The following is a 72,089-nucleotide window of genomic DNA, read 5'->3' as shown; positions in this document are numbered from 1 at the left end:
TTCTTTCATGGGTGTTCTGTAGTTCCTCGAATACAGATCCTATACCTCTTTGGTTAGGTTTATTCCCAGGTGTCTTATGGTTCTTGGTGCTATAGTAAAGGGAATCAATTCTCTAATTTTCCTTTCTGTATTTTCATTGTTAGTGTATAAGAAAGCCACTCATTTCTGTACAGTGACTTTGTATCCTGCCACGTTACTGAATTGCTGTATGAGTTCTAGTAGTTTGGGGATGGAGTCTTTTGGGTTTTCCATATAAAGAATCCTGTCCTCTGCGAAGAGAGAGAGTTTGATTTCTTCATTGCCAACTTGGATACCTTTTATTTCTCTTTGTTGTCTGATTGATGTTGCTAGGACTTCTAATACTATGTTGAACAAGAGTGGTGAGAGTGGGCATCCTCCTCATGTTCCTGATCTCAACGGGAAGGCTGCAAGCTTTTTCCCATTGAGGATGATATTTGCTGTGGGTCTTTCATAGATAGATTTAATGAAGTTCAGGAATGTTCTCTCTATCCCTATACTTTGTAGAGTTTTAATCAGGAACGGATGCTGGATTTTGTCAAATGCTTTTTCTGCATCGATTGAGAGGACCATGTGGTTCTTCTCTCTTCTCATATTAATTTGTTCTATCATGTTGATTGATTTGAGAATGTTGAACCATCCTTGTAGCCCAAGGATGAATCCCACCTGGTCATGGTGGATAATCTTTTTAATGTGCTGTTGGATCCTGTTTGCTAGGATCTTGTTGAGAATCTTAGCATCCATATTCATCAGTGATATTGGTCTGAAATTCTCCTTTTTGGTGGGGTCTTTGCCTGGTTGGGGATCAGGGTAATGCTGGCTTCCTAGAAAGAGTCTGGAAATTTTCCTTCTGCTTCAATGTTTTGAAACAGCTTCAGGAGAATAGGTGTTATTTCTTCTTTGAAAGTTTGGTAGAATTCCCCAGGGTATCCGTCAGGATCTTGTTTTTTGGGAGGTTTTTGATCACTACTTCAATCTCATTACTAGATATCGGTCTATTCATGTTGTCAATTTCTTCCTGCTTCAATTTTGGGAGTTTATAGTTTTCCAGGAATGCATCCATTTCATCTAGGTTGCTTAGCTTATTGGCATATAACTGTTGATAATAACTTTTGATGATTGTTTCTACTTCCTTGGTGTTAGTTGTGATCTCTCCCTTTTCATTCATAATTTTATGTATTTGGGCTTTCTCTCTTTTCTTTTGGATTAGTGTGGCCAATGGTTTATCGATCTTATTGATTCTTTCAAAAAAACACAGCTTCTAGTTTCATTGATACATTCTACTGTATCTCTGGTTTCTACCTCATTGATCTCAGCTCTAATCTTGATGATTTCCCTTCTTATGTGTGGAGTTGGTTTGATTTGTTGTTGATTCTCCAGTTCTTTAAGGTGTAGAGACAGCTGGTGTGTTCTGGATTTTTCAATTTTTTTGAGAGAGGCTTAGATGGCTATGTATTTCCCCCTTAGGACAGCAGCTTTTGCTGTATCCCATAGGTTTTGGACCGAAGTGTCTTCATTCTCATTGGTTTCCATGAATTGTTTCAGTTCTTCTTTGATCTCCTGGTTGATCCAAACATTCTTAAGCAAGGTGGTCTTTTACTTCCAGGTGTTTGAGTTCCTTCTGAACTTTTCCTTGTGATTGAGCTCCAGTTTCAAGGCATTGTGATCTGAGAATATGCAGGGAATAATCTCAGTCTTTTGGTATCGGTTGAGTCCTGATTTGTGACCCAGTATGTGGTCTATTCTGGAGAAGGTTCCATGTGCACTTGAGAAGAATGAGTATTCTGTTGTTTTAGGGTGGAATGCTCTGTATATATCTATGAGGTCCATCTGGTCCAACGTGTCATTCAATGCTCTTGTTTCTTTATTGATTTTCTGCTTCAATGATCTGTCTGAGAGAGGCGTGTTAAGATCTCCTACTATTAATGTATTTTATTAATATGCTTCTTTATCTTGATTAACAGTTTTATTATGTAATTGGCTGCTCCCATATTGGGGGCATAGATATTTACAATTGTTAGATCATCTTGGTGGATAGTCCCTTTAAGAATGATGTAGTGTGCTTCTGTATCTCTGACTACAGTCTTTAGTTTAAAATCTCATTAGTTTAAATCTAATCTAATCTAACATATCTGATATGTTGTTTAACCTCCATGTATTTGTGATCTTCCAAGATTTTTACTTTTGGTTGACTGCTACTTTCATAGCATTGTGGGTCAGAAAAGGTGTATGGGTATTTTCAGACCAAAATGCTCTGAAAGTGAACTCAATCACTTTTTCTATGAGGCCAGCATTACCTTGGTCTCAAAGCCAGTCAAAGACTCCACCAAAAAGGAGAATTACATACCAATATCCCTGACGAACATGGATGTGAAAATTCTCATGAAGATATTAGCCAATAGGATCCAACATTACATTAGAAGTATTATTCACCATGACCAAGTGGGATTTATTCCTGGGATGCAAGGGTAGTTCAACATTCCCAAATCAATCAATGTGATATGCTACATTAATAAAAGAAAGGACAAGAACCATATGATCCTCTCAGTAGATGCACAAAAAGTATTTGGACAAAATACAACATTTCTCTTGATTAAAACTTCTCACAGTGTAGGGATAGAGGGTACATACCTCAGTATCATAAAAGCCACCTATGAAAAGCCCACAGCAAATACCACCCTCAATTGGTAAAAATTGAAAGATTTTCCCCTAAGGTCAGGAGCACAGCAGGATATTCACTATCACCACTGTTGTTCTACATAGTACTAGAAGTCCTAACCTCAGCAATCAGACAACAAAAAGAATTAAAAGGCATTCAAATTGGCAACAAATAAGTCAAACTCTCACTCTGTAGATGACATGATACTCTATGTGGAAAACCCAAAAGATACCACCCCCAAATTGTTAAAATTCATAGAGGAATTCAGCAACAGGGCAACATATAAAAATCAATGCACAGTTGGGTATTCATCCTTTCTGATGGAGGCATAATACTCCATAGTGTATATGGACCACATCTTCCTTATCCATTCATCTGTTGAAGGACATCTTGGTTCTTTCCACAGTTTGGCAACCGTGGCCATTGCTGCTATAAACATTGGGGTACAGATGGCCCTTCTTTTCACTAGATCTGTATCTCAGGGGTAAATACCCAGTACCCAACTTTTGTAGCAACATGGATGGGACTGGAAGAGATTATGCTGAGTGAAATAAGTCAAGCGGAGAGGGTCAATTATCATATAGTTTCACTTATTTGTGGAGCATAACAAATAACATGGAGGACATGGGGAGATGGAGAGGAGAAGAGAGTTGAGGGAAATTGGAAGAGGAGGTGAACCACGAGAGACTATGGACTCTGAAAAACAACTGAGAGTTTAGAAGGGGCAGGGGGTGGGAGGTTGGGGGAGCCAGGTGGTGGGTATTATTGAGGGCACGGATTGCATGGAGCACTGGGTGTGGTTCAAAAACAATGAATACTGTTACACTGAAAAGAAATAAAAAAAAATCAATGCACAGAAGTCAGTTGCATTTCTATACACTAAAAATGAGACAGAAGAAAGAGTAATTAAGATGTCAATCCCATTTACAATTGCACAAAAAGCCCTAAGATACCTATGAATAAATGGGCAGAAGGCATGAACAGATACTTCTCCAACGAAGACATACAAATGTCTGAACAGACCCATGAAAAAATGCTCAACATTACTAGCCATCAGCGATCTACAAATCAAAACCACAATGAGATACCACCTTACACTAGTTAGAATGGCAAAAATTAACAAAACAGGAAACAACAAAAGTCAGTGAGGATGTGGAGAAAGAACTCTCTTACACTGTTGGTGGGAATGCAAGCTGGTACAGTCACTCTGGAAAACAGTATGGATGTTCCTCAAGATGTTAAGAATAGAGCCACTCTACAATCCAGCAATTGCACTACTAGGTATTTACCACAAAGATACAGATGTAGTGAAAAGAAGGGGTACATGGACCCCAATGTTCAGAGCAGCAATGTCCACAATAGCCAAACTGTGAAAGGAGCCAAGATATCCTTTAACAGATGAATAGATAAAAAAAGATGTGGTTCATATATACAATGGAATATTACTCAGCCATCAGAAAGGATGAATTCCTACCATTGGCATCAACATGGATGGACTGGAGGGTATTATGTTAAGTGAAATAAATCAAGCAGAGAAAGACAATTATCATATGGTTTCACTCATATATGGAATATAAAGAGTGCAGAGGACCATATGGGAAGGGAGGGAAAATGGAATGGGAAGGAATCAGAGAGGGAGAGAAACCATGAGAGATTCTGGACTCCAGGAAACAAACTAAGGGTTACAGAGGGAGGGGTTGGGAGGTGCGGGTAACAGGATTTTGGGTATTAAGGAGGCAAGGGCTGTGATGGACACTGGGTGTTATATTTAACTAATGAATCATTGAACATTACATCAAAAACTAATGTACTACATAGTGTCAGTGTCTAACTAACATATTAAGAAAAGAAAGAAACAGACTCTCAACTATAGAGAACAAATTGATGGTTACCAGAGGGAGATGCATGGGGGGGGATGGGTGAAATATGTGATTAGGATTAAGGAGTGTACTTATGATGAACAATGGATAATGTAAGGAATTATTGAATCTCTATATTGTATATCTGAAGCTAATATAACACTGTATATTAACTATACTAGAATTAAGATAAAAATACACAGAAATTTGAACTAATAGTTTATTGTTGTTTTTGCTGTTGATTTGATTTTTCCTCAAGAATCATGGATTAGAAATTCTGAAACTAATTTCTGTGTAGACTAGCATTGAGTAAATAAATAAATTATATACATGGTCAGATAAGGGGAACTATATTTCTTACTGTCAGAGAAGGGGTTTGCCATTATTGAAAGGAGAAACTTGAAAAGAATCCTGTATTGGACTATAATTTGAGTGTATGAACTCATGGCTTGTAATATGGATGTAAAATAGATTAAAATATGCCCCTCCCACATATACATATGTATTTCAGAGATGTGTCCTCTGCAAGGGCCTAATAGCAATGATACCTCAAGAGCAGTGAGCACACTTAACACCCAGATTTTGGTTTATAAGCACTACTACCCACCAGTAAAAGCCAGATGAAATGTATGATGGCTGGGGCAGAAAACATTCAAGATGAATCTGTAATATCTTGCTGTGCTCAATCTAAGAAATGCTTTAAAAAATTTACGGGGCGGGGTGCGCCTGGGTGGCTCAGTGGGTTAAGGCCTCTGCCTTTGGCTCAGGTCATGATCCCAGGGTCCTGGGATGGAGCCCCGCATCGGGCTCTCTGCTCAGCAGGGAGCCTGCTTCCTCCTCTCTGCCTACTTGTGATCTCTGTCTGTCAAGTAAATAAATGAACATTTAAAAAAAAATGATGGGGATATTTCAAATGGACTCAGGAGTCAACATGAAGTATTTCTTACTGACCAAATCTGTAACAATTATCATATCTAAATAATTAATCTTAGTAAAGGATTATAACACATTGAATAGAACAATACCAGTGAGTCAACACTGATACACATACATGGTTATATGCATTCTTACATGGGAAGATAAAGAAATTCTTTATAGCAAAAAATAACCAACATGAAAATCCAACCTTTAGAAAGTAGAGTGATGGAAATAGAAAATCATCCCTCGACAATAAGCATGGTAATACTTGAATGAGGTAAGAATCATCAATGGATACTAAAACTAGTGGGTGAAAAAAAATGACATCATGTGCATGGCTCATGCCCCAGAAGAAAGTTGAAATTCCTCAGTCTGATCTTTGAAACTTTTCTTCAACGTTGCCCCAGTCTACACTCGTCCATCTGGTCCCCTTTAGACTAGGTCTCCCAATCTAGTATGTTTGTCTTTCACTTACCCCCTCCACTCCAAAAGAAATCCTAAAATCAACTCCTTCTGCATATGGGCCCTTTTGTAGCTGGGTACACTGGCAGATACATAGAATGTAGGAGTCAGACCCAGATTTAGAAGCCATTCCAGTTTTTCCCTGTTCTCATTCTACTACCACCAGTTTCAACTCCACAGAACATCTGGCTACCCACCCAGAGAAGTGCCCCCCTGCCTTGGATTCTGCTGGGCACACAATAGTTTGAAGATATATAAGCTTTTAGGTGTTGTCCTGGAAGTGCATATATCATTACTCTTCATTGGCTAGAAATAGACATAAGACCCCAACAAAACTGCAATGTGGCTGAGAAATATAGGAGAATGATGCATATAAATTTCAGTGTTGTTTCACCCCCCTTAAAGTACTTTATTTTCCTCATATACTTTCATAGATGACTAAATCAAGGCACAGAGAAGAGAAAATACTTGCCCCAAGTCACACACTGGGGGATCCAGAATTAGAAGCAAGGGCTCTCTGATGGCAAAATCCAAATTCTTTCTGCAACACCCTATTGGCTCTGGCTTCCTAGAGCTCACAGTATACCAGGCTTTTCCACACACTCACATGTTCCATCGTTTATCATTTTGATTGTAAGCAATAGTGTGCTGGTAAAATGGTAAACAACTGGTTCTCAAAACAAAACCAAAAATCCTTGATTGGTAGTCGTTGCTACTTTTCATGGAGTAAATAATTCCGTCATGGTCAATTTCAAGTTACCAATTTCACTGAATGTAAAAAAGCGGGACAAAGTGTATACTGGTGCAAGCTAGCCCCAACACATCATTGGTCATTAGCAACAGGAAGTTTTTCTTGCCAGTGTAAACAAATCAATGTTACTAGAAAGATGTCAGAGACTCACAGAACTGAAGAGTGACTGAAGAAAGTAACTTGAGAACTGGATAGGAATCACAAACAGAAATTATCTGATCGGGATTCTGTTCTGGGGATAGAATCACATAAACCATTCTTTCTCACTCCTGTGTCAATCACTTAAGTTTCAAAGTCCAACAAAAGAGAACGTAATTGAGTAAGAGTAGATTGCATGCCTGCCCCCTTGGCAATACCAGAACAAGGAAAGGGGGTATCTGGCTTACTCTATTTCAGTAGGGGGACACAAGCATCTGGACATGTCATCTTACAAAGGCTACATATTAATTTTCTATTAATTCCCAACAAATGACCACAACTTGAGTGGATAAAACAAAATCCATTTATTATCTCATAGTAATTGTAGGTCAGAAGTCTGGGCATGGTTTGACTGGTTTCTCTGTTCAGGCAAGCTTGGAATCAAAGGGTTGGCAGGGTTACATTTCTTTCTGGAGCCTCTGGGGAAGAATCCACTTCCAAGCTATTCAGATTGTTGGCAGAACTCCTGTCTTTGCATCTGTAGGTCTGATACTGTTTCTTTGCTGGTTATCTGCTAAAGGCCTCACTTAGTTCATACGGGTCAACCATATTCTTTGCCACATCTCCTCCACCTTCAAATCCAGGCATAGAGAATTTTCATGCATCCGATCCCTCTCTTCAAATATTTCTTGCCAGGAAGAGCACAGTCCCCTCTAAGTTCTCACCTGATTAGGTCAGGCCCACCTAAGATGATTTCTGTTGAAACTGTCCCTCAGAACAATGTATTCCTTAAAATATAACCCATGAGAAATTATACTAGTTACCAAGCATGTTTATATATAGCCTTAAGAAAAGCAAATACTGGCAACAAGCCTCTGGGGGAGAGGACGATATATGTCCTTGAAGCTGAGCAGCTGGGAACGCCCAGCCCATTCACGGCAGAATATGGCCTGCTTCATTTTTTTCATTATCTCCCCTTCCCCCAAGAGCACCTGTGGCTAATTAGATGAGCCCTTTAAATGTGCTTGCTCAACTATAAACTTTATACTGCTTGACCAGATAGATATATTTTGCCTTCCTTCTTGTTTATCTACAAGGCATATGATTAATGTGTAGCCTTCTTCAGCTCCTTTGTTGATTACTGTCTATATCTAATAAAAAGGGGACTGAGGAGTTGTTCAGGGCAATAGTCTTTTCTACTCTTGTCCCTGCTCCCTTTCTCTTGCAGCTGACTTGTTTTTGCGTCATTCTTCTCCCGTGTGCCGTCAGAAAGTGGCATTCTGTATTTTAAGTTCAACTGATTTGGGACATTAATTACATGTGGAAAATCCCTTCACAGCAGCACTTAGATTAGCATTTCATTGAATAATGGTTAAAAGGTATATGGGTAAAAGGGATGGGGATCTTGTAGGCCATCCTTGAATTCTGTCTACCACAGTTTCATCTATCACAAAAATGGGGGAACTGTATTGCTTAAAAGGAAATTGAGTGCCACCAGGGAAGATAAATGGATACCAACAAGAGAGGTAATCATTACAGTACATTTGTTCAATATCTGCTCATACTTTTGCTATCCCATACTTTGGAAAAAGGACAACATGTAACTATTCTTCATACAAGCAAGATGGAGATAAATATAAAGTCTTATCAAACCTGGCATCTAGGTTCAAGTTTAAGATCTTCAGATGACATCCATTCACCCTCTAGTTCAAATGAAAGCTGCGATATATTGTAATAAGGTAGATAAATTAAAAAACTCAACTGTCACCAACTCACCATACATAAAATAGTACGTAAAAGAGAGAATTAAATGGGACACATTAAAATATGTAAATATATACATACTATAAAAAATAAAATATGAGTAACTACTGTAGTCTTAACTTCTAAAACTGGTTACCAGGACAAAGTTGGTATAAACTCTTTTCCTTTACTTTCCACATCATGCTTTCTGCCAAGTCCCCATCTCAATCAGATGGGCTCTTTACCTAGAAAAATTATTCAAATATTTATTCATGCTTTTAGTCTGAGGTACTGGTAGCCTTGCATGTATGGGGTTGCTGTAGCCCAATAATTTTTACCACTTTGGGATTTGATAAAGGCACCCTAGAAGATCTTCAAGCCTCCAGACACATTCCTTTCTACCCCCATTATGTAGCAGCAACCCTACTTCCTCATGAAAATTGAAATCAATCATCTTCGCCAGTACAAAAGTCCCCATTTTTACCTTTTTGTCCATTGGCATGATGATTCCAAAACTGCCAGGTGAACATCTCAACTTCCAAATCAATGAAATCATTGTTTAGTAACCTGATAGAAACATGACTTGCTTGGGTACTAAAAATTCTAACCTGGTAGAGCACACAGTTACAGGGATCATTAACAAAACATTTTGTGAATATGTCTTTAGGAACAACTCTAACTTTCATCATTTAGTTCTTAGACTTAGGAATCCTGGCTATTGACTAGATGGCATTATATATATTGATGACTAGAATAGATACTATATATTGTAGGACAACACCTCTAACACGTTAAGTGTTGCCTCTTGACTGGTGCCATAGCTGTCTTCAAGAGTTATTATTCCATTGTATAAGGACAACTTCTTTCTGTGTTGTGCAGTGCACAACCAGTGAATTCCATGGGTATAAGCCAATCACCAACTTTGGGGTTTAAAGTGAACCCCTTGATCAGAAGCAACATTGTATGAAATTTCACAACTGTGGATGAGGCGTCCTCTGTAAGATCACAGATAGTGGTGCTGACAGAAGTACTGCAGGCAGAAAAGGTAAATCCACACTGAAGATACTCATTTATTCCAGAGAAATTATAAAGTCAAGTAACTTCTTCATGACATAATTGGTCCAATTAATTACCATACTCCCAGGTATCTGACTGGTCCCCTTGAGACTGGTACACATCAGGAACTCAGAATAGTATTGCCAAGTTGGGCATTCAGCAATTGGTAGGAGGGTGGTCACATCAGTCCCTGTGAGGGGAAACCATGTTGCTGAGGCCATACATACATAACCTCTGATCATGCTACTGTGACCACTTTGTACAGGTGCCCATTGAGCAAGCACAGGAGTAGCTGAATAAAGAGGCTTACTGACCACTACTCAGTAGGTCATATTGCCCACCCAATTACTGAGACCTTTTGGTGAGCATTCACATCTAACATAATAGTCTCATATTCCTGACCAGTCCCAAGAAGTTCATACATCACTTCCCTAAATCTGTTTTGTGTGCATTTCCCCAAATGTCTTCATTCAAAATCTCTACTAATTGGGATGAACAATTAACCCTGGACTTAGATCTGGATGCAACAACTTATGAAACTTAGGGGTTTTTTTTTTTCTTATTTAGAGAGGAGCGAAGACACTTTTGTTTGTATGAAGAATAACTGCATCATGTTACAGTGTCCTTTTTCCAAAGGGTTTAATGGCAAGAAGTGTGTATAGATAGATAAGCAAACTTTGGTGATTATTTGTTAAAATAAGAATAATTTTTATTTCTTGTTACTCTGATGTAACTCAAGACTTATTAAAAGCTGCAAGAGGGATGCCTGGGTGGCTCAGTGGGTTAAGCGTTTGCCTTCGGCTCAGGAGATCATGATCCCAGGGTTCTAAGATGGGAGTCCCAAATCAGGCTCCTTGCTCAGCAGGGAGCCTGATTATCCCACTGCCTGCCACTTCCCCTGCTTGTGCTCGCTCTCTCTCTCTCGCGCGCGCGCTATTTCTCTGACAAATAAGTAAAATCTTAAAAAAAGAAAGTTGAAGTAATAGTAAAAATACTTCCTGTATACACTTAACCCAGATTCCCCGATGTTAACACTCACTGTATTTATTTTATCTTCTCTCTCCACACACACACACGTGCACACAACTTTTAAAATATTTTTAGTGTAAGTTACAAAGGCATTCTCTTACAGAAAACAGTATAATAATCAAAATCAGATCACTAACATTGATATAATTCTATTATCTAATTTAAAGACTTTATTCAGTAGATTTTGCCAACTGTCCAAATTGCACTAGACTTTTGTGAGCAAGGAAGGGACAGAATCAAATCTCTTCTGGGGTATGAAAAGGGCAGACATTGCACTGAAGCCCAGAGTAGAATATAATCCACAGATTGAGTTAAAGGGGCTTCCATGGGTATTGGGCCTTTCTGCCATCCCCAGGCTCCAATAACTTTCCTTCTCTTTAGGCTTCCAGAATTTCCTTGTGACCCTCCACACCTCTGGTGTTGCCATAACCACATTTTTCTATAAATAAACTTCACCTGGGATTGATTGCTCCAAGACTCTTCCACCACATCAGCACCTAACACAGCTTAGAAGATCCACAGTGATCCATCACTATTATATAGATTAGGTTACTGTCCTACAAGCTCAAGAGTTGGGGGAGTTCCCAGAGATTATCTATTCTCATCTTCCCATTCTCAGCTGAGCAACTGAGGCTCAGAGAACTCTAAGACTCCTAGGGGCAGCTGGTAGAACATCCTATTGGCTTCTCTTAGACTTGGTGCCTTCCCCATACATCACACAGCTGGTCTACATTTCCCTCCCTACGGAACAGTCACAATCTGCACACAGGATGGAGCTAGGGGTGTGGGTGGTGATGGGTGTGGGAGTGAATGACACTTCAAGGAAGACCTGTACTTACCTTGGGGAGCTTATAGATGGGCAGGTCGTTCTTTTCTGAGACTGCAAAGTGGAGTCCATCTACCTGAATGTGGGAGCCGTAAACATATACCAGGAGAAACCTGAGGTAGGTGAGGGACTCTGTGGCCTAACCCAACACATGGTGAAAGCACCAACTTGCTCAGAAAGGCCGCCCCAATCCCACAGAACATGGGTGTTTCATACCAACAAGAATAACTAGCACACAGAAATGCAGGAACCGTGGCGCAGGCCTGAGGTACCACAGAGATGCAGGGATAGAGCAACCCATATCCCCAAAGTCCTCAGATTGAGATTCCCTAGAGACATACCTAAGAAAAGGGTCAGGATCCAGGCCTGGCTGAAGGAGGGGAGCCTGGCAGTGAGGACAAGAGGCAGGGGAGGGGCTGGGGCTCCATAGTGCTGGCTCCTTCCTATTAATCCTGGGCTCTCTCTCCCTCCCCCACAGAATGTGGATATCACTCCAGAACCTGAGGAAGCCCTGGACACCATTCCTAGGAGGCTAAATTGACTTTGCTCTTGTTTGTTTCTTTTTTTTTTTTAACCCTGAGAGCTCGTTTCTGCCCTTGCCCACATGCTTAGGTACCACCAAGCCTCTGAGGAAGTTATGGCTTAGGCCTAATTTCATCCTCAGTGAGAGTTCCAGTGAAGATCTCAGTAGCTCAAACCAGGTCCTTGTTCAGTCACAAGGTAATCTAGCTTGGTACAAAGCCTTGTCTTACTTTCTCAATTCTTGTTCTCTGAGCAACAAAGATTACTCTTTCTTCTTGCATGTGGGAGAAGAGGCCAATGTGAGGTTTCTTTCACTATCCATAAAAACTTGTCTCTGTGATGAGGCCTTGGTCCTATTGCGGTGGGGGATAGTGAGGGCTTTCTAGAGGGACAGGTTCCTGGGCAACATTTCCAGAGATGAAAAGGGAGGGCCTCGTGAGCCCATCTCTTTATGGACAATGTGGCTAAGGAGATGAGATTTTTTTCTCACACATGAGACTCTAGTACCAGGATCATAGGGTTCCCTGTTCCTACTCCTGCCCTGATCCTGGAGTTATTTCACTTTCCACATGGATAATACAACCAACGCCCTGGAATCCCAGGGACATCATCTCCAGGAACAGTTATTTTCCCTCTCCTTCAACCACCCACTCTTTGGGCCTTGTCATTAACTGGAGTTCTACCTCCTCTGTCTTCTTAAATGCAACTATCTGACCACCTACACCCTCTCTCTCATTATTTCATCTCTTTTAATGTCACTCCAGGATACCTAGCAGCATATCTCTTACATATGAGTCACCTAAGCAGAATTTATAAAGTAAACCATACTTGTTCTTGGACCTCATTAACATTTGTGTTCATTACTTCCTCCTTTGTTTCCTAATCCTTAAACTGAATCTACCCATATTTTTACCAGTTGAAAGCTAATTTGCCCCTTAGGCTAGAACTGAGGCCCTCTCTTTCCCATATAAACAAGTTTATCTCTCCCCAACATGGAAAAACCAGAGAGCACATCTAATTCACTTTGCAGTTTCAATGTTTATTTCTGATACCAAAACTTGACAGCACACAAGGGGGAAAAAAAGCAACAGACAAGGAACAGCAAATAAATTTATCTTGCATGCCACTTTCAGTCAACAGGACGTGGCTCTCTAGATAGCTGTTTAGAAGGAATCTGAGGCTTCAGCCTCACTCAGGGGAAAGACTATTGCAACTGATTAGCAATATCTGTGGACATAAGAAAGAAAAAATTAATAATCAAGGATATATTTCTAATAGTAAGAAATATAAATACCAAATAGTGCTTCCCTGTACTTTCCTCATCTCCCCACCACGGGTTTCCTAGGACTCACAGGTCGTGCATATAAATATATTCCCACATACCCTCTATCCCCCAATGACCCTAACTGCCCAAACCAAAGTTATATACCTACCCAACATCTCACTCAACCCAGAAGAAACCAATGGCACCAAAGTTGGCAGCGAAGTTGGCACTGGCTGTACCACCAGGGCCAATAATGGGGCCAGCGAAGGTCTGAGGAAATCTGGAGCGGGCATTCTGGTGGTATCTGGCCCAGAAGGTAAATGGGATTCTAGACCAGGGATCGCCAAAATCTCCTTCCTCATCCCAGGTCAGCAGCTCAAATTCAATGTCATCCCAGCTCCAGGGCCCAGATACGGCCTCATCTCCAATCCCCATGCGGGTTCTCGCCTCAGCCCGGGCCTCAGCCTCAGCTGCAGCAGCGTCCAGAGCATCCAAGGCCTCATCTGCAGCCTCCATGAACTGTGCAGTCCAGTCACGAGGATCTCTTTTCTGAACCTGAGATGAAAAATAGAAAGTAAAACAAAACCCGTAATAGTAGGAGTTAATATTTACGACACACCTGCTATATATATTTAGCACTCTACTTTGTGCTACTGTTTACATAACAGCAACAATAAATACCACAAATAATGCAGGACCTACCATGTGCAATATCTGAGGTCTTTTTCCTGCTCTGGGCCTTTCCCAGCCAGTCATACATCATCCCTTCACCTATCAACTCTGAAACAGTTCCCCTATTACCTCTGCAATGAATCTCAGCACTTTCATCTTGCTAGTTTCATGGTAGGAACGGAGGCCCCAGAGGAACTCATACTCAGGAGGGTTGCTGTTGGGCACTCGTCTGTAATCCAGGTACCTTATAGAGGAGAAAGGTGTTTGTTTCTACCCAGACAAGAAAAACAATGCATCATACTATATTTGAAACCCTCAATTTTAGGTAGCAACCCCTCCCCCCAGATTCATTCATAACCTAGCTTAATTCTATTTTTTTTCTAATTTATTTTTATTTTTATTTTAAATTGGCTCCATGTCCAGTGTGAAGCCCAATGCTGGACTTGAACTCACGACCCTCAGATCGACACCTGAGCTGAGATCAAGAGTCAGACGCTTAACCAACTGAGCCACCCGGGCACCCCATAAACCTAGCTTAATTATATTCTAAGAGCCAGGTCTTCAAACTCCTGTACCAGTGCTTCTACATTAAGCAGCCACCTAGAACTGCAGGGTGGCTTATATAAGGTCATAGAAAGGACAATGCTTAATCTCACCCCTTGTGTCCCAGCTCTAACTCCACATTCTTGTAATTTTGTTATTTGAGACACAGTTGGCCCACTACAATGATTACTGTACACCTCAGCCTTGGAAATGTCAAGTGTGGGTATAGTGGACAGGCTTTACTTGCAAGATAACTATACTGCAGAAAAATCCAACCACAAGCAGGGATACTTGATAAACACTTCCAAGTATGTATGTGTTTTTCTATGTGAACGCATACGTATAGTGTAAGAAATGAGCACAGGAAGGATTGTCTGAGGCTGAGCAGCACAAAGAACTCATGAGGACCAGACAAAATCCCTTACATAGCACTTACTTTTGCTTTACAAACTCGTAAGTGAGAAGTTTCCTCAGATCTCCAAGAAGAGGATGTCTCACCCTGATAGTATAAAAAAACAAACCCATAATCAGAGACTATGACACTGTCCAAAGAAAAGAAAAGAGCTTCCTAGCACAGAGGTCAGAGATGAAAGAAGAGACAGAGTTCAGAACTATTTGCCCATCTACCCAGGGTACATCCTTGGGCTCTGTACCTCCCCAAACCAATTCCCCTAGACCACCAGGCTGATGCAATCCTGGGACCATCCTCTGTTGCCAAAGGATGATATAAACAGGCAAGAGATGAAAGAGCCCAGTCATACCCAGGACGCAGTCCCATCTTGCGTAGTGCCTCCCAGAGGACAGCTGCAATGGGAGGCAAGGGGAGACAATGCACGGAAAATGAGCACGGAAATCAGGCTGTAGCCAACCCCCAGCTGCAGGTCCAGCCACTCACCTTCACTGGCACGGTTGCCATTCATGAAGATGACGCCCAGTATCACTAAAAGGAGACCCAGCTTGGGTGTGTCTTTGGTCCTAAAGGGGTACAAAAAATATGTTTTCAGTAGTCATTTATATTAGACACGTGGGGCAGCTTACCCATCTAGCTTCCCCAGTATTCCTTAGCAAGGGGGTAATTCTACCTCATTTCTGACCATGAGCTGGTATGTGATCCTGAATCTTGGACCATGACCTACTTGACACTCCCAGAAAAAAGCACCACTGAGAAAGGCAATGTTCCACCTCTTTTCCCATCTTACGTTCCCAATATGCCAGCCAGGGACTCGGGGGTACTGATGAGAATATACAGGTGTTCTTCTTTGTCAATCTCCTTCAGCTGAATCCCAAATTTCTACAGGGACAAGAAAATAGACTGTGAAATTACAGTATCTAGCACTGGCTACCCATATTCAGTTGCTCACCTCCCTGTGAGACTTCAGCTCTAAACTCCCAGTAGGAATCCCATGAATCTTTGTTATCAAAACCTTCCCTCATTATCCCTGTTCCTCAGGGCTGCCTTCTCACCTTCTCCAGGACAAAGCATGCACGTTCAATGATTTCTGGATAAACATCAGTGTATTCACGGATGATATCCCTCAGCATTTCTGCGGGAGAGAGAACAGGGTACCTGAACTGAGTAGGGGCCATGGAACTACAACCCCTTTGCCAGTCCTGCTAAAGGGAACAGAGTCAGGGCCCTCAAGAATGAAAAATGAAGAATCAGCCACAGAAAGGGGACTAAAGGGGAGGGGACATATAAGCAAAGGGATGTCCATAGAGCATGGGGAGAGGGGAAGGGCAGAGTGTTGGAGGAGAGCACTGGGTGCCTACCTGAGCGCTTGATGGGCACCTTGGTATAATCTTTAAGCATCAGGTACTTGACCAACTTATTTGCCTATGAGGGAAAAAAAAGGAAATCATTAAAGTTATTAAAATAGTTACAGGAAACTTAAATGAATAGAAGCTAGAAGGACGACAAAGAAAGGAATAAGAGAGGGAAAGGTGACTAGGAATAACAGTTCTTACTCTTTCCTGAAGAAGGGCCACATCTCGGGGCTGTGAGGCACCCAGGTTCTGTGAGGCACGCGAATTGGGAGAGGGGCGCAGGTTTGGTGAAGGTCGCAGGTTCTGCCAGTCAGGTGGAACTGGCCAGTCAGTGGGGATCCAGTCAGGTGGGAGCGGCCAGTCAGTGGGAATTGGCCAGTCAGGTGGTAGAGGCCAGTCAGGTGGTAGGGGCCAGTCAGGAGGGCCCTGCCAATCTGGAGGACCCTGCCAGCCTGGTGGGTTCTGCCATCCAGGTGGGGTCTGCCATCCAGGTGGATTTTGCCAGGCCAGTGGGTTCGGCCAGACAACTGGACCAGGCCAGACGATGGGGTTCGGCCAGATCACCGGATTCTGCCAGATCACTGGGTTTGGCCAGATCACTGGGTTCTGCCAAGCAACTGGGTTTTGCCAGGCTGGTGGGGTCTGCCTAGCTGGGGGGCTCTGACGTGCTGGTGGGGTCTGCCTGGCTGGCTGGTTTTGCCAGCCTGACGGGTTCTGCCAGGCCAATGGGGTCTGCCAGAGCACATTGGGGGGTGCGCCAGGTGGGTTCTGAGTGGTAACTGGAACCGGTGCAGACCTCCACGTCCCTGTAGCCAATGGGGCCCGCCTCTGATCTCCACTGCTGTTTTCGTCCACATTCAAGTTATTAATCTGCATCATTAGAGAGAAAGAAGGTCCAAGGTCACCAGATGTTTGTTTCCTCACCCTATTACAGGAAGGTCCCCTAAAACCCTCACCTGTAGTGACAGCCTGACCCACTAGCCAATGGTCACCCCGAGTCCTGGGCTTGTCTTTCACTCTCTTCAAAGCAGGAGTTTCATCTCTGCATCAGGACAGGAGCAACCCAAGTGTGGGGCCTGAAGCTTTTCCTCTTCCTATGTCCAACACTGGCTCTGCTTGTACCACCCTGGACAAATCACTCAAGTCACTTCACCTCTCTAGAACTTAATTTCCTTCTCTGTGAAACTGAGACTATAAACCCTAGCTGGTAACATCTTGAAGATTTAGATAACCTGTGTGAACGAGCCTAGCTCAAGACCTAATACACAGTGGCTATTATGAAAATGTAAACTGAATTACGTACACAATGTATATATTATGTGTCCATGTCTCATCTCCCCATTAGTCTGTGGATATTCAGAGGGCAGAAATTATCACACTCACTTTATCATCCCCTACAACCTAACTGAATACAGGCCATTATAAACGTATTTTTTTGTGTGTTACTTAGAACAAACGAACCTCAGAGAAGAAAGGAGAGGGCCCAAAGCAAAGTGGAGCTAGCAGGGATCTCACCTTGCGGGTCCTCTTGCCCCGAATTATAGTCCTGGACTCCAGATTCTGAGCCTGGGAACCATCTGCTGATGTCTGTGCAGCTGCACCATCAGATTCAGGGATACCTGGGTTGGTCTCTACCTCAGGCTGGTTAGTGGCCATCTTGGCTTGGTTAATATTCTGGGTCTGCGTATCAACTGTTGGGGTCTTAGTGGTGTCATTCCAAGCCTTAAAGGCTGTCTTAGGCTGAGTGTTGGCCATCTCACTGGCACTGAGAGACTGAGAGAAATTGTAGGTGGTATTTGGGCCCACCTTAGTAGTGGCATTCTGGGCCTTAAAGGCCGTCTCAGACTTGTTAGCAGTTAACTCACTGGTGGTTGCTGCCTGGGAAAAATCATAGGCAGCATTTGGGCCCTTTGGGGTGGGATTCTGGGACTTAAAGGCTGCCTTAGGTGGCGCATTGGGCATCTCCTTGGCATTCAGAGCCTGAGAGAAATCATAGGCACCATTTGGGCCTTTTGTGGGGGCATTCTGAGCCTTAAAGGCTGTTTTGGGCCTAGCGGCAGCTGCTAAAACCTGAATATCAGCCATCTCACTGGCTGTTGGGGGCTGTGAATTCTGGGGACTAGCATTCGGCCCAGCTGCTGTAGCCTGGTTGGTAGGTGGAGCCTCCGAAATCTGGATGGCCTCCATCAGGGTCTGCATAAGCAAGGTGCTGTCTTCTACGGAGGCCTCAGCCTGCAAATACAGGGGGAGAAAATGAAATTTCTGGGCCTCCAAAGTGGAAGCAGGAGGGTTGGGGGAGCAGTGCAGGGGAAGTACAGGCAGGCGGATGGTGCAAAAAGGCTGAGGCGCAGATCTAGAAGACCAGCAAGGGGTGATGGGAAGCGGAATGGTAACAAAACGTGTGGTAGTGATGGAGTGGGGCAGGACTAAATGAGGGGTGGGGCGGAATGAGGAGGGGGACGAAGTAGAATGAAGGGGGCGGTGGGGGGTGATGGAGGAGGTAAGAGCAGAGAATTGCGGTGTGCGGCAGGAGCTATGGATGCGAGGCGAGCCAGAGCAAGGCTGCCGCCTCGAGGAGTTGAGGGGAATAGTGGGGCGGGGTGGGGGGGTGCGTTGCAGGCGTGGGGAATGCAGGAGAGAGGGAGGGTGCCGACGGGAGGTTGGGGGAGGGGGTGGCAGACTGCTCTACGAGCGTCAGGGCTGTGGAAGAAAATGGTTCCTTACCCAACCCGCATTCTCTGGGCAGATTGCCCTGAGTACTAACAGGGTCTCCCCTTTCTCTAAGCAGGGACTGATGGCTGAAAAGGGACGCCCCTCCCCCCCCAATAAACCATGGGAATTTGAAAGACGATGGAGCCTAGGCACGAAGAAGGCAAAATCAGATCCAGGCTTTTGGGCGGCCAAAGGGGCCCCAGGGAACTGTCGGCTAGGGAAATGGTGGGGTGGGGGGTGGAGATCTCACCTGGAAGCCGAGGAGGCCCGCACCACAGTCCATTTTCTGAGCCATGGCTCCTGTCCCTCTGGCAAGAGCAGAGCCTGGGGGATGTGGGGGAGGAGCTGGGCGTTATACTACAGAGGGCAAATAGGAAGGGCCGAATGGGGGGGGGGGTCGGGTTTGACTGTGGGGGAGAATGAGGCGCTGAATGTGAAGGGAACGGGCTGGATCAGTGTGGGAAAAGTGAATGGGTGTCAGGATGGAGGCTCTGAATCCCGAGAAGCTACTGACGGGGAGAAGCTTCAAATCGGGGTTTGGAAAGCCAGTAACAGTTCTGAATCCAGGGGGAGTGGGTTGGGACTCGCATATGGTAAATTGAATGGAGGTTTCGAATCAGGAGGAATCGTATGACAGTAGAGATTGAGGTCGAGAAATCTGTGGAGATTTTTAACGATGGGAGGGGTTCGGAGAACGAACAGGGGTTCTGAGTAAGGGAGGATCGGGTAAGGGGCGTGAATGGGGGTTCGGGGGGTGGAAGGGGGATCAGAATCCGGGGTAAAGGGATCGAAATGAAAAATGGGAGGCCCGCACCAGGGGGCAGATGCCCTGTCTGGGGGCTAAATCTCACCTTGCCTCAGGCCCCAACCCCAACCCCCTCGTTGCCTCCCTTCTTCACGACTCAGAGGATCGGGATTGCAGTGCTCGGCTCTCAGCAGCCGCACCCTCTCCTTGTCCAGGAGAAAATGCCAGCGCGGCAGCTAGGACGACCCCGCCTCTCCGCCTAATATACCACCCACCGCCTCAGATAGTTGTGCGCATGCGCAAGACCTGACCGACCAAATAAAAGTCCCGCCCGCTTCCCCAACAAAAGCTTCGTCCTGAACACCACGGTGCGCATGTGCAGTGGGAGGCAATCCCGCCCCTTTGCCAACACACCATCCCACCACCAACCAGGTCGACAGTATACCACGGTCCCACCTCCTTCATCAATATCCCCTCCCCCAAACAGATGCGCTGTGCCTTTAGATCCCACCCCTTGCCCCACAAGCCGGCCCCCTACCTTTTCCGCAATGCGTCTCTGTTCTATCCCTCCCCTCTTGTGGCCCCTCCTGTCCAGTCGGCAAGCACCTCCACACACACACCCTCCCGCGCCTAGCACCACTTAGGTCACTATTAAGGAGGTGTCCGTGTGGGGTCTCTACTGCAACAAGTGCTAGGCTCCTGCTAAGCTCACCTACTTTGGGACCCAGGGAAAGGAATGGTCGGACTGTTGGAGATAGAAAGTCTGCACCTGTCACAAGAATTCGTATGATCCCTCTCAACAGATCCCAGACTCATAAACATTAGCTTCTTTCCTGCCCTTTGTGCAGCTCCAGCCATGCACATATTTCGTGCACAGGTGAGGAGGGGAGGGGAGGGAAGGGAACAGCTTGAACATCACAGCGCAATCTGTGCTGGGGGTTGTCTTTCTCTCAGGCAGCCCTGGGAGGTGAATGTCAGCAACCCCATTTTACAGGTCAGAAAGCTAAAGCACAGGCACACTCAATGACCTAGACAAGGCCACAGAACCAGTCAAGAGAAAATGCAAAATGTGGGCCTTGGGTCCTCATGACTCCAAAATCCTTGTTCCACTAGTGCTGGCCTGGGAACTAAGGCACCCTACCCTCTTCAGTTCTGAGCGACAGATCCCACACATATACCTCCTGTGCCCTGTCAACCACCTATTCTAAACAAGCAAGGTTTGTATTCCCCAGGACTTAAGCGCATGTGGGAAAACAGAGACCCCTAGTCCCCACCCCCTCTATGTGGGTCCATCCAGGTGTGGGAATTGTTCCTGGAGGGTCCACTCCCTGCTCCCATCGTCAGTTCTCTCCCTATGAGTGGCACAAACACCGCTGCCCCTAAGGCCTTCCTGGTGCCCACTTGAGAAGCCAGGACAATCAGGCTCTTACGTGCCTGAACCATGGCAAGTCTGGATTTAGTGTAAATGTTTACCCTGGTTCCTTCCAGGGCTTGGGCCTCAACTCCTGGGATGAATTGCTGGGATATTCTACTAGCTGTGTGAGCTGGCTCAGGTCATTCCACTTCCTGAGCCAGATTCTCAACATACAAAATGGGAAGCACAAATAGCACTGACTGGTGTCCGACCCAAGGACACACATGCTGATATGCTTCCAGATGACTGGAGACTCAGACAGAAAATCATATACAGATGTGAAATGACTCAAATTAACTGATACTTTCCAAAAGTACAAGGCAGACCTTGGTACATTTCACATTTGTTCTGGCATCACTTCCTGCCAGGAGTCTGCATATGAAAGAAAGCTAATGCTAGGAAGATGGCAGCATTTGGTCCCCAAGGGCCAACATCAATTCTGCCTGGCTGGATGACTTTCCTCATCTGTTGCATAGCAACCTCCCCTGTCAGCTGCCTGTTTTTCCTCAGCACTTCCTCTGTAAAGTGTCTGCAGTGGGACGTGATCAGACTCAGGAAAGGAGGTCTGAAACATCATTTTATATGCTATCTGCTTCTATATCTGTATCTCCAGTCTTGCTTTGGCCTATGAATTCTAGATCCATAATCCAAATGCCTGCCTCACTTCTGCAAATGGATATTCCTCAATATTTTCAAATTTAATAGGTCTCAAACTGACTCCTTTGTACATATCCTCTTCCTCACGGACACTGTGTTTCTCCCTTAGTCATGCCACTCTCTCCCCCTTAGAATAAAAAGCCTTTTAGGGAAATGGATTTTCATTTTGTTTTATTCATTGCTGTATACCCTTTATCTGCAATGACACCTGGCATATTTTATATGCTCAAAAATGTTAATAAATGAATGAATCACACCATCCACCCTCTTGCTCAAGCCAGAAACCTGAGAGGTATTCTTTTTTCCTTCCTGTGTTTCCTTATACAAACAATGCATATTTGTCATTAAAAATTTAAACATTGCGGCACCTGGGTGGCTCAGGTGGTTGAACACCTGACTCTTGATTTCACATGATCTCAGGGTTGTGAGATCGAGACCTGCGTCAGGCTCTATGCTCAGTGTGGAGTCTGTTTGAGATTCTCTTTCTCTTCCTCTGTCCCTACCCCCACTCACACACACACACTAAATAAATAAATAATATCTTTAAAATATGAAAATAAAAATAATTTAAATAATAACATTAAGTATTTTAGAAACTGAGTAAACATCACTCCAAATGACATCATACCAACCTGAGATAACTGATAATCAGATTTTGATGCTACCTTTTCACGTAATACTTTGTGCATACATATGCTTACAAAAATGGGATTATATATATGCTGTATTTTAAACTGCATTCTTTCACTTAACTGCCTCCCACTCCTTTCCTCCACTTCAACCCTCATCTGCCAAACATGCATTTTAACAACCATTTTTGTATCTTTCCATGTTTAAAAAGTCCTCTTATTTTTTACTATTTCACAAAAATTAAGGTCATATACACTTTAATTCAACAGATTTATTTTAGTTAACACTGATATACCTCTGACTCAATTTTTAACACTGCTGCGTAATATTCTACGATAGGTATGTACTGCAATGTAGTCAGTAATTTCCCCAATGACAGTCATCTAGCTTCAATGTGATGGGGAGCAAATACATGCACACAACACTGCAATGAAATACTTGTACATATATCCTTGTATTTAATGCTTAATGTTTTTCATTCCTGTGATACCAAATGCCCAGGAATCAGACTGACATACTCTACAGTGCTTGGTAATATAAAAACTTTTCCAAACTTTGTGTCAATGTGACATGTATTTTATTGGTATCTCTCCTGTGGTTTTAATTTACATTTCTGATGCATGTAGTGAAACACACATTCATGTCTTAATGGATCTATTAGATTTTTTTGTAAAGTAATTGTGCAAGTCTTTTTATCTCTTTGTCTTATTTTTAGGACTCTTTCTACAGTACTACAGGTGCTTATTGAAAACCCTTGGGATTAGATATACTTCAATTATTTTTTTTATGTTTTAGTAAGGGAATACTGTGTTACATACTGTATACTACATAACAGTTCAAGCTGCAAAAGCCTTTATGAAGACCGGATGTTTACTTTTTCACATTCCCTTAGCAGCCAAGAGAATGTGATCTAGGATCTACCAGTGTGGCAAGGTCCTGAAAACTACCCTGAGGTCCAATGATTCATTAGAAGGACTCACAGAACTCAGAAAAGGTGTTAAAGTCATGGTTATTTTTTATTACAGCAAAAGCATACTGATTTTAAATCAACAAAACCAAAAGATGCAGAGGAAAGACTCCAGGAGAAACTAGGCATATGCTTCTGGTTGTCTTCTCTCAGTATAGTTGTATGGCCGGTGCTTAAATCTCCCAGCAAGTTAGGTGGCAATGTGGGAGGCTTGCCTGGGCTGGGATTTTACTGAGGGTCAGTCAGGTAGACACTGGACACTCGTGTGGCTGACCTTAGTTACTTAGCCTCCAGCCTGTGCAGAGGTACCACAAGGCCACGGGCCCACTGTATATGTATATATAATACCAAAAGGGCCAAGGCCTACTATAAATCACACGGTTAACATAAACTATCTAGTATGGCCCAAAGTTCCAAGTAAACAAAAAGACACTCTACTCAGGCTGAATATTCCAAGGGCTTAGAGATTATCCCCCAAGAGCTTGTTAAGAATCAGACCTATCTTTGGAATATACAGACTTTTTTTTTTTTTTGAAATTGTAGGGTTTATAGACCCCACACATCTGTGGAGTCAATTCTACTACAATCCGTTTCTAGGAGCAGCTTTGGTAGCAGGACTAACGGCAGCATGTAGTATCCAGTGTTCATTGGTGGCAGTAATGGTAGCCAGCCAGCTAACACTTAGCTAACACAACCAGCATGATTTTTGAAAAAACAAATTTTATTAATTCTACTTTAAAAATGTTTAACTTTTTATTCTGAAATAACTATAGATACATAGGCAATTGCAAAGCTAGTACAGAGAAATCCTATGTACCTCTTCAGCCACTTCCCCCAATGGGCACAGTTATGAAACTATAATGCAATATCAAAACCAAGAAACTGACACTGGTATGATATATGTGTATAGTTCTACCACATGTAGAGGTTTCTATAGTAATCACCATAGCAACCAATATACAGAATTATAACATCCCCACAGATTTCCCTGTACACTCAAATTCATCATCCTTCCCTTCGCTATCCCTAACCCTTAGCAGCCATTACTGTGTTTTCCAACTTCAAAACTTCAACACTTCAAAAGGTTATAAAATGGAATCCTATGTCACATTGTGACTTTTTTTTCACTCAGCATAGTACCCGTGAAATACACCCAATTTGTTACATGTATGTATTAATGGTTCGTTCCTTTTCATTGCTTAGTACTATTCCATGATCTAGTTGTGCCACAGTTAGTTTAACAATTCACCCACTGAAGGACATCCGGGTAGTTTCCGGTTTGGGGCTATTATGAAAAACGCTGCTATAAATATTTGTGTACAGTTTTTCTTTTTTCTGTGACCATAAGTTCTCATTTCTCTGGGATAAATGCCCAGGACTGCAATTGCTAGGTAGTATAATAAGAATATGTTAGTTTTATAAGAAACTGCCAAACTTTCTCAGAGTGGTTGTATCATTTTACATTTGCACCAGCAATGTATGAGTGATCCATTTTCTCCAAATCCTTGCCAGCAACTTGTTGTACTTTTTTAGCCACTCTCATAAATATGAACTAATAACATTTGCATTTCCCTAATATCTAATGATGTTGAACATTTTTAACATGTACTTATTTGCCATCCATATATCCTCTTTGGTAAAATGCTTCTTCATATCTTTTGCCCATTTTCTAATTGGTTTCTTTTTCTCTTTGTCATTTCTCTTTCTTGCCTTCCAATAAGCTAAACTTTTTTCTAGAACTCCACTATTCTGTTTGTATTCCTCTAAAATTCATATGTTGAAATCCTAACCTCCCCATAGGTGATAGTATTAGGAGGTGGGCCTTTGGGAGGTATTGAGGTTGTGAGGGTAGAGTTCTCATGAAAGGGATTAGTGCCTTAGAGGCTCCAGAGATAGTTTTTTAATCCCTCCCACCATGTGAGGACACAGTGAGAAGAGGCCAGGAAAAGAGGGCTATGAATAGAGTCCTCACCAAATGTAACCACGCTGGTGCCCTGATCTTTGGCTTCTCAGCCTTGAGTACTGTAATAAATAAATTTCTGTTGTTTATAAGCTACCTAATCTGTGGTATTTCATTACAGGAGCCCAAATGGACTAAGATAAAGTCTATTTTATCTATAATGTTTTTGAGCATATAACTTTAAACAGACTTTTATAGTGATTGCTATAGGTATCACGTTATATATATATTACATATTATCAAATCATATATGTATATATGTGTATATATATGTGTGTGTATATACACACACATATTTTATTTTTGTTTTTTAATGATTTTATTTATTTGTCAGAGAGAGACTGAGAGAGAGAGAAAGAGCACAAGCAGGGGGAGCAGCAGGAAGAGGAGAAGCAGGCTCCCACTCCCCAGCAAGGCACGTGATGTGGGACTCAGTCCCAGGACCCTGGGATCATAACCTGAGACAAAGGCAGGCACTTAACTGATTGAGCCACCCAGGTAATTGAGCCACCCAGGGTATCCTGACATACATATATTTTAAGGTTTTACTGATCTTGGACTGACTGGAAGAAATCTGGGTGCCTAACTGCGTATTTATTTATTAAATTTATTTCTTGCAATGCTGGAGGCTGAGAAGTCTAAGATCAACACACCATTCATTTAACATTTTGTCAGTTTAGTGAAATACAGAAACCTTCCCTCTGTTTACATGCTTTTACCATTATTTATATTACATTTATCTTAAATATCTCCTCTTCATACATTGAGAACTACAGACACTGTTCTAATTATGGCTTCAATCATCAAGCATAATTTAAAGAACTCAAGAGGAAAAGGAAAGTATATTATGTTTACCCATATTTTATTCTTTTTGTTGCCCTTTCTTCCTTACTGATGGTCCAAAACCCTTTATCATTTCCTTTCTTTTTCAAGAACTTTCTCCAGGCATTCTTTTAGGATAAGAAGGCTGGTAACAATTCTCTTAGTTTCCCTTGTCTTGAAAATGTCTCAATTTCGTCTATATATTACTAAAGAATATTTTCATTGAGTGTATAATTAATTCTTGGTTGACAGTTTCATTCTCAGAGCCCTTGAAAAATACTGCAGCCTCAATGCTTTCGAATGAGGTAACTACTGTCATCAATTTGGTGTTCTCCTACAGGCAAAGTATCATTTCTCTCTCTGCTGGCTTTCAAGATTTTTAATTTCTGTCTTTAGCTTTCACAAGTTTGAAAATGATGTGCCTTGATATGAATTTATTTGGCAGTATCTTTTTTGGAGTTTACTCAGCTTCTTGATTCTATGGGATTATGCTTTTTTCCAAATTTGGGAAATTTTCAGCTACTTTTCTAATTCTTCTCTCTTCTTCTGTGACTGTGAGGACACCTATGTTATTTTGTAACCGTCCAACAAGGGCCTGAGGCTCTGTTTTTGTTTCACACTCTTATTTTTTTCTCTGTTGGTCTGACTGGATAATTTCTATTGTTCCATCTTAGAGTTCATGGATTTATTCTTCTGTCATTATTCTCCTGTTGAAGTCATCTATTAAGTTTTTTTTAAGTTCATTTATTAGTTTTCAGTTTTCAATTTCCTTTTAATTCTTCTTTTTATTTCTTTCAGAGATTTTCTTTTTTTTTAAGATTTTATTTATTTGTCAGAGAAAGAATGAGAGCGAGAGAGACTGATAAAAAGAACACGTGCAGGGCAGAAGGAGACAGAAAAGCAGACTCCTCACTGGGCAGGGAGCCCAATGCGGACTCGATCCTAGCACACTGGGATCATGACCTGAGCTGAAGGCAGACGCTTAACCGACTAAGCCACCCAGACGCCCCTCTTTGGAAGATTTTGTTTCTTTTTTGAGACTTTCTATTTTTCCATTTGTTCTTTTTTTTTTTTTTAAGATTTTACTTATTTGACAAAGAGAGTGAGAGAGCACAAACAAGGGGAACAGTAGAGGGAAAGGGAGAAGCAGGTTCCCTGCCAAGCAGGGAGCCTGATCTGAGGCTCGATCCCAGGATCCTGGGATCATGACCTGAGCCAAAGGCAGATGCTTAACCATTTGAGCCACCCAAGTGCCCTTTTCCATTTTTTCTAAGAATGCTCACAACTGCTCTTTGAAACATGCTTATGATGTCCATTTAAAAATTGGTGTTAGATGATTCTAATATCTGTGTCATCTTGGTGTTGGTGTGTGTTAACTATCTTTTCTCATTCAAGTCATAATTAATATAGTTCTTGATATAACCAGTTATTTTCAACTGAATCCTAGATATTTTACATAGTATATTATGAGGATGTGAATCTTATTTAAATCTTCTGTTTTATTACATGTGGGTGAGTCCACATGCCCACTCAGCCTTCAGTGACACCTGACAGACAGGGGCTCCTTTTTATTGAGGGCTAAGTGAGAGTTCCAGCTCCATATTAAGATTTTACCGGTATCAGCCTGACTGGGAGGGACCTGGGTACCTAATTACACAGTAAATGTGTTATCATTTTTAGTGCTGGGTGGTGATAAAAATCCCACTTGTCCACTACACCTTCCTTTGACATGACTTCATTGGTTAGAGGGAGATGCATCTCATTATCATCTTTAGGGATGGAGATCCAGGCTCCCCACATGCCTTCTGACATTGTGGGGATTGGGCTATTCCCACTTCCCATTTGCCCTTCCCTGACACTCTGTCAGGAGATTAACGACCTCATTACAGCCCGTCAAGGGTGGAAGTGCAGGGTCTCTAGCTAGCTTTTTCCGGTAGGTGTAGGGCCACAGTCTCTCCTCTGGCATTTAGCTAGACTAGGGCAGTTATTGTCTAAAAAATAAATTTGTCTTGCAATGCTGTCTTTGTCTTTTAGATATGGAAAGAACAGAGTTATGTTGGGGCTTTTTATTTTTTGGTCTATGTCCTTTGGTGTTTCCAGTTTGTAAGCTTCTCCAGCATCTTGTCTGGGATATATAAGGCTAAAAGAAAACCCAGGGAACTCACCACCATGTCATTCCTTGGATCCAAGTTCCCTAGAAGGTGTGTCATCTTATCTCTAACTTTCAAGGTCTTCTCACGTTTGGTTTATATACAATGCCCAGGAATCAAAAGGGAAGTGTATTACACCATTTACCTCTTCCTGCTGGAAGCAGAAATCCTCAATTCTGATGCTTTTTAAAAATGTAAAACTATTGGAATTTCTAATGTATGGCCATATTATAAGAAAAATAATTTGATCTCTTATAATATATACAGCACTTATTTTGTTGTTTTAGATGATTTGCTAAAACATCAAGAACAATTTTGGGTAATAATCTCAATAAGTAACATCCTTTTCTTTTTCCTGAAATGACTTTACCATTTTACCACTTAGAATGTTTGTTGCTTTTTTACAAGTAGTTTTAAAAACCGTATTTAGTAGTTTCTCTCCTATTTTACTTATTCATAATATTCCCTATGCCTTATTCATAAATCTAATCCACCACCTATTCCTGCTGAGTCTACAATTTTAAGTACATCTTAACTGCATTCTATTCTATCATCTTACTGTTAGAAGGGAGCATGAAGAGAGGGAGAAATGGAGAAAGAAAAATTGAAAAGGTGGAAAAGATGAATAGGTAGAAGAAGGAAAGAAGAAAGAAGAAAACAGGGATCAGAGAACGAATTAATGAAAATAGTTGCCTCTCTCTGAGGGCATCATATACCACTCATATACATGGGAAATATTCTGCTGCTCCAATCACATGATGGGGCCTGTTCATCTCTGTGAGGCTGTCTTTGCTAATATATTTTTATACTTATGTGATATACCCTGAGCTGAGAAAAACTATGTGAGGAGGCCTAAAGCTCAAAATCCCTATAGACTCCACAAAACCATTTCTATTTTATAGTCTTCAGCTCTCTTAGCCTAACCTGGAAGTGAGGCACAAGGTCACATTGCTAGAGGATCTCACAAACCATTCTGGGGCTTCTTCCCATCCCTGAAATACAGGGCCTAAGTTTCTCGTTTTCAGATACCTACAACATCTACTCTTTGCTTCTTGTTTGCTTTTCTTCTCAACACAATCAATGTGAAGCTGGAGGTACAGACTTGAAAAGAAGTGCTAAAAACAAAAGGCTAAACAAACAAAAAATCAGTGACTTTTCTTGGACTCGACAGAGAAATGAGGTTTAAAACAAACCACCATCCTGAAATCTTGAAGAATAGGCAAATCCAGAATCACAAATGATATATACTTACCCAAAACTGAAGCCACTAAAGCTATAAAACTTGTAGGAACACTTAACTGATAATTTTGACAAGTTGCTGGAGGCTGAGTGTGGACTACAGTGAAAGTGAGAAACTCCCAGGAGTGGTAGTCTTGGGGGGAGGCACACTTTCATGGGCTTTACTTCCAGGAATCTCACCAGGTTCTCAGAGTGCAGATCCAAGAAAGACACCCTTGTAGCCCTGGCAGGAAGAGGGGAAGAGTCCTTGTGAATATCCTAATGAAATATGCCCAGAACCTTCTCCACAACAAAAGCCTACTCTTCAGGAGGAAAGACTACCAGAGCCTTGTTCCAGTACCATGGTGGAAGGACATCCTGCTCACTCCTACTCCCTCTAGTTTTCCTATCTCACCTAAGGCAGGGACACAGAGAAGGGGACTACACAAGAGGAAATACATGCAAAGGTCACAGGTGCACTAAAACTCTGACATTTAACTGGAATATTGCAAAAGACTCCCTTTTCTCCCATACCATACCACCCCAGCAGCAGGGCTCCAATATATTAACAATGGGTTATAACGGAATGAAATGCAAGACAGACTAAGGAAGAGAACTTAAGGAAGCCCAAAGTCAAAAGAGGAAACAAAATCTGGGATGCTAGAAGAATATGGAGCCTCTGACATCTAATACTAAAGGAAACTTTAAACAAAGCCTATCCCTGACAAGATTAACACATATCTTCACACTAGAGACCAATCTATCTCACTTCCTATTACCTAATACATCATGTCCAGCTTTCAAAAAAAATTAGAAGGCACACCAAAAAGCAAAAAGAAAAAGTCTGAAGAGACAAAGGAAGCATAAGACTCAAATAAGAAAGAGTGTTGGACTTATCAAACAAGGAATTCAGCACACTGTAATTAATACATTAAAGGATCTAATGAAAAAAGCCAACAAAACGCAAAGAATAGATGGGGTAAAGTAAGCAGAATGATGGAAATTCTGAGAAAAAGATCAAAAGGAATGCTAGAAAAAAATCATAACAACTGAAGAATGCCTTTGGTGGGTTCATCAGTAGACTGGACACAGGTGAGGAAAACTAGAAGGTAGATTAAGAGACAGCAAACTGAAAAGTAAATAGGAAAAAATAATTTTAAAAAATCCAGAACACTGGGATGCCTGGGTGGCTCAGTCGATTAAGCCGCTGCCTTTGACTCAGGTCATGATCCCAGGGTTCTGGGACTGAGTCCTGCATCAGGCTCCTTGCTCAGCAGGGAGCCTGCTTCTCTCTCTGCCTCTGCCTGCCACTCTGCCACTTGTGCTCTCTCTCTCTCTGACAAATAAAAATAAATAAATAAATAAAAGCTTTTAAAAAAAAACCCAAAACATTTAAGAATTGTGGGACAATTTCAAAAGATGAAATACATGCATTACCGGAACACAGAGAGAGAATGAAGCGAAGAAATATTGCAAATAATAATGGCTAAGAAGTTTCCAAACTTAATGAAGACAACAAATCACAGATCCAGAAAGCTTAAAGAACATCAAACGGGGAAATACTAAAAGATTTACACTGAGGCACATACTTTTCAAACTGTAGAAGACCAAAGACAAAGAGAAAATCCTGAAAGAAGCTAGAAGAAAAAAGTATCTTACTTATAATGGAATATGGATAAGAACTACTGAAAGCTTCTCATCAGAAACCACACAAGCAAGTAGAGTGTGGAGGAAAATATTTAAAACATTAAAGAAAAAACCCACTGACCTATATTTCTGTATCTAGCAAAGTATCCTTTAAAAGTGAAGGAGAGGGGCGCCTGGGTGGCTCAGAGGGTTAAGCCTCTGCCTTCAGCTCAGGTCATGGTCTTAGGGTCCTGGGATGAAGCCCCCCGCATTGGGCTCTCTGCTCAGCAGGGAGCCTGCTTCCCACCCACCCCCGCCTGCCTCTCTGCCTACTTGTGATCTCTCTCTGTGTCAAATAAATAAAATCTTTAAAAAAAATAAAAGTGAAGAAGAAATACTTTTTCAGACAAACAAAAACTGAAGGAATTCATCACCAGTAGTTCTATCCTATAAGAACATGTTAAAAGATTTTCTTGGAGAAGGAAAACAATATAGGGCAGAAACTTGGAACTACATAAAGACAGGAGCATTGGAGAAGGAATAAATGAAGTTTTCCTTTAAAGGGGAAATCAAAACTGCAATTATAGATATTTTGGGATGCTTTAATCAAAGGAAATTTATGGAAAACATTTCTCCATTATTGCGTGCAATACATAAGAGAAACATTTCAAACATAAACATATATCCAGGATAAAAATAAAAGGATGGAATACGTTATGGCACACAATAAACAAATGATATATTAATATCAGACATAGTACTTTAAGGTAAAACATTATTTTAGATGAAAAGTTCACTGTATAATATAAAAATCATAATTTAACAGATATGCAAGAAGAAATAAAACCAAAATCGTAGTGGAGTGAATGATAGAATAAGCATATGAAATAATGGGTCCATTTTGAAACTTCTACATAGATGCTATACATTGAGACCCAAACATAAAATATTAGGATGCTTCCTACTGGATATGTACCCCCAAAATACAAAAACACTAATTCAAAGAGATATATGCATCCCTATGCTTATTACAACAGTACTTACAGAAGTCAAATTATGGAAGCAGCCCAGGTGCTCCTTGATAGAGGAATGGATAAAGAAGATGTGGTGTATATATACAATGGAATATTATTCACCCATAACAAGAATGAATGGAGCTAAAGAGAATAAGGCTAAGTAAAGTCAGTCAGAGGAAGGTTAATACCCTATGAATTCACTCCTATGTGTAATTTAAGAAACAAACCCAACAAGTAAAGGGAAAAGAGAGAGAGAGAAAAACAAACCAAGAAACAGACTCAACTACAGAGAGCAAACTGATGGTTACCAGAGAGGAGGTGGGTGGGGGGAAATGGGTGAAATAGATGATGAGGATTAAAGAACACAAGCATCACGATGAGCACCGAGTAATGAATAGAATTGTTGAATCATTATATTGTATATCTGAAACTAATATTATACTGTATGCTAACTATACTGGGAATTAAAAAAGTAAGAAATAAAAAAAATTATAGTGCCTCAAAATGAGCACTATAGAATTCTTAAAATCCTTCCATGTTTTTAGATGGAAGCTAACTTGATTTTACCTCCTGTATTACTATCTGTGTAAGAATTTTTAAAGAAATTTAAGTATGCCTGCTACATGCTATGCACTGTGGTAAGTGCTGGGGAAACAATAATGAGCAAAAACACATGTATTACCTCTTTTCAAGGACTACTGCAACTCAGTCAAATGTAAACAAAACTAAGTCCAGTTAGACTTGCAGAATTTTGAGATACTTTATGGAGTTTTTGATGCCAATTTTCAGCACGAGAGCGGCAAAATGACATTTCAAATGATCTTGGCATAAACTTAAATAGGTTGCATCTTCCTTCACACTGACCAATTCCCTATTCCCTTCCAATTAATTCCTCACTCCCATCTCCACAGCAATTAATATTCCATTACTGAGGAGAAGATTATCAGAAGAGACAAGAGTAACCCTGCAAGGAGAACCTCATGCAGTCTGAGGGTGTTTGTTTGATATCTCATCAGATAATCTTACCATATGGGCTTTTGGTATCTTGTGGCTTAGAGACCCTCTGTCATTTGGACTGGAAAATTCACAAGTGTATCTGAATGTTCTTAGATACCTGGGATAAGATTTAGCTCCAAAGGTGTCCTCAATGTTCACCATCAGTATAAAACTTATAAACCTCCTAATTTGAGAATCATGAAGCATTAACAACTGTAATGGATACAGAGCTGAAGTTAAGTCATCACATACTTCAGCTTATGGCATGTTCTGGTTTCATTTTATAAAACAAGGATCATGTGAAAAACACTGGAAAAATGGTCCATAACAACTCCATTATCACACCCCCCCCATGCACAATGATAATATACTGCATCTGCAAATGTTTTAGAACATAATGTTACTTAACAATTACTCTGATATTATAACATTTTCCAAGATATTAAAAAGCCTTTGTAAACTTCTTTATAATTATATACTATCCCATTATATAAATGTACCTACTCAACTAATTAACAAAGGGAGTTTTTCCATTTATTTTTGTCCATTAGATTATCATTGCGGTGATTTTTCCACACAAAGCTCTCTGTATATGTCCAATTATTTCCTTAGGGTATATTATTAGAAATGGAATTACTAGGTCAAAGAGGCATGAACTATTTTAAGGCTGTTATTCAATATCCAAATGCTTTCCAGAAAGTTTTATCAACACTAGCAATGTAGAAGAGTCCTCATGTGCCCTTGATCATATTCAGTATTTGCTTTAAAAATATCTTTTCTGGTTTGACAGACAAAATATTTAATTGATTTACACTGTATTTATGATTAATGAAGACAGAACTTAATTAAATAAATTAAATTAATTAAATAGTTAATACATAATTAACTAAATAATTGAGAACACACTTTTCAGTGTTTTTTAGTCATTTAATTAAGTCATTTAATTTTGTTTCTGATTTCTTTATCTAGGAAAACACGCAAATTATTACTTTCTTTTCTACCATCATTTCCTCCATTAAAAAAAAAAAATGCTATGGGTGTCCTTACCCATTCAAAAGCCAAGTAAATACTCATTTTTTTAAAAGATTTTATTTATTTATTTGACAGACAGAGAACAGAAGTAGGCAGAGAGGCAGGCAGAAAGAGAGAGAGAGAGAGAAGCAGGCTCTGCACTGAGCAGAGAGCCCGATGCGGGGTTCAATCCCAGGACCCTGGGATCATGACCTGAGCCAAAGGCAGAGGCTTTAACCCACTAAGCCACCCAGGCACCCCGTAAATACTCATTTTTAAGGAAAGTAATTCAGAAATGCATACTTAGGCACCTAAAATAATCCATACCTTCTTAGTAATTTATTTATTAAGACTTTGTTCTTAGGGAGAAATTATACAAATTAAATTATTCTGATGTTTAAACAATGACAGAAGCCTATTTTTATTACAGCATGAAGAAAACATAATACCAATTTAGCAGGCTATTGAATGTGACTTTTAAAGTTGCCTCAGAATTTTAGTTAAAGCCACATAGCTTAAAAAAAAAAAAGATACCAAGTATCTCCCTATTCTAAAGGGAGCCACCAAGAAGTTCTGAACACATTCCTACAGGACTTACGTAGAATAGCAGAGTAGTCACCCTACTGATACTTATTCTATTCCTTCACTGACCAAATGTACTTAGAGACTAGAAAAATTCAGTGTTGTAAGTCTTGGTTTGGGAAAGAGTGTTTTCCCTCCTTTGTCAAAGCCATGGGAGCAGCAATCCAAAGAATCACTTATAGAGACCGGGGAGCCTGCATGGGATAAGAACAGAGGGATGTATTTTATCACACTTTAGATATTTAATAGTTTCTCCCTAGATTCAAATTTCTGATGACTACTCAGGTTTGTCACTCCTAAAGGCTTTTCTACATTGACTACATCCCTATAGCTTTACTTCACTATGTATTCAACTATATCGAACTAACATTTGAACTCTGGCTGAAAGACCCATGATCAATCACTACATTCATAGGGTTTATCTCTACTGATGAATTTTCTGATGTTAACAAAATCTGAAGCCCGGCTAAAAGCTCTTTAATGTGCTTTATACATGTTTTCTCACTATCATAACTTTTTTGGTGACCTATAATGTCTGAAATTGAAATTGGATAAAGAAAGCAAAGATCCTATGACCCACACCATGGGCTGCCTGCCCTATGTATGGGTTCATCCTCATGAACAACAGTGTCTGAGATTAGAGCACAATTATTCTAACATTTACTGTAGTCTTGTTTCCAATCCTGCATCTATCCCAAGCCTTAAACATCTATCCTTTGAAGGGAAGTAAATCTGCCTCTTTAACGTGACTTTATACTCCTAAATTTCTTAAGTTTGAAGTCATGAAGATATACTCTTAGAATATGTGGTCATATTCTCTGTGATCTAAAGATCTTCTTTAAACCCCTGATTCTGAATATGTTTCTTGTTTTGTTCAGACTCTTCCTTCTCACCTTGATAATAAAAATTTTAGAAGTACAACTGTCACTTATATCTGATACTTGGCAGTACTGAGGAAAAGCTCAAAGAAGAGAAAAGGAAGAAGCAAAGGAAGAGAAAAAGGAAAAGGAAAAGGAAAGGACTGTCTAACAAGTCTCCGCCATACAGCTTCCTATAAGGCAAGTCAGGGACTGGATTTACCCTCCAACCTGGCAGAAACACTAAAAAAGGTGGGGGGGACAAACATATGAAATCATTATTTCTAAGACATCAGACATCAGGCAGTGAAAAAATAGTGATCCCTGAGAGATGGTCATGGTGGCAGCGATGGGGAATGACGTGAGCCTCTACAATCTGGAATAGTTTCTAGTTCATGGTGCAATGAAGGAGAATGCAGTCGGAGCCCAGAGGATTTCCTTCGCTGAGTTAACAGAGATGAGATCAGAAAGAACAAGGTGATTAAAGTTCAGAGAACAAGAATACCAAAAAGTAGAGAGCTGCACTTAAGGAGAATTCTGAAGAATTTTGGAAGATTGTCATAAACTATCCAGTAGAATATTGATCAGTTAATGCATGTAAGTAAATTATCCAAAGCTGGGGAAAGAACCACCTGAAAAGATTAGAGGGTACAAATGTCAAAAGCTCACACAGGTCTGGGGATAATGCCTGTTCCCACCTATTACTACTAACCAGAGCAGAAAAACTCATAATTCATGAGGCATGGGGTGTTCAGATGGGCCTCACTTCACTAGTCTGGGATAATTAGCTTTATGCAAAACACTGCTGTTGTCCTGCCTAAAATCTTAAAAGCAAGACTCAAGAAAGATTTAACTCCTTCGAAATAACTGCATCCCATAAAAACCTCAAGAATTATACAAAATATCGAGCACCAACAGGCAAAAAATTTACCAAAATTTCACAAAAATGTAAAGTTCAAAGGTAAAGTTCATAATGCCTAGCATTCAAAAAACAAAACCAGGCATGCAAGGAAGCAGAAAAATGTGAGGGTAAAAGAAATCAATCAATCCAAATTGACCCACAACTTACAAAGATGTTATATTTAGCAGACAAGCTAATTTTAAAAGTTACTATAATTGGGGTGTCTGTGTGGCTCAGCTGGTTTAAGCATCTGACTCTTGATTTTAGTTCAGGTCATGATCTCAGGGTGGTGAGAATGAGCCCCACCTCAGGCTCCAATACCTGCTTAAGATACTCTCTTCTCCCTCTGCCCCTCCCTCCACTCCCATGAGAGTTCTCTGTCTCTCTCTCTCTAAAAAAAGTACTATAACTATGTTCCTTATGTGCAAAAAGCTAGAAAAAGTCATGTTAAGTAGAGAAATGAGACATTTTTAATAAGGTACAAGTCGTGTCTAGTAATAAAAACCATAATATTTGAAATGAAATATTCAATGGATGGAATTAGTGAATAGATTAGTGAACTTGAAGACACAAAAGAAACAAATATTCTAAACGAAATAAAAATAAAATACATTTGAAAAATAAAAAGAGCATAGGAGTGCCTTTGTTCATGCCATTTCCTCTTCTGGGAACACTCTTCCCCCATCCCAACCATCCATCCATCCTTCAATCAATTAATTCTGAATCTGCCTTCTGGTCTCAATTCAATTGTCACTTCCGTCCTTTGTTGGTCTTCCAGAGTAGGTCAAACCCTCTTTAAATCTATTCGCAGAACCATGCACTTAGCTTCCACAACACTTATTACAGTGTCAACCTCACAAATATTTGGGTCTGTGATTAATGTCTGTCTTTAATTGCAAGACAGTAAGCTCCATGAGGGCAGAGAAAACATGTCTGTTTTTATCTCCAGAATCTCAAACTATGCCAGTCTTATAGTGCCCCTTGTACATGGAATCCTACCTGTATCTTTTACCTCTGGGATTTTTTTTTCTTTTTACATTGCACACCTTATTTATTTATTTATTTATTTATTTATTTATTTATTATTGACATATAATGTATTATGTACTTCAGGGGTACAGGTACCCTCTCTTCCATATCCACAACCATTCTCCTTCTCTCTTAGCTATATCCTACCTAACATCCCTTCTTTCTTACTAAATAAACCTGGACTTTTATTATAGGTGACAACATTCTTAGCTGTAAACTTACATTTCCCAGACACCCTTGTAGACAGTGGTGGCCATGTGTCAGTTCTGTCCTCTGGATGTAAGTGGAGATTGTTGGGTAAGATTTTTGGGAAAGTGCTGTATAAAGCAAACTGATTCTACTGACAAGGTATTTTGTCCTCTCCTTTTCCTTATCTTCCTACCTGAAGCAGACATGATGAATAAAATTGTATAGGGCATCCTGCAACCATAAGGCACCTGAAAGATGGGAGCCGCATGCTAACGGTAATGAAACAAAAAAGATATATATGTCTGGGGTCTGAGACACTGAAGAAATCATGGGGGACTTCAACCCACTAAATTTTAGATAAATAAAGATATCTCCTAATCATTTTTCAACAACTCATTTTCACTGAAGAAGGCATAGGGGACTTCACACTGAAGAAATCCTGGGGGACTTCAACCCACTGGATTTTAGATAAACAACGATATCTCCTAATCATTTAAACAACTCATTTTCAGATTTGTCACCCACATACTTTTCCCACTCCTCAATGGCATTCGAAACTGCAATTTTCCCATCATATGCTTTATTCAACAACCTCACTCAGACATTCGTGATATCCACACTCCAAATTATCATAACACTTTCTACTCCCCCTTATCACACATACTCACCATGTCTCTCTGCTCCTAAAAGTGGATACACTTCTCATATCCCCCGGCATTCCATATACATACAAACACTAACCCTATCACTTCTACTACGAATCTATCTTCTACTATAGCTTAAACTTTCCTCATTCCACCTACTGTCTACTTCCTCCTATGATTACTTGAAATACCCATCCACATTTTTACACATAATAATACCACTGTTTCATTGTGTCCTTTACCATTATCTCTCCCTCCTCACTTTCTCACATAACCACACACACACACACACACACACACACACACACACACACACTTCTCATCTTCCACAGTATGACATACATCATGTCCGTAACTACCATTATCACATATATTCTGATCTTGTCCTATCACTATCATTCACACTGAACCTCCTTCATTTTCAGTGATTTCAGACCATTCTCCCCCATTATTCACTGTCCCCAATGTCATGATTATCACATACCTTGCTTGTTCATATCACTCCCACTATCCTACTGTCACTCAATACTCTCCCCACCTCTGCATCAAACACGTGGCCCAGATCATCCAATTTTACACATGGTGCCCATCCCCTGAAATCCCATTTTCTTTTTTCCCTTCCCTTCTCTTCTCCGCACCAATACCCACACACTTTCCCAATATGAAGATATTACATGCACCCAGGTAATACAGAGAAATTTCTCACCTGAAGCTTCATTTCAAAGCTCTAGTAAGTAGAGACACATATCATGCTCAGAAGGTATAAAGGTACAATACTTAATGTTCCCATTTGGTAAATAGTTGTGAATGGATTCCTTTTGGTATATTTGCCTTTAAGAAGCATTTCTTCATGTTTTAGTACAGCATTTAGATGAGGTTTTTAAATACTTCACTGATGTGTCCATTTTTAATTATGGTCTATGCAGTTAAGCTCTCTGCACTATACTTAAAGACTTCCCAAAACATCCTAATAGCTTTTCTTGTTACAGCAAAACTGTGATATTTTTGCAGAGACAGACAGCTTCAAGCAAATGGCAGCAATACTGAATATATCACTGAGCTGTGTTAGACGGAACACTTAATCTTACTTCTCATATTTCCATGTGGAAGGACTTCAAGTAGACTAACACTCTTGCTTTTCTGCCCACGGGAGAATGAATGAGTTATAAGACTAGTATGTTTGAAAGACATATCTGTGTGTGCTTGGCTCATGCCCTTGCTCTCTGCTTTTCTCCCAGGGGTTTGTATGCCTATGGAGAACATGCATTCTGACTAGCTCCTTGCCATTCAATAAGGGGCCTACTTTTGGCCTGGAGTCTCTTGGTTTTTCAGCTGGGGTCCAGCATTAGGAAGTTCACTCTAAAACTGCCTTCTCCAACCATCTGTATCAGTAATTAAGAAGATATTTTGATCTCCATCTATCTGATTCCTGAATTTATATTTCAACTGGTCTGAACCTAAGCAGGGAAGACAAAGTGTTATTTATTAGTCTTTTAAAATTACCACACCATTGAAATCATGAAAATTCTTTACTGGCTTTATTGTTTGAACACAAGTTAAGTTTTTAAGTGAGATTTGATTCTGATTAGAACTTAAGACAAATACTTGGCAGCAATTAAGAATAGGTCTAAACAAGGAAACTGTATGTCACCACCCCTAAACTCCCAATTCCTCTAGATTAGGGAGTCCAGAATCTGAAGGAGTAGAGTTACCATTATACAGTAAGTACTACTTAAACAGGGTAGTGGGGAGTAGACACCAACCGGATTGATCTTCCTTGGCTATACTGTTAAGTCTTAGGATGGCAAAACCAAAGGAGCTCTGTCATGGAATGGGGTGGCAAACCTTTGTATGGAATATTAGAAAGGGGTTCGGCCATTCATCCAGATTTACGGAAGCCTTATTAAAGGAAGATCAGTGTGAACCATTCCTTATAGGGTAAAAAACCTTTTAATAAAAAACTAGAATTTAGTCTGATAGGATGCTCTTGTTAAAAACTCTCTAAAATTTGGATCCAGCAGTCATTTTAGTTCTCATTCTTTTTGCTAGTTAGCTTCATGCCAGCTTTGGAGCCCCTGCATACAAACTTAAATACTGTGTTTGTCTGCTCTCACTGAAAGACCACCATTTCAGAAAACAATTTGTGTCCAAGGTGACTAGGCCCAAATATTGAATCAGTTCTACCCTGGAACAATCAGTGTTGTGAAGGAATGCCAACTGTTCTCTGGAAATACATCAGTGTAAGGATTAGAATCCATATGTGACCACTTTTGCAGAGGAACACTTTTCATACTTACACATAGTTGGTATTCTAGAGGTACTGACTCAAATGTGCCTTTTCCAATCTACATTGAAGCTAATAACAAACAAAATTATATCTCAGCAGTCAGAGAGAAATAAAACAAAACTGTTGGATAAAATTATGTGAAAACTTGACCAAAGAGTAATAAGTACAACTAAGAAAAGTCAAGCTCAGCACATACTTATCAAAAATTTTCTGGAAGTTCAAAGCTTTAAAACGTTCCAATTAAATAATAAAATGAAAAATGATGGGTCACCAATAAGCTTTGAGTTACCGGACTAGAAATCTATAGAAATTTATACACAGCACTTTAATAATAATAATAATTACTATTATTATAAAGTAATAGAGTCAATGAAGGACAAGATACTTAGGAACATACCACGTGAATATGGATGGGTAGATAGGGGAATTAAAGGAGAAAAGAGACATGGGCAAGAGAGGCCACATTAAATAAATGACAGAAGAAAAAGAGCCCTCTGAACTCCAGACAAGACTGACTTACCTATCCGTTCACCCATCCATTTATTAATGTATGCTGCTACAAGTCATTTAATCAATACATTTAATAAGGATCTATTATGTATCTGACAGTTTTCTAGGGACTTAAGATACATCAGTGAACAAAATAGACAAAAATCCCTGCCTTCATGGAGCTTCCATTTTAAGATACACTTAAGCATACCCTGATCAAAATTTCTGAATTCAAATAATAAAGAAAATATCCTATAAGCTTACAGATAAAGAAAAAATTACCTACAATAGAAAAAATAAATTAGATAGACATAGGACTTTCGTCCTAACACCAAACTTCATGACATCATTTGCTAATTTTCCCAGAAATGGCTTTATTAAATTTTCAGGGAAGGTGAAGTCAGTCTTCAGCCCAGAACCCGTTTTCAGACTAACAAGGGAAAATCACCCATTCCTCATGCAACAAGATTTGTGCTTGCTTTTCATTTTTTTTTTCAAAATTAAACAGAATGTTGTTTGCAGTATCACCTGTAATGTACAGGTGATAAAACTATAAGAAAACCAGGGGGATTATTAATACAATAGCCAGTGTAGTGCTATCTCTAGGTGGAGACAGAAAGGAGTGTGACCAGAAGGGCACATGGGGAGGGTGGGCACTAAGGTACCACCAATGTTCTTACTTGTCCTGGCTAGTGGGTTTACTGATATTACTTTATTTATATTATTTTAAATGTAAATAGCAATTCATTTAACAAATAATAAGTGCTTATCATGTATCAGGCATAATTATTACTCAGGCACTGGGGACACAGAAATTAGATAAAAATCACTGTCCTTATGGAGCTTGCAAATTATAAAAAGAAATAATAAAAATTTCTAGAGCCTAAATATGAACTGAAGGAGTCTACCAAGTGTCCAGCACAACAGATGCCATAGTCACACATCATCACGAAATTTCGGAAATCAGTGATAAAGTGGAAATCCTAAAAGCTTCCAGGAATCAGGAATAGAAATATTCCAGACTGAAGCAGAAGAAAAGGCCCTAGAAAGAGGATTTCCAGAAAAAAAATTTTCTGGATACTCTGACTTACTTGGGAACATGTAGAAAAAAATCAGACATGAGAGATCTGATGGAAAGGATAGGAATATATTAAAAAATGGAGGGGAAAAGCAATTATTATCTCTAGAAATGACAAAAAGGTATACAAGAGAAATTTAATCACAATTAACTACTTGTCTTTTTAGTAGTTTGCCCAATGTTAATAAACATCATTAAGCAAAATATATGCTATAACTATATTAAAAGGATGGAGAAGAAAAATGGTAGAGAGTTTAATTTTTATCTACTGTAAATGGGCAATCAGCAGCTAATACCTGAAATAATGCAATATATAGGCGTATTTTGTTTTATTGTACTTCACTTTATAAAGCTTCATAGATAGCTACATTTTTAAAAAAGATTTTATTTATTTATTTGGGATAGAGATAGCAAGAGCAAGTGAGAGAGAGAGAGAGAGAGAGAGAGCGGGGAGAGGGACAGAGGGGCAGAGGGAGAAGGAGAAGCAGGCTCTCCAGTGAGCAGGGAGCCCAACGTGGGGCTCCATCCCTGGACTCTGAGATCATGACCTGAGCCAAAAAAAACCACTTAACCAACTGAGCCATCCAGGTGCCCCAGATTGTTGCACCTTTTTTTTTTTTTAAACAAATTGAAGATTTGTGGCAGCTCTGCATCAAGCAAATCTATTGGTACCAATTTTCCAACAGCATTTGCTCACTTTGTGTCTCTGTGCTACATTTTGGTAATTCTCACAGTATTTCATATTTTTTTAGTATTATCGTATTTGTTATGGTGATCTGTGATCAGTGATTACAACTCACTGAAAGCTCAGATGATATGATGGTCATCATTTTTTAGCAATAAGGTATTTTTCAATTAAGGGCTGTATGTTGCTTTTTTAGACATAATGTTACTGTACACTTAAGGGACTACAGTATAGTGTAAACACAAATTTTATACGCAAAACCAAAAAAATTCATTTGACTTACTTTATTGCAATATTCACTATTGCAGTTGTCTGGAGCTGAACCCAGAGTATCTCCAAGCTATGCCAGTATAGCCATATTATTTAGCATTATTGAGATAAAAAACAAAAGAAATAGCCAATGTATTTCAAAGCAGGCTACTTCAGGTATTTGAGCCTGGTGGGTGGTAAAGGTGAAGGTAAACAATACTATTTTTTGTTACTATTTGGTTTTTAAGCCATATATAGGCCTTACTATAATAAATAATATATATTATGTTATTATAATATATATATATAATAAAAATACAAAATAAAATATATTTTAGTTATGACCGGAGCCATTTAATTATAAAGGAAAGAGATGTGATGAGATCTGGGAATTGCTGAAATTAATATGGCCAACAGAATAGATCAAAAGATAGGGTACATATAAATGTAGAAACTGAGGGGCCCCCAATGTTTGCTTTTTATTCTTTTGCAACTCTTTCATAAGGAGGTGCTCCAAATTGCTCTTAAATTGTTAAAGAGGAGTTTTACACTTGAGAAGTGACTGCCAGAGGGCTTGGTAACCCCAGTCTTACAGGTAGCATGTGACTGGGAATTTGGGGTCCAAATCAGTCAGGAACCAGGGAACCTAGAGACTAAAAACAGGAAAGGGAAGATTTATTCTGGGAAAGAAGCTTGGACCACCACAAGAGGGCACAACTAGAATGTAATAGTTCCTCTGGTCCCCCTCCTACTTTTCCTGCAGCTCTTTCTCAGCTTGCTTTTGCCCTCCCTTAAAATGCTTGTTTCAGGGCTTCTGCCCTGCTCTCCTGCGCTCGCCTTTTATTCCCTCACTCCATACACTCCCCGGGAGCAGTCCCATTCATACCTTAAAACCACCACCTCTATGCTTAATAACTTCCAAATCAATCTATAATCTTACTTGCTTAATGGCAGCTTAATCAATTCCTGACTACCTACTGGATAATTCCTCTTGGACATCTGAAGGTGCTTGAGACTTTGCATGTTCAATACTGAACTCATCATCCCCCCGCCACACTCCCCCCCCCCCCCCCCCCGCCAAATCCACTCTCCATTCTAAGCCATGCAGCTCATGGAATGGCGCTTTTTTTTTTTTTAAGGACTTATTTGAGAGAGAGAGTGAACACGGTAGTGGGAGAAGGAGGGGCAGAGGGAGAGGGAGAAGCAGACTCCCCATGGTCAGGAAGCCCAATGCAGGGCTCAATCCCAGAAACCTGGGATCATGACCTGAACCGAAGGCAGATGATTAACGGACGGAGCCACCCAGACACCCCCCGCCCCATGGGATGGCTTTTACATCTCAACAACCTATGGCAGAAAGAAAATGGAGGATCACACTAGATTTTTTCTTCTCCACTGGCTCTCACCCTCTGCCCCATATTCAGTCAGTGACTGAGTTCTTAATTTCTCACATGTATGTATTCTCATTTCCTTCCCATTGCCTTAACTCAGGCTTTAACAGCTCTACTCTTCTGTAATAGCCTCTGAATTGGTCTTCCTGTACCCCGTTCTGCTTTTCCAGTTCTATCCATTATACTCTCATTGACTAGATAGTTCTAAAATGCAAATCTGATCCTGTTAATCCTGTGATTAAAATCTCCAAATATCTCCCCACTGTTATTTGTATAGCACTCAAGGCTCTCCCTGATCTAACCAGTCTCCTTTTCATCCCACCCTCTCTCACTCTCTATGTTCCAACTACACTTAGCTTCTTTTTTTTTTTTAATATTTTATTTATTTATTTGACAGAGAGAGATCACAGTAGGAGAGAGAAAGGGAAGAGATCACAGAGAGAGAGGAAGGGAAGCAGGCCCCCCGCTGAGCAGAGAGCCCGACGTGGGAATCGATCCCAGGACCCTGAGATCATGACCTGAGCCGAAGGCAGCAGCTTAACCCACTGAGCCACCCAGGCGCCCCTACACTTAGCTTCTTAAACATACCATAAACATACTGTAAACACAGAGTTATTTCAAATGAAGTATCTTTGCTCATACCACCACTGCTTGGAATGACTGACCCTCTGCTATTCCTCAGCCCCAGCAGTTAACACTGGTAACATCTACACACCTTTCATTATTTAACTTAAGCATTAATTTCTTTCTGTAACCCTCTCCCACCCACTGAAATTAACTATTTTCACCTTTGTGTCTCTAATGTACTCTATATGTATTTTTTTTTTGTCCAACATGTGTAAGAGTCTGCTGTGTATATTTGTTTACATGTCTCTTCTACTAGTATTAGCTCTTTTGGGAGCAGAGAAGCGTGTCTTACATCTCTACTCAAAGTATCTATCACAGTGCCTGGTATAGAGAAGATGTTTAACAAATGTTTCTGAATGACTAAGAGTCATCATGAGGATATAATATATGAGGCCAGTCTGACACTCACATCTATGGCAGACATTAGTAATCATCCCCAATATTGTTTCCCTGGACCTCAGACTCGTTCTCAAGACAGCATACTATGAAAACCTATTTCAATCAGTTGGAATTGGCATGACATATACAATTTATTTTTTCTCCTAGAGCATGGGCTGCCACAACGATGTGCCTCAATAATTATCAGAGTTGATCTAAGAGAATTAATATGGGATTAGGCAGAGTATCTCCTGAACAACATTTGCAATAGTATGACTACAGCAATGGCACATCTAATAAAGGAATGTTGTAACAAAAATCAGCATTGTGAGGTAAATTCTGTTCATGTGCATCCAGCACTGCCCACTGGAGAGACATCTTGTTATCAGAGAAGACAAAATCCCATATATTGACATTCTGATTTATACTTCAGTTTTGTCAATTCATTCAGAAAATATTCATCTCTAAGGATCAGAAATCTGGTAACAAGCAAAGTGCTATACCTGAAAGACCAGGTAACAGGCCTATCACACTTGGAGAAACAATGGATCAATTTATCACCTTCATTTCTTCTGCATCCAGACCCCCTGGAAAAAAACAGTAAAGACTAAAAAAACCTCTTTCTCAAGTGAAAAACAACCTACTGGAGCATTTTTTCCAAATCCCAAAAATCTCACTCTAATATCACTCACACTGATTTTTGAGTGCTAGAAAATTGAATATCCCTGTGACAATTTCAAGTAACGGTTCCTCTGAATACTGGGTAACAAACAAGCAACCTTTATCTATACCCACCCAAGGAGAAAATCATAGCATATACCCTAGTTTCCTTATTCCTTATGGACTAGATTCTGTTTATTTTGGCTCATCTAGTTATAATTCTTAAAATGACCCGGCTCTGTTTCTAAAGCTCCTGGTACATCTGTCTGTCTTCCATTCCTACTCAGTCTTTCTTAGAATTGGACAGCTCTCCCTTACTTCCTGCTGATGAAGCTGTCCTAGTTAATCTCAGAGTCTGTGCTCTCTACACTACGCCAAACTGCCTAAATCATGAGACGTGGTTACAGGATGGACATTTGAGAACTGAATTTTGTTATGAGTGAAATCTTCTAAGATTAGAGGTAATCCTTATTCAAAGGGAGTTAGGGAACTCTTACTCCATATTATGGAGCCCAATGTGGAATTTCTGGGACCATCTACCAGATTCCAAAACTGACTTAAGGGCTTCCAAAACTCACTGCACTAAAGAGTGAATTCCAATTTCTGGAATTAATTCCTTAATGATGAATAAAGGCTAACACATCTCTGAAAATATACACATTGCCATTACAAACCCCTAACAGTTAAATTATGTAGGATTCAAATCCTGGCTCTTCCAGTGATAGCTATGTGGCCTTAGGAAAATTCTTCCATCTCATTTCTTCAGTTTCTTCACATTTAAAACAAGAATAAGAATTCCTCAATCAAATGCTTGTTGGAAGAGCTAAATGATTAAACAAACTACATAAAGTTCTTACACTGCTTGGCACATGGTAGCTGTATAATTATATGGAACGACTGTATTTTAATCAACTTTTATTATGAATCTTTTTTTTTTTCATTTCTACCACGATCTGATTTTCTCACAAAGACCTTCCCACATCATTACATCAGTAAGATACCTGTACTGTCTAATGCTGAATACAATTATACTTCAAATTGAAGGCCATTTCAGAATGCATGGGTGGCTCAAGTCATGATCGCAGCAGCGTCCAGAGATGGAGCCCTGTATCAGGCTATCTGCTCAATGGGGATTCTGCTTCTCTCTCTGCCTCTCCCCCTGTCTGTATTCTCATTCTCTCTCTAATAAATAAATAAAATCTTTCAAATAAAACTGAAGGCCTTTCTACATTCACTCTACCTGAAAGATTCTTCTCCACTATGGACCCACCAAAGACTAAATCCTGCTGAAAGCATACTCACATTTTTTATAAACATAGAAGATCCCGTCCTTATGAATTACTTGACAATAGATAAAACAGCCTCTAAATGAAGGCTAATTCATTACAGGTACAGTTTCCTCCAAAATGAATTGACAGATGATAAACAAGGATCTTCGTCTATCTCCATTTTAAGTTTTCTGATGTTCCATAAGGACTGATTATCACCAAAATCCCTTCCCCACATTTAGTACACACCATAAGGTTTCTTTGCACTGTCAATTCTTTCATGCTTAGCAAGGTTTGAGCTGGATCTGCAAGTCTTCCCACAGGCATTGCAAACATAGAGCTCTCCTCCCCTATGAGCCCTCTTACATTAAAAAAAAAGTCTGGGATTGCCTGGGTGGTTCAGTTGGTTAAATGTCTGCCTTCAACTCAGGTCACGATCCTAGGGTCCTGGGATCAAGCCCTGCATCAGGCTCCCTGCTCAGCAGAGAGCCTGCTTCTCTCTCTCCTTTTGCCGCTCCCCCTGCTTGTTCTCTCCCCCACCACACACACTCCACCCCATCTCTGTCAAATAAATAAAATATTTTTTAAAAAGTAAAAATTAAAAAAAAATTTTTTAAGTCTGAGCTTGTCCTAGAGCCTTTCCCATAGTCAATACATTCAAAGAGTTTCTCCCTGCATTTTCTTATGATTGAAAAAGCTTGATTACCCACTGTAATTTCTCTCACACTGGGGAAGTTTTCCTACCCTATGAAATCTCTGGTGTTGAAAGAGAATTAAATTCGGCCTGAGGCCTCTTCATGTTTTCATAGCCATATGAATTAATAAATTCTCAGGTGTGAATCCTCAGATGTCAAATAAACTCAGCATCATGACAAAAAATTTCTATATTCATTACCTTCACACGGTTTCTCTCTACTATGAGTACTCTGAGGCATCGACCTTGAACACCAACAAAAGGCTTTTAGACATTAATCATACATGTAGGGCTTCTCCCCACTGGAAATTTTCTAGTGTCTCACAAATTCTAAAACCTTCGCAGAGTTATGGTCCTATAAACTATACCTCTGTTACCCAGTTACTCCATCCCTGGGCAATGGACATTAAGGAGGGCACGTGATGCAATGAACATGGGTACTATATAAGACTGATGAATCACTGAACTCTACCTCTGAAACTAATAATACATTATATGTTAATTAATTGAACTTAAATAAAAAAATAAATTAAAAAAATAAACCACCATATCTCTCTGCTCTTTCTCCTAAAGGTTTTCCTCATACAAAAACATCCAGCTTGGTCTTTCCTCAATGTACTTACAGTCTGTCTCTTTGATAGGATTATATATTGTAAGTGGCAGTATTGTGCATACAACAGATTTCTGCAGAGAAGGGAGTATGTTAGATCCTTCCCTGCCAAGCTTTCTTGCAGCCTATGTCATCACATGCCAAGTCTTCTCCACAGCAGAGACTATGATGAATTGGCCCTGGATTCTGGATCTCTGACTTTTTCTGAAATTTCCCTCTTTGAAGTAGATACTATACTCAGTCAAAATCTTATCAACTAAATGACAGACCCAAATACAGAAACAGGCAAAGAACATGAGTGAACCATTCACAAAAAAGAAATGCAAACAGATAATAAATACATGAAATAGTCCACCTAGAAAAAAAAAAAGAAGTGTACATTTTTCTGCCCCTACAGTTGCAACAAGAATGATAACACTACTATAATTATTTAGTAAGCCTGTACCAAGCACAAACACTTCACCAAAGTATATTACCTATATTTCACATGAAAACCTTGAGAGATAGGTATTATTATTCAAATAATATAGATGAAGAAACTGAAGCCAGAGAGGAGAAATGATTCACCCAATATTTTAGAGTTAATAAGTAAGGGAACTGAGTGTCAATTCAAGTGTGTCTGGCTCCAAAGCTCCTGTGTTTTTCACCATGTCAAGGTGTCCTGCGGGCATTCACCAACCAAAATTCCAAAATTTTCTTAACACTATTTAACAAAACTATAAATTCTCAAGCTCCTACCTGTCTCATTCTCCCGTCTTCGCTCACCTAAGAGAATTTCTTCCTGGATCCCTTTGTCCTTAGCTCTTTCTAAATTCAGCTGGGAGTGCATTTTGGTCTTTCGAGTGGACTATCCTGCAGTTAAAAAGAAAATAAAACTTTGTGGTTAAATCTGGGATACCGAATGTCCCTAAATTCAATTTTAGGAAGGAGCTATAGGAAATTCTGAAAGGCCAAGGATAGGTGGTAGAAGAGGGACTCATATTTATTAGGATGTCTTGGAAACAGGCATCAGTCTTCTGAAAGAGGCACAGAAATACATGTGTTCCTCAGAGGGTGCAGACCTTGAGGGATAAAAACTTGGTAAGAGAAACACAACGTAACATTTACCCTCCTCCTAGAAGAAAGCTGTCCCATATTCCAGGAACAAAAAACAACAGAATCCAAAGGATGCAGTGCATTGGACTGGTTAAGCACACAGGCTTCAGGACTGGACAAAGCTGGGCTCAAAACCAGTATTACTGGGGCGCCTGGGTGGCTCAGTGGGTGAAGCCTCTGCCTTCAGCCCAGCTCCTGATCTCAGAGACCTGGGGTGGAGCCCCTGCGGGCTCTCTGCTCAGTAGGGAGCCTGCTTCCCCCTCTCTCTCTGCCTGCTGCTCTGCACACTTGTGATCTCTTTCCCTCTGTCAAACAGATAAAATCTTTAAAAAAACTATTATTTTTTATAATATTACTATTACTATTTACTTGCTAGGTGACCCTGGGCAAGTACCTACTCTTCTGAGCACTGTATGTTTTGTCTACAAAATAAAGAAAAGAAAACCCACAAGGTAATGAGAAGTTCTGAGCCTAGACCTAATCTCAAAGAAAATGTAGTAAAGAGCTATAGGAAATTTTCCTACTTCTGGTTATTCCCCCACAAGGTTGTTTGGACAAACCCTCATGCTGAAAACAAAACAAAACAAAACAAAATCTTGATGAAAAAGAAATAACATCTTCTTAATAAAAATACAGGGCAATAAAAAAAAAATGGAAGCATCAGGGAAACAGCAGGGGAAAATGGGAATCTAGAGAAACAGATAAGCAGGGAGACATTTTCTGCCCTGAGGGCATTTGTCCATTCCAAAAAAAATTTTAACTTTCATTTTGGTTGTTTTGAAGGCAAAAGAGACAGATTAAAGTCCAGAACTATACAGAGTAGGAAAACTAATAGGAGACTCTCCCCACAATAATCAGGGACCCCAAAAGTCTACCCTCTGAGGGGGCTGATGAATGGAAGCAGGTCATTCTGCAGCTCTGGCTGAATTACATGACTTGCCCTAGAGATCCTTGAGCCTTGAATTAGATAAAGGAGCAAAACAGCAGGATCAGCTAATAACAGAAAAGACTTAACACTGAGGTTAGCAAACACAAACTATAAGATCAATATTTTACTACAGATAAAGAAGTAAATAGCAAACTTGAAAGTATTTCCAAGCAACAGGAAACTTTAATACATGGTGTATATCACAATTAAATCTCATCAAACTTTTGGAAGAATAAAATAGTGCCTCAAATGAAAAATCCAAGGTATTGCATTAATCAACAAATTAAGAAAATAATTTGTAAAAATTATTACAGTACAGGACAAGGAGACAAAAACGTGAAAAGTACAGAAAAGAGTATTAAAGTTCCTTTCACTCACTAAACAGGTCAGGGCCTTGTAAAGTGATCACAGCGAGTATTAACAACTACTTTAGAAGGCACAAAATATAGAATTTCATTGATAATAAAATTCTTTTCAGCCCTTTGTCCATTTCCACAAGCAAAACTGGGCTCCAGATGTGCTTTTTACTTAAAATTAGTGAATGGAATTCCAGAGCCTAACTTTACAAACACAAATCTTCACCATCAACAAAAGGAAACTAAAAGAAAGATGGAGGCTTTGTACTCCCTTCCTTCAAGTTGTGGAGGGGTAGAAACCATCTTGCTTCATACTTATTTCAAATAGTCTAAATTTAAAAGATGTTAAATTGAGAAATTTTAACAAGAATGTCAATCTAGTTCCCTTTTACAATATGGAGACTTATGAATAATCATAACTGCTACCAAATAACTCTATTCTCTGTTAATACAAATCTTTCCTTGGAAGTCCTATTTAAAGAAAGACATTTTGTAGGACTCCCACAACTTTAGAAACTGATGTTTTGTTCTATGAAAATAACCTACAAAAGAAATATGTAATTCTAACTAGGTATCTTGCTTGTTAACTCATTAACCTGATATAGTAGACAGAATAATAGCCTTCCAAAGATGTCCTGATCCTGTGAATATGTTACTTTATATAGCAAATGGGACTTTGCATAAGTGATCAAGGATCTTAAAATGAAGAAGTTATCCTGGATTACCCTGGTGGGCTCCATGTAATCGCAAGAATCCTTATAAAAAAACAGAAGGATCAAAGGATGGAGATATAACAATGGAAGTAGAATGTCAGAGTCAGAGGTGGTGAAGATGCTATACTGCTGGACCTGTAGAGAGAAAAAAGGACCATGAACAAAGGATGGCAGGTGATCTCTAGAAGCTGAAAAAAGAAAGGGAAAATATTCTCCCTTAGAGCCTCTGAAGGGAGCTCAAGCCTGCCAACACCTTGATTTTTAGGACTGCTGACCTCCAGGATTGTAAGATAATAAATGTATTTATTATTTACATTTGTCATAATTTATTACAGCAGCAACAGGAAGCTAATACAACCTAGCGATCAAGTCGTAATGGCAATCTCTATATTTGGAAACAGACTAATACTTCTAAGATCATTCTGACAAATCAGAAGGAATCACTGGCACTTTCCTCTTCACTTACAGGCATGGATAAACAAATATAAACCTACAATTCTGTAGGAAACACTATATAACAAATAATTTGAAAGACTGTATTTCTTTTAAATTAACAGTGTCATGATTCTTTATCACCAGTGAGAAAATTGAAATTCTGACAAGTAACTTGCCTAAGATCAAAAAGCAAAGGGCTAGGATTCAAGTCCCTTCGACTGTCAACAAAGTCCAGTATTTTTCCACTAAAATTTTGCTGACCCTCAAACTGCTTGGAGTATGATAAAGAGAGTGTAGAGCATTTTAAATACATTTGAGCACTTGAATTCCTCAAATTATCAACAACTGCACAAAAGAGCCATGAGATTTTCTGCCTTCTTTGCTTTAATTCCATGCCCAAAGTAAGCAACAAGCTGTTTTCTTAGTTTGATTTCCTAAGTATCCCAATATGGCAACTGACATGCTCTGGAAAGAGAACTTGAGTGTTCTGGCCACTAGAAAGTATGTATTCATGTAGGGTAGGTGTGTTTTTCTTTCTTTATCTATCTTAGTCTCAGTACATTAATTTGTATATATTTGTCTATCACCCAAGTTTCATATCAGCATTTGTGAAATGCTGAACACCAAATCCTGGACTGCAGTCAATTAACTGAAATACCACTACCCTACAGGCTCTTTTATTAAGTTGTTGGAATTTCCAAGTAAAGGTAATTTCCTTTCTTTGATAACTTCAGATGTATTTAAATATCAAACACCACTAGTTAGAGCATGAAGCCTCAGAAAAGAAATTCTATTTTATTTTACACAGAATGATATCAATATTTGGAGGTACAAGGACTGAAAGGGGAAAAATTAGAATTATTCACAAATTACACTAACATGCTAAAAACACTTTGTGATAATTCAATGAGCGGTATAGTTCTGATTTACGTACTTTTAAGTATGTTTTATATAAAGTTTATATAAAAACTCAACAAAACCTATAAACCACAATTGGACCTAGAGAAAGAGATAAGCAAAGTGAACAGATCTAAAACCAATGCACCAGAATCAAGCAGTCCCATACACCAGTCACAATCAGTTACAAAATATAATTTAAAAGTATCAGCAAGAAAAACAAAAACTTATCAGATACACAGAAATATGTCTAACAAAATATTCATGAGACACTTTATGGAGAAAAGGAACAAGTTCTAATCAAAATTTCAATGTTTCTTACAGACCATGTTAAGCTTACCTTAAAATTCACATGGAAAAGTAAGGGCAAAAAATATATTTTTGAGGAAGAGTAATAAGGAAGCTGTCTTTCCCTAGTAAATACTAAGATGCATTGCAAATCTATAGTAATTAACAATGCAGGACTAGTAAGAGATACAAACAGACCAATGGAACAGAATAGAAAGCCTAAAAGCAGACATTTACATCTATTACAACTTGGTATATGATAGAGACAACATTATAAATCTGTGGAAAAAGAACAGACTGTTCAGTAAATAGTCCTGGAACAACTGATAAATCATTCAGAAAAAAATGTAAGTTTTTTACATCATACAATACACAAAAATAAATTACAACTGGAAACTAATCATGAAAAGAAATTTACAAAAATTTTACAGGGGAATATAGTAGAATGCCTTTATGAAATCAAGGTAAGAAAGAATTCCTCTAGATTCCCCCTCCTTGAAAAATAAGCTTATCTATACCCTTCAGTTATTTTTAGAAAACCCCTTCATCTAGCCATAGATGAGATAGTTTTCTCATAAGCCTGCTGATTCTTCCACACTCCTGGTCCTAACATTCCCAACTAGTAAAACACAGACGCTGGTATGCCAAACCTGTGCATAACATACCATTCAAGCAATATCTGTGAGATGGACATCTTCAGGTGGGTTGCCGTGTAATACAGAGCAGAGCACAACATGTAAAAGCTAGCAGGGTTGATGCAGTATCCAACCAATAATAAAGAAAGATGGCATGTTTTCTAGAATATCTTTGCCTTGCAAGTATGTGAGGGGCTGTAGTCAAGGCATTAAATAGCCTGACACAAACAACAGCCAAAGGATGTAAGGATGTCAAGTGAAGAGCTACAATAAACATGCCACTGTCTCCAATGACATATCTTGAAAATTCAAATTCTCAACAGGTATAGAGAAAGCAAAAATAATAATAGTAGCAAAAAGTAAAAAAAAAAAAGTGAACTAAAACATGTGCTAAGCATCTTCTAAGTATAAATATGATAATATATTAATTTTGTGAAATAACTGAAAAATATAGTCAGGTCCAAAAGGTACATTAAATACTGATTGTAATTCAAGTTTGGAATTATTTATTATTCCATTATTTGTTTTAAAGTAAAAAAATATATATGTATGATATTTTGTATCTTCATATAGAACATTTTGTCAATTTTCTGAAAGTTAATAAAGTCCTAATTTTTTAATCACTACAAGTGTACTTCTGTAAAACCCTGAAACTCTGGGAAAGAAATAAACAAGCCAGGACCCTCCTGGCCCTGTGCAAGTACTCCCTAAAGGACAAACTCTGGGAAAGAAAGGAACAAGGAGGGAGCTGGGTAAAGATAGTTGTTCAAGGACCCTCCAAAGACACAGGATCATCTAAGCCACTATAATAGTCTTTATACTCTGCCATCCACAGATGCTGATTATTAACTTCCTGGTTCTGATTCTTCACCCTTGAGTCTGAAAAAGACAAAACTGACTCAGAGGCCCCCCTTAAGAACTCTTGGCTAATGGCTAAAATCAACTATTTGCATTGAAGGATAATGATGTAGCCTCTTTCATGCTCAAACGGCCTCAGAGGCTGGGACAATTCCTGGGCCTTAAACTTCTGGGGAAGAAAGGATCAAATAAAGGTTCTCCTGTGGAAGCCTTCTGAAGCAGCTAAATGCAATTGTTTCAGGAGAAATGTGAAATAGTAACCAAGTCCCCCAAATCCACAGCAAATCACAGGTCTTGGCTACTCTGGATCATCTCCAAGCCATAGATCTCTGTCCTCAAAACTGTGGAGGAGGGAAAAAAAAGTCAAGGTACAAATCCACATATAGTTTATAGTCAAAACTGGTACAATCCTTGTGGTGATCAGGTTTCCATTATCTAATAAAGTTGAAAAGATGCACATACTATTACCAAGTAATCCCTCTGCCAGTTACACATCTTAGAGAAACTCATGCACATACCCAACAGGTGTACAAGAATGTTCTTAGCAGCACTACTCACAACAGCCAAAACCAGAAGGCAATCCAAATATCCATTAACAGTAAAATGTATAAATAGGTATATATGTGCACATGTGTCTATACACACAGGCACGGAAGTAATTACCATAGAAGTCAAGTCAGGATAAATGGTTACCTCTGGAAGAGAGAGAGGATTACGAGTGGAGGCTTCCAAATAACTTCCAATGTTCTATGTTTGGTTCTGGAAGGTTCTTTAGTGGGCGTTTACTTTATAATCATTCACTTTAGTGTATATTTACATTTTCCACAACTTTCAGTATTTTTGTTATACTGCACAATTTAAAAATACTTTTTTAAAAAAGGAAGAATCCAGAGCCTTCCTATGGAATTCCCTTAAAGCATGTGTTCTCAATCTTTCTGAGATGATGAATAATACTATATAAAAAGCATCTACCTCTCTCTGTAGAAGCTATAGGGGGAGTGGCTAACATATCCATCTGCAGTAGGATTTCTGGAAACACACACATGGGCAAGCCAGGGTCCTACCAGCAGTACCATTTCCTTTGAAGTTTCTAAGGGCAGTTGTTTAAGTCCCTCCAAAGATAGAAATCAATATAGAATGCTATATTGCTATATATCTTGAATTGCTCCCTGACATTCAAGATTTTACCACAAGTCCTTTCTCGGCCCTAACCCTGGTTATTGCCCCTGCCTCCCCCAAAAAGGGCAAAGACAGAGACAAAGACAAAACTGAGACAAACAAAGCCAGGGCCATCCAAGGAAATCTGCTGCTAAACTGGTTAAAGGCAAGAACTCATGTTAGCCATTGCTGCTTTCATTCCCTAAATCATCTCCTTGCTGTGAAAATCTCTGCACCTTTGAATTTCAGTGTCATCTGTACTCACTCCTTCCACAAAATACAGCATCTTCCTCACCTTCCTCTCCACTCTTTTTATCGCCTTTAATCTGCAGCAGTATCTTTGATGATGCCATGGCTAACTTTTTATTTTAATTAATTAATTTATTTTCAGAAAAACAGTATTCATTATTTTTTTCACCACACCCAGTGCTCCATGCAATCCCTGCCCTCTATAATACCCACCACGTGGTACCCCAACCTCCCACACCCCCGCCACTTCAAACCCCTCAGATTGTTTTTCAGAGCCCATAGTCTCTCATGATTCACCTCCCCTTCCAATTTACCCCAACTCCCTTCTCCTCTCTAACACCCCTTGTCCTCCATGCTTTTTGTTATGCTCCACAAATAAGTGAAACCATTGATAATTGACTCTCTCTGCTTGACTTATTTCACTCAGCATAATCTCTTCCAGTCCCATCCATGTTGCTACAAAAGTTGGGTATTCGTCCTTTCTGATGGAGGCATAATACTCCATAGTGTATATGGACCACATCTTCCTTATCCATTCATCCGTTGAAGGGCATCTTGGTTCTTTCCATGGTTTGGCGACCGTCGCCATTGCTGCTATAAACATTGGGGTACAGATGGCCCTTCTTTTCACGACATCTGTATCTTTGGGGTAAATACCCAGGAGTGCAATGGCAGGGTCATAGGGAAGTTCTATTTTTAATTTCTTGAGGAATCTCCACACTGTTCTCCAAAGAGGCTGCACCAACTTGCATTCCCACCAAAAGTATAAGAGGGTTCCCCTTTCTCCACATCCTCTCCAACACATGTTGTTTCCTGTTTTGTTAATTTTGGCCATTCTAACTGGTAAGGTGATATCTCAATGTGGTTTTAATTTGAATCTCCCTGAGGGCTAGTGATGATGAACATTTGTTCATGTGTCTGACAGCCATTTGTATGTCTTGATTGGAGAAGTGTCTGTTCGTATCTTCTACCCATTTTTTGATATGTTTGCCTGTTTCGTGTGTGTTGAGTTTGAGGAGTTCATTATAGATCCTGGATATCAACCTTTTGTCTGTACTGTCATTTGCAAATATCTTCTCCCATTCCGTGGGTTGCCTCTTTGTTTTTTTGATTGTTTCCATTGCTGTGCAGAAGCTTTTGACTTTGATGAAGTCCCAAAAGTTTATTTTCGCTTTTGTTTCCTTTGCCTTTGGAGACATATCTTGAAAGAAGTTGCTGTGGCTGATATCGAAGAGATTACTGCCTATGCTCTCCTCTAGGATTCTGATGGATTCCTGTCTCACGTTGAGGTCTTTTATCCATTTTGAGTTTATCTTTGTGTACAGTGTAAGAGAATGGTCGAGTTTCATTCTTCTACATATAGCTCTTCAGTTTTCCCAGCACCATTTATTGAAGAGACTGTCTTTTTTCCACTGTATATTTTTTCCTGTTTTGTCGAAGATTAATTGACCATAGAGATGAGGGTCCATATCTGGGCTCTCTACCCTGTTCCACTGGTCTATGTATCTGTTTTTATGCCAGTACCATGCTGTCTTGGTGATCACAGCTTTGTAATAAAGCTTGAAATCAGGTAACGTGATGCCCCCAGCTTTATTTTTGTTTTTCAACATTTCCTTAGTGATTCGGGGTCTCTTCTGATTCCATACAAATTTCTGGATTATTTGCTCCAGCTCTTTGAAGAATACCAGTGGAATTTTGATCGGAATGGCATTAAAAGTATAGATTGCTCTAGGCAGTAGAGACATTTTAACAATGTTTATTTTTCCGATCCAAGAGCATGGAACGGTCTTCCATCTTTTTGTGTCTTCTTCAATTTCTTTCATGAGTGTTCTGTAATTCCTCGAGTACAGATCCTTTACCTCTTTGGTTAGGTTTATTCCCAGGTATCTTATGGTTCTTGGTGCTATAGTAAATGGAATCGATTCTCTAATTTCCCTTTCTGTATTTTCATTGTTAGTGTATAAGAAAGCCACTGATTTCTGCACATTGACTTTGTATCCTGCCACGTTGCTGAATTGCTGTATGAGTTCTAGTAGTTTGGGGGTGGAGTCTTTTGGGTTTTCCATATAAAGAATCATGTCATCTGCGAAGAGAGAGAGTTTGACTTCTTCATTGCCAATTTGGATGCCTTTTATTTCTCTTTGTTGTCTGACTGCTGTTGCTAGGACTTCTAATACTATGTTGAACAAGAGTGGTGAGAGTGGACATCCTTGTCGTGTTCCTGATCTCAACGGGAAGGCTGCAAGCTTTTTCCCATTGAGGATGATATTTGCTGTGGGTCTTTCATAGATAGATTTGATGAGGTTCAGGAATGTTCCCTCTATCCTATACTTTGAAGAGTTTTAATCAGGAACGGATGCTGGATTTTGTCAAATGCTTTTTCTGCATCGATTGAGAGGACCATGTGGTTCTTCTCTCTTCTCATATTAATTTGTTGTATCACATTGATTGATTTGCGAATGTTGAACCATCCTTGTAGCCCAGGGATGAATCCCACCTGATCATGGTAGATAATCTTTTTAATGTGCTGTTGGATCCTGTTGGCTAGGATATTGTTGAGAATCTTAGCATCCATATTCATCAGTGATACTGGTCTAAAATTCTCCTTTTTGGTAGGGTCTTTGCCTGGTTTGGGGATCAGGGTAATGCTGGATGCCATGGCTAACTTGACCATCACCCCAGCTTCACCGTCCTCTGACCACCTCTCTCCAACAACTCACTGATCATCCAGAACTACTTATCCTCTGAAATGTTAAAGTCCTATAATCTACTCCACAATTTCTTTTCTGCCATATCACCTTGTTACTTCTACTTTTTCACCTTTGGAATTTCTATGCAACTTCTCCCACACCCATACATATATTCACACAGCTTCTCTTTCTCTGGATCCACAGAATCTTCCTGAGAATATACTTTTCCCTGATGAGACTAGATCCTTGATGAGACTAGAACCTGAACAAATCTCATCAGTAATCTCAACAATTTAGTAGCCCCTCAAACCTCCCACCCCCCACAATCATCATGACCACATTCACAGTCTAAAATCAAACCCAATGTTTGCCTTCTTTACTCCTACTTCTTGGCAGCTGAACAGAAAAAATAAGACAAAACTACAAACACTTCATTCCCAACCTAGATAGGTTACTGCCCATCAATCTTCTTTCACTCCCTAGAAGAATGTAAAGTTTCCTCTTCTTTCCTCTAGCCCCTGGCCATCTCCTCTTACAGTCCAGAATGGCCTTACTACCTTATTCATATAGAATATAGGGGCACAAAGAAAGAAACTCTCCCTATTTCTTGCTTTTCCAAAACCATAAAAATTAAAAACATCCCTTTCTGACTCTCCTTAACACCAGTGTCAGAAGTGATGCCCTTTCTCTCGTTTGTGGCCAGTACTTCATACGTTCTCTACACATCTTTTCCACATTTTGCTTCACCAGTTATCCCCTTTCTCTATTATTTTCAAACTCTGTTTTTATCAGCTCCTCTACTGCAGAACACATAAACATGTTCATATCACTCATCCTAAAAATATACATGTTCCACCCATTATCTATTTCACTTTTCACAGACAAGATCTTTGACATGAAAGTCTACACTCATTCCATGAACACTTTCAACAATTATATTATTAGTCCTCTGCACATTAGACTTCACTAACACTGATCCATACATATTCACTACTCTTGTTTCCTCTAAAATCTCTAATGTAACAGGACCCTCTCAGTCTACATCTTATATAACCATGTACAGTAATTTCACTTTTATATTTTAAAAAGTTTAAAACAAACAAAAAAGTTTAAGACAGTAGTCTTAAAAAACAAACACAATACATGTTCATTAGTATACAACAGTGCCTGGCACACTCAAACACACAAAAAAGGATAAGTATCTTCAATTATCATTCCATTCTCCCAGACATAACTGCTAAGGCTACATTCCAACCTCCGGGAGAATCTGAGCAATCATCTCACTCCTTATCACATCCTTAAATCCCATGAATTAGAGGAATTCTCAGATTACTCAAGGATACACAACTGGGCTTCAGTGCCAACTAGTAGAGCTTTGAGGCGAAAGTACACAATAAATAAAAGTTCTCATGGGGTCTGTTAAAGAAAAATTATCCTGACACTTGTTAAAATGGTAAGTTTAAAAGGATTATTGAGATAGGTGTCAAGACAATTGCAATAGGGAAAAGAAAATGGATTCCACTCTGAATACAGTAAAGACACCTGGGAATCTACAGCCAAGGAGTAGATTTGGGTGGGGATGGCGGGGGCGGGGCTTAAAACATCAAGATTCTTGATTAAAACATCAAGAAGAGGGGAATTCTTGTTAAACAGACTTAGAATTCTTGTTGAAGGCAGACCTGGATGATCACATATCAAGGGGGTGGGAAGGGAATCTCATTAAGTTGATTCAGCAAGGATTCTTTCAAAACCTGGACCAAAGAGGCCAAAGACAATGTCCAAAGATGGTATCTAGTTGAAAAAGAGGGCTCCAAGGAGAATGACTCACATTTGGTCAAGGTGGGAGTGTTTGTTAGCCCTTTTTCCACTTTTCAGCTGTCCCTGGGCAATGTTTCTTCACTCAAATATTCTCTATTTTAGACCTGTTGCAATGAGACTGCCCCTGCATATATATGCACATAAAGAATTATAAACTTGCAATACTATGTACATGTGTATGCACATATCTATCTTATATACATATTATACCACATATATATTATACATACATATAAAATGTCATGTTGCACTGCACCAAATATAATATCTATCATGTATTACAATAAATTATAACAGATGTAATACAAAAACACAACTCTCCCACCCACACAGGCGGCAATGTAACATGACATTCTCTCTCTCCCCCAGACCATTACACCTCTCTCCTCATCTGCCTCCTACTGTCCCACTCCCATGAGCCCACCCAGTGTATCATCAGTACATCACAAAGAGAACTGTATATCTCATCCACTTAGGACAATTCCATTATTTCTTCCTCACAGGCTTCAGAGGAAATCCTAGTTCTCTCACCTGACTTTTGGGGTTCTCAACTTCCTAGCCCCTGAGTCTCCAGTTTCAGTTCTCCTCCTCTACATAAAACTTATGTTCCAGTTATAACCAACTACATGTATGTCTTTCTTTGAATATATCAAGATCCCTCCTTCACAATTCTTCCAGTTTCCTCTGACTGGAACACCCTTCATAGCTCTTAAACCTTCATATTTTCTCTATTCATCCAATATCAAACATTATCTTTCTTTCCAAAGCCATTGCAGATGGCCTTTCTGTGTTCCCCCACTTGCCTATACTCACCATAGTACTCATCATACTCTTTAGACACTGTCTGTTCATTTACTCATACCTCATTAAAAGTATCTTCATTAAGAACAAGAAACCAGTCAGTTTTACTTTTACATCCTCTGTACCCAGCCTAAGATCAGATACAAGGTAGTGTGGTATATAAATTTTTACTGAATGAATGACTACATAAAAAAGAATGGAATGCTGGTGGAGTCATTCACTTGTATTCAAAATAGTGAGGAAAAAGGCACAACAAAAGGTCAAGTAGGATGACTAGGAAAATAGTAATAATCCTCTGAGCACTCACATCTTGCTTTCTAAGTACCAATCCCTACTGAAGGAATACATGCCTCCTTGCAAAGTGGCTGATTCTAGGACTGCGGCAGAGAATGTACATAATGAGCCTAAAATAACTTGTGTCAGAAAGCAAGGAAGGGCTAAGTGGGTGAAGACTATTAAAGAGGGGACTTGTTGTGATGTGATGAGCACTGAATGTTGTATGTTAAGTGATAAATCATCGAATTCTACTCCAGAAACCAATATTGCACTGTATGTTAACTAACTAAAATTTAAGCTTAAATAAAGGCAAGGAAGTCAAGAGCTAATGAGATCATGTAGAGGATACAGGAGCCAAACAGAAAAGTTTAATTTCTAAAATGACAGTTTGAGCATCAAAAATCAATCATAGTGGATAAATACAATAAAACACATAAAAATCCATGAATTCCTAATAATATTAAAGAAAACAATGAAAGTCTCTAGGAAACCAACCCCTTACTCTGATAAGTAAAAAAAAGGGAAAAAAAAAGCATTCACCTTGACTTTCTTTTTATAAGTTATATTTTGGAACAAAAAAAAAAGAGTTGATAAAAAAAGGTCTTTTTATATAATAATTTCAGCTAATAAACGCAGAAGGATTGATTAAATTAGACCACGTTCTTTCAACTACTACTGAAATTATGAATTTAGACAATTATCTTCAATGGCTGCTAAAATCAACAGGAGAAAGTTTGGTAGGAGATACTACAATGGAGAGATCAGGCTGACAAAACCTGAAAACACAAATCAACCCCAGAATCAGTTAAAAAGTTAAACCAGATATGATGAAATACAATAGAAAGTGAGTATCACTATCTCCAATGACTTTTTTTTTCCTTAAAAAATAATTGAAGGGATGCCTGGGTGGCTCAGCAGATTAAGTATCTGCCTTTGGCTCAGGTCATGATCCCAGCATCCTGGGATCCGAGTCCCAAGCAGGTTCCTTGCTCAGGTGGGAGCTTGCTTCTCCCTCCATCTCTCACTCCCCCTGCTGTGCTCTCTCTCTAACAAATAAATAAATAAAATCTTTAAAAATTAATTGAAACTGAATCTAATCAAGCCTCTAGTTCTAAATGCCAGTGAACAGAAACATGCAGATGGGAAAACAAAATGAATACCTCAAGGAAGCAATCATCTAAATCCATTTGTTGATAGGATAAATGGCTTAGTTTCTCTAATAAACCAATGGTCTTTAAAATGTAGGGGGTGACTACAGATAGGAAAAAAATACTTAAAAGACAAAATATCTAATGTCAGTAAACAGTAGCCCTTGGTTAGATATATATTTAACAAAACCAACTATAAAAATACATCTTTTTATTAATACTTTTTAAAAAATTTATTTATTTATTTCAGAGAGAGGCAGACAGCACGCATGTACATGTGAGGGTGGAGGGACTAAGGAAGAGGGAGAGAAAGAATGCTGAGCCCCACACAGGGAACCAGGCATGATACCATCCCCTGAGATCATGACCTGAGCCGAAATCAAGAGTCAGACGCTTAATTGACTAAGCCACTCAGGTGCCCCTAAAAAGACATCTTTAAGACAGTCATGGAAATTTGAATATGGACTGGGCATTAGATAATATAAGGAATTACTGTTAACCTTCTTAAGTATAATGGTCTTGTGGTTACTTAATAGAATACACTTAAGAGTTAGAGATGTGGGGTGGTTCAGATGGTTAAGTGTCTGCTTTGGGCTTAGGTTATGATCCCAGCAGCTGGGACCAACCCCAATGTCAAGCTTCCTGCTTAGTAGGGGAAGTCTGCTTCTCCCCCCGCCCCGCTTCTTGCTTGCTCTCTCATTCTCTCCCTCTCAATAAATAAATAAGATCTTTAAAAAAAAAAGCTAGAGATGGATAGTGAGTTATTTACCCATATAATGATATAACGTCTGGGATTGCTTTAAAATACCCAGTGAAAAAAAGCAGGTGAGGAGAAAAAAATCAAAGGCAACTGGACAAATGATATTAATCGTTAAAGATGAGAAATGAATACATTCTGGTTTATTTTACTATCCTCTACTTTAAATATATTTGAAAATTTCAGTAATAAATGAAAAAAGAAGCCAATGTCAGGGGTTGCAACTGGCTCCTTCCAAACTGGACAGTTTGAGCAACAGAAGAAATGATGACTGCAATGGATTGAAAAGTACTAAATATATAAATAGCCACAAGTTCAGCAAAATAGAGAAAAGGACAACAAAGACATCTCAAAAAATATAAGTATACTTTAATTTAGGTTGGGTGATGGTTTTAAAAACCAGCTGTAAGACCTATTATTTCACATTTAATAATTAACAGTTTCCTCACCAGGATTTCTTCCTCTTTATTATTTGATTTTTACCTTTATTCTTTTTTTTTTTATTGTGCTATGGACTTTATTCTTTTGTGTATGATATCATACACATCATCTTCAGTGATAAGAGCATGGGATTTCATATTACAGAACTATGCATTTGAATATGAACACCCTTTGATGGAGATTCCTTAAGGAATTAAAAATGGAGCTACCCGGGGCACCCTGGGTGGCTCAGTGGGTTAAGCCGCTGCCTTCGGCTCGGGTCATGATCTCAGGGTCCTGGGATTGAGTCCCGCATCGGGCTCTCCGCTCAGCGGGGAGCCTGTTTCCCTCTCTCTCTCTCTGCCTACTTGTGATCTTTCTCTGTCAAATAAATAAAAAAAATCTTTAAAAAAAATGGAGCTATCCTGTGACCCTGCAATTGCACTACTGGGTATTTACCCCAAAGGTACAGATGTAGTGAAAAGAAGGGCCATATGTACCCCAATGTTCATAGCAGCAATGACCACAATCGTCAAACTGTGGAGGGAACCAAGATGCCCTTCAACAGGAAATGGTTAAAGAAGACACAGTCCATATATATAAAATGAAATATTATGCCTCCATCAGAAAGGATGAATACCCAACTTTTATATCAACAGGGACGGGACTGGAGGAGATTATGAGGAGTGAAATAAGTCAAGCAGAGAGAGTCAATTATCATATGGTTTCACTTACTTGTGGAGCATAAGGAATAACATGGAGGACATTAGGAGGAGGAAAAGAGAAGTGAATTGGGGGAAAATGGAGGGGAGACGAACCATGAAAAGACTGTGGACTCTGAGAAACAAATTGAGGGTTTTGCGGGGGATTGGAAGAGCCTGGAGGTGAGTATTAAGGAGGGTACATATTCCATGGAGCACTGGGAGTGGTACATAAACAATGAATCTTGGAACACTGAAAAAATAAAATAAAATTAAAAACAAAAAACAAAAAACAGCCTTTGGGGCGCCTGGGTGGCTCAGTGGGTTAAAGCCTCTGCCTTCAGCTCAGGTCATGATCTCAGGGTCCTGGGATCGAGCCCCAATAGGGCTCTCTGCTCAGCAGGGAGCCTGCTTCCCTTCCTCTCTCTGCCTGCCTCTGCCTCTTGTGATCTCTCTCTGTCAAATAAATAAATAAAAATCTTTATTAAAAAAAACAGCCTTTAAGCTTTATGATTAAATTTCTTAACCAAGTATTAAAAAAAAATTTCTTAACCAAGTATAATTCCTTTCCTTTCATAGAAAATGGAAGAATATGTACATCTTTAGTCTTTTTTTGTTTTGATTAGAAATGCATATATTTCCTGATGAAAAATAGACACCTAGTAAATATTACTTGTCTTCTTTTTTAAAAAACAAGTAATACAGCTATAAAAGGCTAATTGGGGAAAAAAAGAATTTGAAAATGGTTAGGTATTAGATGGTATTAGGAAATTATTCTTAATTTTTCTTGGTAACATAATGGTAATTAAATTATTTACAAAACATCTGTAATATTCAGAAATGAACAATAAGATATTTAGGGGTAAAGTGCCATGATCCACGCTCCTCAAACTGATCTATTAAGTGGTATCTCAATCAAAATGTCAAGAAGCATTTTTGTGAAAACTGACAAGCTGATTCTAAAATACATATGGAAATGCAAAAGACCAAGAATAGGCATTATTTAAGAAAGAGAACAAAACTGTAGGACTAAATGACTATATATAAGATATATTATAAAATGACATTATGATAGTGGTACTTATACAAGAATAGAGAAATAAACCAAACAAAAAGGAATTCAGAAACAAACCCACATATATAATCTAGTCATTTGATTTATGAAAAACACGACTCTATACAAGGGGAACAATGATCTTTTCAATAAGTGATAATGGGTTGACTGAATGTCCATTTCTTTTTTTTTTAAAGGTTTATTTATTTATTTAAGAGAGCGAGAGCAAGCATGATTGGGGGAGGGACAGAAGGAGAGGGAGAAGCAAACTTCTGGCTGAGCAGGGAGCCTGATGTGGGGTAGATCCCAGGACCCTGGGATCATTACCTGACCTGGAATCATGACGCTTAAAGCGACTGAGCTACCCAGGTGCCCCTAAATGTCCATTTTGACATACAAAAAGGGAGTGGCTTTACTCATACTGAAATCATACACAAAATCAATTCAAATAAATTGTGAATACAAATGAATGATTAAACAATAGTGCAACACAGAAAAATGTCTCCAGGACTTTGAGAAATGCAAAGACTAACAAAACAAGGCTAGCCATAAAGGGGAAAAACTATGAAACTGAACAATATTAAAATTGAGATATTCAGTTCATTAAAGGATGCCATTAAAAAACTGAGAATGCAAGGAACTGAGATTTGTAATAAACATATCTAACAAAATATCAACATTCTTTTTTTAAAAAGATATTATTTATTGGGGGCACCTGGGTGGCTCAGTTGGTTAAGCAACTGCCTTCGGCTCAGGTCATGGTCCCAGAGTCCTGGGATCGAGTCCCATATTGGGCTCCCAGCTCCAGGGGGAGTCTGCTTCAACCTCTGACCTCCCCTCTCATGCTCTCTCTCACTTTGTCTCTCTCTCTCTCTCAAAATAAATAAATAAAAATCTTTTTTAAAAAAGGTATTATTTATTTATTTTTGTGAGGGAGAGGGAGAGAGCATAAGTAGGGGGAGGGGCAGAGGTAGAAGCAGACTCCCTGCTGAGCAGGGATTTTTTTTTTCCCCATGCAGGGCTTGATCCCAGAACCCTGAGATCATGACCTGAGCCATGACCTGACACTTAACCATCTGAGCCACCCAGGCGCCCCCAAAATATCAACATTCTTAATATAAAAAGATCTCCTACAAACCAAAAAAATAGTCCAGGAGAAAAAGTCAAAGATTAAACAGGTATTTCATAAAAAGATATCCAGGCTTACAAACATATGAACAGATCATCATATTTGCAAATTAAAATCACAATAAGATACCATTCATAACCACTAAAATGGCTTTTTTTCCCCTTCAAAAGCAAAGACAATGACAAGTGCTGACAATATTCTAGAGCAAGTGGAACTGTTGAAGATTTATACTGAGTTTTATAGTACAAGCACACCTCAGAGACATTGTGGATTTGGTTCCAGACCATGACAATAAAATGAATGCCACAATAAAGCAAGTAAAATGAATTTTTTGGTTTCTCAGTGCATATAAAAGTTATGTTTACACTGTACTATAGTCTATTAAGTATGCAATAACATTGCTTAATAATGTATATACTGTAATTAAAAATATTCTTAAAAATGCCAACCGTCATCTGAACTTTTGGCAAGTCATCACTACTGATCACAGATCACTATCAACAAATACAATAATAATGAAAAAGTTTGAAATATTGCAAGAATTTTACCAAAATGTAACACAGAGACATCAAGTGTGCAAATGTCATTGGAAAAATGGTGCCTATAGATTTGTTCGACTCAGGACAGCCACAAACCTTCAATTTGTAAACAACAACAACAACAACAACAAAACAGTATCTGCAAAGTGCAACAAAGCAAAGTGCAATAAAACAAGGTGTATCTATACAACCACTGTGGAAAACCAGTTGGCATTATCTACTAAAGCTAATCATATACATAATCTATAATTCAGCAATTCTACTCATAGAATGCCCAAAAGAAATGTGTGCATATATTACCAAAGACATGTACTAGATTGCTCACAGTATTATTTATAGACCAATAATGGAAATAAACAAAATATCCATCTACTATGATATATTCAAACAATGGCATACATAGCAATGAGAATGAAGGAATTACTACTGCGCCCAATAATATGGATGAATCTCAAAAACAAAATCTTTTTTTAAAAGGTTTTATTTACTTTTTGAGAGTGACAGAGAGAGAGAGAAGCAGACTCCTCGCTGAGCAGAGAGCCCAATGCAGGGCTCAATCTCAATCTGAGATCAAGACCTGAGCCAAAGGCAGACGCTTAACTGACTGAGCCACCCAGGTGTCCCTTAAAAAAATCTTATGCCAGTGAAGTCAGGCACACACAAAAAATATTATACTATAATATTTTTACAAAGTCCCAAAATAGACAAAATTATTATAATGTGACAGAAGCCAGGATTGTGACTAATGGGAGTTTAGATGCGAATGGTAGGGGACACATTCAAGGGCCTTCAGATGCTAATCATATTCTATTTCTTAATTTGGATGCTGGTTACACAGGTGTTTACACTATGAAATGAATGGATGGATGGATGAGTGGGCAAAAGAGTGAACAAGTGAGCTAATATGTCAAGTTAACTGTTGAATCTAGGTTCAGAGCATAAAAGTATTCATACTCTTCTTTCAACTTATGCTTGTTAAATTAAAAAATGTTCAAGTAAAAAGAGTCACCATGCCTCTCAGCTCTCACGTACCTAATATAATCTGATTTATGAAAGGAAATTTTTAAAATGAAATTTCTATTCCCAGATTGTGTCTTATAAAACAGTAAAATACTCCACATATTTTCTATTTCTCATTAATAAACAGAGAAAGAGAGACAGACATAAAGACAAAGAGAATCTGGCCAGGACTGAGTGTTTTGCAGACCATACCTCCATGAACTCCACCACCAATAGTAAGTTACCATCTAGCTCTGAGTCTCGGTTTTATCATCAGTAAGATGACAATGATAATACTGACCTTAGAAGATGGTTTCGAACATTAAGTGACCAACTATATTTAAAAGGTTGCCTGTACAGACAGATCAAGTACTAAATTCTTCCAATTTAACATACCAACATTTATGGGCAATGTATCATGAATACACAGTGATAAGAGCAGTGAAAGAGGTAATTAACTATGCTGTGGGATAGCACACAATGCACCACGGATACACAGACTGAAAGAGAAGTGAGGATGGATATAAAGATGTCTTCCTAGCAGGGCTGGTAACTGACAATACACCTAAATGATAGCAAGAAGCTAGCCAGGATAAAAAGAATACGGGAAATATAAGTGCTTGGATTAGGTTATTTCAGTATGCAGAGTGCTGCATTAAAGCTATGCCGAAAAGTGACCAGAGGCAAAAGGGGTGTGTAGGAAACCGAGTGAACAAAACATAGACATTGACATAGATACATCCTGTTTTTCCCACTAATAGCTGTATAGTTTGTGCCCTCACTTCCTTTAGGTTCTGCTCAAATGTTGCCTTACAGGGAGGCCTTCCTATCCATCCTATTTAAAATAGTACATCCCCTCTCCATCACAACCTATTCATATTTATTATATATTCATTTACTGTCTCTCAACTACAGTTTAATAAACTATTTTCCACTGTTGTATCCTCAGTGCTTAACACTGACACATAAAGTTATTCAATAAAAAATTCTTGGATGAATGATGGTTGCACACTGGATTAAAGCCACGCGATTTTTAAATGCCCTGTAATTATGACTTGAATAAAGAATACACAGACATCAGCAATACCCTTCAAAAAAGTTTCTAAGTGTTTTGGTATCATGAAAATCTCTGCCTCATTTTTTCTAAAAGAAATGAAAATTATACCTGGCCCAGAAAAAAAAAAGGATTACCTCTTATTTGGCAAGTATAACACAGTAGTTACAAGAGGAGAGAAATAAATTGCTTGTTCAAGGAGATCCTTGATTAGGGGCGCCTGGGTGGCTCAGTGGGTTAAGCCTCTACCTTCAGCTCAGGTCATGATCTCCCGAGTCCTGGGATGGAGCCCCACATCGGGCTCTCTGCTCAGCGGGAAGCCTGCTTCCCCCTTCTCTCTCTGCCTGTCTCTCTACTTCTGATCTCTCTCTCTCTCTCTGTCAAATAAATAAATAAATAAATTTCAAAATAGAAAAAGGAGATCCTTGATTAAATTCCTTTTTAGAGCCTGAAAAACCCTGACCCTCATCATAAGTTTAATGATCATGATGTCCCTCTCTTGGGTAAAACTGGAATAATAAATTATGATTAACTAATGTTCTCACAAGACAAACTGAACCTGATGAATGGGACAGAAAAATGCATTTCTGCGCCTAATAGAGAATACGTGCAAACTTTGAAAAATCTGCCAGCTTCCTGTTCAATGTTGCTACCAGAGAACAGAAAAGGATTTGCATAATAAATGTAACTCATATAAAAAATAAATTTGTGATTGGATATCTTATCTGTCAACCAGTCCTATTCCATGAAAAGTTTTAAAGGAGATGGGAAAACTGCCAGTGTCAAGAGCTGACACCAGGTAACAGGCAAAACCCTTGCTCCTTTAAAAAGTGGGGACTGAGTTCTATGCCAATTATTTAAAATCTATTTATTTGAGAGAGAGAGAGAGAATGAGAAAGAGTGCATGACAGAGAAAAGGTCAGAGGGAGAAGCAGACTTCCCGCCAAGCAGGGAGCCAGATACAGAACTCGATCCCAGGACTCCAGGATCATGACCTGAGCTCAAGGCAGTCCTTTAATCAAGTGAGCCACCCAGACACCCATGTTTTGTTTTGTTTTTGTTTTTGTTTTTTTAATGTCATGAATACAGGGTTAAAATCAGGGCAGTTTCTGATGTATCATTTTGTTTAGAGTAAAAATTAAAAAAATAATTAACAAGTAAAATAATATTTTTAAGAACAAAAACAGCATTGACCATGAAATTGAAGACATACCTGGTTTTCAGAAGTACGTAATTCAATGGCCTCTGCAGGAGGGGGACAAGAGGCATCAGAAGGTTTGTGGGGCAGGGAGAGGAGCAAAGTACTGCAGTCGAAGGAAAAGGAAGAGCGGGAGAAAGGGGATCCAAAAATTTTAGGCTAAAAGGGGGCGGTGAACAAGGTGGGAGGTAAGACGTAGGAAAAGAATCTGTGGTAAAGGGGATGACCCAGGCTCAAAAGATCAGGAAGAGGATCTGGGATAACGAGGAGAGGTAAAGAATGACCAGGGATAAAAGGACTACAAGAGAGAAAGGGGAGAGGATGACGGCCTGTCCTCTTCAGAAGAGGGGGAAGATAGGCGACCGGAACCTAAGCGTCAGAAACATCCTTCTCACAACGTACTCTGGGGATGAAAATTTCTTTCCGCCCCACGTTGAAGCAAGGAGGAAAGTTTCTCCGGGGTGTCTGGGGACTCACTTGGGAAAATTATCACCCTCTTTCTTTACACTCACCTTCCTGAAGAAAACCGCAACGCACGATGGCGTGACCGGAAGTGCTATTTTCCTTCGTTCGGCGAAAGCCTTGCTTCCGCCGCCACGCCCCCTTTGCCAGGCAACTTCCTGTGCCTCTCTAGCAATCCCTTACAATACTTTATCGCCCTTGCCGTCTCACCCTATTGGAAGCTGGATAGTGATGTAAACCCGCTAGGAGGGGGAATCCGTAACTTTTTACAAATCCCAGCTCTAGTCATTCCAAGAACCCATTATTTCAGCCAGCCCCCAAGTGCCCAAATTTGTCACTTCGCCTTGTCGATTTAGCCTTTGAATACCTTCCTAACCCTTAGTCCCTTGACTCTTGGATGTCAACAATTACGTATTTGTCATACTGCTTTACTGTTTTTTGACATACTATGTTGAAAAAAAAGTTCATTTTTATTAGTGGCATACTTTGATCTCAAGATTTTTAAAGATCTTAAATCTGAATCCGTTTTTGTCTCGAATGGTATCCAAAGAACTACATACCATACTCAGATTTCCAAATAAATAAGGGACACTCATGTAGAAAGCATTCTTGTATATGTATATACTACCCCCTGCCCAATAAGGGCAACTAACAAATTTTCAATA

The 72,089-nt window shown here is 39.4% G+C and overlaps 1 protein-coding gene across 2 annotated transcripts; it reads right to left on the bottom strand.

Moving 5' to 3' along the window:
• Nucleotides 1–12,999: 12,999 nt before the first annotated feature.
• MAGED1 (MAGE family member D1) lies at nucleotides 13,000–71,557 on the bottom strand. Of its 2 annotated transcripts, XM_032330035.1 has the most exons (14): nucleotides 71,475–71,557; nucleotides 49,505–49,618; nucleotides 19,187–19,260; nucleotides 17,740–18,456; nucleotides 16,426–17,094; nucleotides 16,231–16,294; nucleotides 15,925–16,004; nucleotides 15,660–15,751; nucleotides 15,356–15,435; nucleotides 15,222–15,264; nucleotides 14,897–14,959; nucleotides 14,047–14,161; nucleotides 13,415–13,800; nucleotides 13,000–13,208 (listed from the first exon to the last, which is right to left on the bottom strand). In XM_032330035.1, the coding sequence occupies exons 2-13, from the start codon at nucleotides 49,593–49,595 to the stop codon at nucleotides 13,423–13,425; spliced, it is 2,466 nt and encodes an 821-aa protein (XP_032185926.1). In that variant the 5' UTR covers nucleotides 49,596–49,618; nucleotides 71,475–71,557; the 3' UTR covers nucleotides 13,000–13,208; nucleotides 13,415–13,422. The 2 variants fall into 2 exon arrangements, with proteins under 2 accessions (XP_032185926.1, XP_032185927.1); XM_032330036.1 differs by lacking the exons at nucleotides 49,505–49,618; nucleotides 71,475–71,557 and adding an exon at nucleotides 19,788–20,099.
• Nucleotides 71,558–72,089: the final 532 nt, after the last annotated feature.

Source organism: Mustela erminea, chromosome X (assembly GCF_009829155.1).
Source record: "Mustela erminea isolate mMusErm1 chromosome X, mMusErm1.Pri, whole genome shotgun sequence".
NCBI lineage: Eukaryota > Metazoa > Chordata > Mammalia > Carnivora > Mustelidae > Mustela > Mustela erminea.
The sequence above is the reverse complement of the archived record's forward strand: the minus strand, read 5'-3'. Positions and strand labels throughout refer to the sequence as shown.

Coding starts and splice junctions, on each gene's coding strand:
- MAGED1 (XM_032330035.1), bottom strand. CDS start 49,595: ATGCACTCCCAGCTGAATTTAGAAAGAGCTAAGGACAAAGGGATCCAG. Junction 19,261..49,504: donor AAGACGGGAGAATGAGACAG/GTAGGAGCTTGA, acceptor CACATCCCCCAG/GCTCTGCTCTTGCCAGAGGG. Junction 16,295..16,425: donor TGGCCCTTCTTCAGGAAAGA/GTAAGAACTGTT, acceptor TTTCCCTCATAG/GCAAATAAGTTGGTCAAGTA.